The sequence below is a fragment of the Salmo trutta genome, chromosome 34 (assembly GCF_901001165.1).
Source record: "Salmo trutta chromosome 34, fSalTru1.1, whole genome shotgun sequence".
Classification (NCBI taxonomy): domain Eukaryota; kingdom Metazoa; phylum Chordata; class Actinopteri; order Salmoniformes; family Salmonidae; genus Salmo; species Salmo trutta.
Window position 1 is genome coordinate 14,642,167 of NC_042990.1, and position 72,089 is coordinate 14,714,255.

At 44.7% G+C, this 72,089-nt stretch overlaps 1 pseudogene; it reads right to left on the reverse strand.

Moving 5' to 3' along the window:
* Positions 1-17,454: 17,454 nt before the first annotated feature.
* LOC115173167 (3-hydroxybutyrate dehydrogenase type 2 pseudogene) lies at positions 17,455-48,456 on the reverse strand (annotated as a pseudogene).
* Positions 48,457-72,089: the final 23,633 nt, after the last annotated feature.

The following is a 72,089-nucleotide window of genomic DNA, read 5'->3' on the forward strand; positions in this document are numbered from 1 at the left end:
GGTGTTAGAATGGCCAAGTCAAAGTCCAGACCTGAATCCAATCGAGAATCTGTGGAAAGAACTGAAAACTGCTGTTCACAAACGCTCTCAATCCAACCTCACTGAGCTTGAGCTGTTTTGCAAGGAGGAATGGGCAAAAATTTCAGTCTCTCGATGTGCAAAACTGATAAATACATACCCCAAGCGACTTACAGCTGTAATCGCAGCCAAAGGTGGCGCTACAAAGTATTAACTTAAGGGGGCTGAATAATTTTGCACACCCAATTTTTACGTTTTTTATTTGTTCAAAAAGTTAGAAATATCCAATAAATTTTGTTCCACTTCATGATTGTGTCCCACTTGTTGTTGATTCTTCATGTTTGAAGCCTGAAATGTGGCAAAAGGTCGAAAAGTTCAAGGGGGCCGAATACTTTCGCAAGGCACTGTAGCTGTGCCTCTCAAGTAATACAACAAATGATCCATTACCAGTGTGATCATATACATCAATATTTTTTTAAATAATGTATAGAATTTCAAAATGGTCTGAGAAGATTAAATTCAAGCATAGCAAATATGTAGTGATAATGTATTGGGCCTATGGGCTGCTGCACAAACGTTCTTGCTACAGAACTGTTTTTAATTGTTTAATGTTGAGTAGGCTTACATTTTAGACGTCCTGTTTAAAAAAATATTTTGACTCAAAGTGATCTTGAAAATACCTACTAATGAAAAAGGTGACCACTGCTCTAGCTGTCTGTCACGTCCTGGCCAGTATAAGGGTTAATTAGTATTGTAGTTTGGTCAGGACGTGGCAGAGGGTATTTGTTTTATGTGGTTCTGGGTGTTGTATGAGTTAGGAGGGCATTTGATTTAGTATTCCGGGGTTTTGGGCACTGGGTGAGTTTCATGAATTCTATGTTGAGTCTAGTGTGTCTGTTTCTATGTTTGGATTCATTGGGGTTGGGACTCTCAATTGAAGGCAGGTGTTGTCTATTTGCCTTTGATTGAGAGTCCCATATATGTGGGTGTGTTTGTGTTTGTCTTTTGTGGGAGATTGTTCTGTGCTTAGCCTTATGCCTAGCCAGACTGTTTTTTTGTCGATTGTATTTCGTTTTGTTATTTTTGTATGTTCATTTTGAAAATAAATAAACGTCAAGATGAGCCTGCACGTACCTGCTGCGTTTTGGTCCTCCTTCACCGACAACAACCGTGACAGAATCTCCCACCAACTATGGACCAAGCAGCAGAAGAAGGAGCAGTGGGATTTTGAGTTGGACTATGGTGAGAGATGGACTTGGGAGGAGATCTTGAAGGGAGAAGGCTCCCCATCCTACGTATGGGGTGGAGAGCGCTATGTTTCGCTGAGGAGCGCACTCTCACCCATACGCACGCACAGTCCGGTGCGAGTTATTCCAGCCCCTCGCAGGTGCCGTGCTAGAGCGGGCATCCAGCCTGGTAGGAGGATGCCTGCACAGCGCATCTGGTCGCCGGTACGCCTCCGAGGACCAGGCTACCCAACTCCCGCTCTACGCACGGCTACCATCAGGCCCCTGCACAGCCCAGTCTGCCCTGTACGAGCACCCCGCTCGTACAGGGCTACTAGTTCCATCCAGCCAAGGCGGGTTGTGCAGGAGGTAAGATCTAGACCGGCTGTGCGCCTCCATAGCCCTGGGTTTCCAGCTCCTGTCTCTCGTGCGGACCCGGAAGTGCGTCAACCCAGTCCGACTCGTCCTGTTCCCGCTCCCCGCACTAGCCTTCAAGTGCGTAAACCCAGCCCCGCCAGTCAACAGTCGTCGGAGCTGCCCTCCAGTCAACAGTCGTCGGAGCTGCCCGCCAGTCAACAGTCGTCGGAGCTGCCCGCCAGTCAACAGTCGTCGGAGCTGCCCGCCAGTCAACAGTCGTCGGAGCTGCCCGCCAGTCAACAGTCGCCGGAGTGGCAAGACTGCGCTGAACTGCCGGAGTGGCCAGACTGCCCTGAACTGCCGGAGTGGCCAGACTGCGCTGAACTGCCGAAGTGGCCAGACTGCCCTGAACTGCCGGAGTGGCCAGACTGCCCTGAACTGCCGGAGTGGCCAGACTGCCCTGAACTGCCGGAGTGGCCAGACTGCCCTGAACTGCCGGAGTGGCCAGACTGCCCTGAACTGCCGGAGTGGCCAGACTGCCCTGAACTGCCGGAGTGGCCAGACTGCCCAGACTGTCCTGAGTGGCCAGACTGCCCAGACTGTCCCGAGTTGCCAGACTGCCCAGACTGTTCCGAGTTGCCAGACTGCCCAGACTGTCCCGAGTTGCCAGACTGCCCAGACTGTCCCGAGTTGCCAGACTGCCCAGACTGTCCCGAGTTGCCAGACTGCCCTGAACTGCCGGAGTGGCCAGACTGCCCTGAACTGCCGGAGTGGCCAGACTGCCCAGACTGTCCCGAGTGGCCAGACTGCCCAGACTGTTCCGAGTTGCCAGACTGCCCAGACTGTCCCGAGTTGCCAGACTGCCCAGACTGTCCCGAGTTGCCAGACTGCCCAGACTGTCCCGAGTTGCCAGACTGCTCAGACTGTCCCGAGTTGCCAGACTGCCCGGACTGTCCCGAGTTGCCAGACTGCCCGGACTGTCCCGAGTTGCCAGACTGCCCAGACTGTCCCGAGTTGCCAGACTTCCCAGACTGTCCCGAGTTGCCAGACTGTCCCGAGTTGCCAGACTGCCCAGACTGTCCCGAGTTGCCAGACTGCCCAGACTGTCCCGAGCTGCCAGACTGCCCAGACTGTCCCGAGTTGCCAGACTGTCCCGAGTTGCCAGACTGCCCAGACTGTCCCGAGTTTTGGTCCTCCTTCACCGACGACAACCGTGACACTGTCCATGTCAAGGAGGCAGCTTCAATTTCCTCATTCAAAAAATAACTAATGCTTGATTGCTTAAAGTCTACCTTTTTCATTAGTAGGTCATTTTTTATGTATTGTGATCTTTGTTTCTACTTTTTGATGTATTGATGCTGTTTTTAGTTGTTGTTTTCCTACATTATGTGCATTGAGTGTGAGAAATGCGCACTACAAATTAAATAATGTTATTATTATCAGTATAATAACCCATGTTTAATAATGGTGTAGTTGCTTTTAAAGACTGTGTCCTTTAGCTGGGCACTATGCTCCGTAGTGATCAATACAATAGTTGAACTAAAAAACAAATGGTTTTGTGCAACTTGTTTCTAACCAGCAACATGTATCACTTCTGAACTTCTACATGCTCCCTGAAGAGGATAGCTCACTCAACCTGTCTAATTGTTTAAATCAGCTCCTTCTTGGCTTTTAACAAATGTTGTTATACTTGCTAGGCGAAGAGAGCATGTTTGTTTATTTAGGGCGTGACAGTTTTAGTTTGAAAGGCTTATTTTAAGCTATTGCCTGGCTACCCATCTACATCACTCCGGCCAACTGATGTTTCTTCTCCTCTACGAGTCTGGATTTGCCTCCCTCCCTGATGATTCATAGAATGCAAACACATTCTGACCGTTCTGATTGGTCCCAAAAACCGATGGGTTGGGCCAGAGCCGGCCTGCATGATGACGTTATCAACTTTGATACTCTGATTGGTTAGATTTGTTAGATGCAATCCAATCGCTGATGTGTTTTTGTACAATGCCACTCATTTTGAAGTCACAAACGACTTCTAGGATAGCTGTTTCAGACAATGTATGTAGCAATCGATAGAGCAGTGGAAAAAAATTCAGGGGGAATCGTCAGGCAACGTAAGCTAGGTAACGGCAGAAGGTCTGGGGAGAATGTCGGCTTCTCTCTGACGTTTCGAAAGGGGAAATGTGTTTAGGGGAAGATCCTCTTCAGATAGACAACTCTTTCAACTATTTTGGGAAGGCAGGGTTTAAAATACAGGCAGGAATTCTGCTCATGTTTAGAAGCAGATCCGGCAGTGACATTACATGTGACGTGCTTCCCATTGTAAGGAGTGCGTACTGGCGGCAGAGAAGTCAGACGCAGGAGAACAAAAACTATGTTTCCAAACAGCGCAGTTTAATAACAAAAAAAACCCACCGGAAAATAGAACAATCAAATAATGGGTACATAACCCATCGCACACCAGGACAGACGTGCACAAGCACTTACAATAAACAATCACCGACAAGGACATGAGGGGGAACAGAGGGTTAAATACACAACATGTAATTGATGGGATTGGAACCAGGTGTGATGGAAGACAAGACAAAACCAAAGGAAAATGAAAAGAGGATCAGCGATGGCTAGAAGGTCGGTGACTTCGACCGCCGAATGCCGCCCCAACAAGGAGAGGGACCAACTTCGCAGCGCGTTGACACCGGCCTCGGGGACGACCCGGAGGGCGAGGCGCAGGTCGATCCGGACGAAGACGGTGGAACTCCTGCAGCATAGATGGGTCCAACACGTCCTCGACTGGAACCCAGCACCTCTCCTCCGGAACGTACCCCTCCCACTCCACGAGATACTGAAGGCCCCTTGCACGGCTCCTCGAATCCAGTATGGAGCGAACGTAGTATGCCGGGGCCCCTCCCGATGTCCAGAGGGGGCGGAGGAACCTCCCGCACCTCAGACTCCTGGAGCCGGCCAGCCACCACCGGCCTGAGGAGAGACACATGGAAGGAGGGGTTAATACGGTAATCGGGTGGAAGCTGTAACCTATAACAAACCTCGTTCACTCTCCTCAGGACATTAAATGGCCCAACAAACCGTGGACCCAGCTTCCGGCAGGGCAGGCGGAGGGGCAGGTTTCGGGTCGAGAGCCAGACCCGGTCCCCCGGTGCGAACACCGGGGTCTCACTGTGGTGGCGATCTGCATTCCTCTTTTGGCACATCACGGCCTGCTGAAGGTGGACACGGACAGCTTCCCATGTCTCTTCTGCGCGCCTGAACCAGTCGTCCACAGCAGGAACCTCGGTCTGACCCTGATGCCAAGGTGCCAGAACCGGCTGGTACCCCAGTACGAACTGGAAGGGAGAGAGGTTAGTGGAGGAGTGGTGGACCGAGTTCTGTGCCATCTCGGCCCAGGGCACGAACGCCGCCTACTCCGCCCGCCCGTCCTGGCAATATGACCGCAGAAATCTACCCACATCCTGGTTCAGTCTCTCCACCTGCCCATTACTCTCGGGGTGAAACCCTGAAGTAAGACTGATCGAGACCCCCAGACGTTCCATGAACGCCTTCCAGACCCTAGACGTGAACTGGGGACCCCGATCAGACACTATATCCTCAGGCACCCCGTAGTGCCGGAAGACGTGTGTAAACAAGGCCTTCGCAGTCTGTAGGGCCGTAGGGCGACCGGGCAGAGGGAGGAGACGACAGGACTTAGAGAAACGACAGGACTTAGAGCTCTCAACCTGCTCCACTACAGCCCGTCGATGAGAATGGAGGCGTGCTCGGTCCTCTTTTTCCTGCAGTCCACGATCATCTCCTTTGTCTTGATCACGTTGATGGAGAGGTTGTTGTCCTGGCACCACACGGCCAGGTCTCTGGCCTCCTCCCTATAGGCTGTCTGGTCGTTGTCGGTGATCAGCCCTACCACCGTTGTGTCATCGTGTCAAACTTAATGATGGTGTTGGAGTCATGCCTGGCCATACAGTCATGAGTACAGGAGGGGTCTGAGCACGCACCTCTGAGGGGCCCCTGTGTTGAGGATCAGCATGGAGGATGTGTTGTTACCTACTCTTACAATCTGGGGGCAGCCCGTCAGGAAATCCAGGATCCAGTTGCAGAGGGAGGTGTTTAGTTCCAGGGTCCTTAGCTTTGCACGCTCCCTCATCCCTGTTAGTATTTGTGATTTGCCTAGATAATCCATCCACCTGACAGGTGTGGCATATCAAGGAGCTGACTGAACAGCACGATATATAACACAGGTACACCTTGTGCTGGGGACAAAAGGCTGCTCTAAAATGTGCCGTTTTGTCACTCAACGCAATGCCAGCGAGTTGCTGTGAAAACTCACTGGGAACAGTATAGCCGTTTATTATTGAAAAATATAACTTATAAATTCCATATGCACTTACTACAACTGTCTTGTATGGGGGGAACCCAAAATACAAGCTGGTTTTACTCCATTGTTTGGAAATAATGTATAGCTTAAAGCAGTTAAAATTAATTTTCATCTTAAAGCAGATGAAAGTGCTTGCACTAGAGGAAATGTCTATGAGAGGGATTACATTTGCCGAGCCTCATCCCTCAGTTATTTACCAAGTGGCGGAGCCACCGTTCTTTGGCTTTAAAGAGATTCTTCTGTACTTTTGTATAATTATTTTACCAGAAGTTCTGAAAGTAGAGCTCACGAACCAGACGTTGTGTGCTACTTCAAATAGTCTCTGTGCCCAAGAACGCCAAGGTAACCCGTCTAAATGACTATTGCCCCATAGCACTCACATATGTAGCCATTAAATTAATTATAAGGCTGGTGATGGCTCACATCAACACCATCATCCCAAACAGCCTGGACCCACTCCAACTTGCATACCGTCCCAACAGATCCATTGACGACACAATCTCTATTGCACTTGTGGCGGATGAATCAGAATTAGTTAGGTAACATAGAAAATTAAGATGTTTTATTTGCATAATATGCTTATGTGAGATAATTGTCATTAGAATGTATCCCTTTGGACTCTGGTGTCTTTCAGTTGCACTTTTCCCTCAGCTGGGGCTCAGTCACTTGGGGCCCAGAGAGGGAAGAGGTCAGGCTTGTCTTTTACATGTCCCTGGTGCTATGCAGAATATCAGAAAGGGAAGAGGACAGAATGGAACATTGTCTACATATGTGTGTGTGTATGTGTTTTACTGAGGATGGGCCTCTATGAGATAGCACTGACAGAGGAGATTTACGATGTCTTTTGATAATAACGCCTAAAGAGCATTCCAGAGGACATGAGCTAATGGTTCTGTTCTATACCGTACCAGGGAGAGACGGTTTCAGTTTGGAGTAGGAGGACCAGACACTGGTCTATACAATGAACACTGTTGATACAGCAGATGCTGTCTGCTATGTTTTATAGATATCTTTCAAACATAACTTAACCTTGTGACCCATTCCATTCTCTGTGGTTCGTCATGTACGTTGAGAGGGGTGTATCTTGGCTATAAAAGATCTTTGTACTTTTGTGTAGTCACTTTTCAATGGTTCATTAGAGATAGCGCATCATTGAAAGTCAAAGTGCTTTTGCAAAAGCATCTTAATTATTAAAGATGTAGTTTTAAGTATAACTCTGACTGGTGGGTGAAGTTTAACTCTCCTCATTTGGTAATGCAGAAATTAGCCACCACACACTCCATTCTGCCCTCTCCCACCTGGACAAGAGGAACACCTATGTGAGAATGCTGTTCTTTGACTACAGCTCAGTGTTCAACACCATAGTGTCCTCCAAGCTCATCACTAAGCTCAGGTCCCTGGTACTGAACACCTCCCTCTGCAACTGGATCCTGGATTTCCTGGCGGTCCAATGCCAGGTGGTAAGGTTAGGCAACAACACATCTGCCACACTGACCCTCAACATGGGGGCCCCTCAGGGGTTCTTGCTTTGTCTCCTCCTGTACTCCCTGTTCACCCACGACTGCGTGGCCACGGATGATTCCAACACCATTAAGTTTGCTGACGATGCGACAGTGGTAGGCCTGATCATCGATGATGATTAAACCTACTATAAAGAGGTCAGTGACCTGGCTGTGTGGTGCCAGGAAAACAATCTTTCCCTGAATGTCAGCAAGACAAAGGTGCTGATAGTGGATTACAGGAAGGGGCTGTAGTGGAGCAGGTCGAGAGCTGATGCTTCTGCTTATTCTTTATCCTATTGAAATGTGTTTGGTAAATAAAGATTGTGGTAATATTTCAATCATTACAGAAATCTGTAGGTGGCTTAACTTACCCCATATCCAGGGTAAGTTGTGCCAAAAGACCATTGTCTGTGGGTAAGCCATGTTTTCAAAACTGTAATGTTTACATACATTCTGATAATTTCCAGGGATACACAAGATTCATAAATGTAGATATATTTGTTAGAAAGAGTACAATATTTCCCTTGACAGTGTGATGCTGAATGTAACAAATGTCTCAATTTTAAATTGATTTAATTGTCATGTTTTTGTAAAAATCTGCCAAAATACTCCATGGTCAAAGTGGAAAACAATTCGGAAAAGTAAAACACTAATATATCTTGATTACAGCCGTGTTTCTTGGGTAAATCTAAGAGCTTTCCATGCCAGGATTGTGCAACATTTGGCGATTATTATTTTCAAAATTCATCAAGCTCCGTCAAATTGGTTGTTGATCATTGACAGCAGCCATTTTCAGGGCTTGCCATATATTTTCAAGCAAAACTGTAACTTGGCCACTCAGGAACATTCACTGTCTTCTTGGTTTAGTTTATAAGGATCCCCATTAGCTACTGCACATGCAGCAGCAATTCTTCCTGGGGTCCACATAAAATGTACAAATACATGACTAAGAACAAAAGAGTAATAGACAATAACAACTTAAAAACATTTTAAAAAAAGTTATGTATAAATAAAATCAATAAAAAAATCTATAACTTTTTAACTTTATTTTCATTGAAGGTCCCCAAGAACACAGTGGCCTCCATCATTCTTAAATAGAAGAAGCTTGGAACCACCAAGACTCTTCCTAGAGCTGGCCGCCTGGCCAAATTGATTAATCGGGGGAGAAGGGCCTTGGTCAGGGAGGTGACCAAGAACCCGATGGTCACTGGCAGAGCTCCAGAGTTCCTCTGTGGAGATGGGAGAACATTCCAGAAGTAAATTAAAAATGTTGCTACATTTTGTATGCTTTCCGACCGAATCGAGGCGGCCGTTCACATTTGTGCAAAAATATGTAGATAAATAAGCTTTTTATGCTTATGGAACATTTCTAGGATATTTTTATTTCAGCTCATGAAACATGGGACCAACACTTTACATGTTGTGTTTATATTATTGTTCAGTGTATATACACCAACCATGTGCAACAATGCCTAATTTATCTTAACCATTACAGATAACAAATCCTAACTGCTAAATTGCTGTAACAGATTGGCAGTCGTGGTGAAGGAATGAGGCACAGGAAGCAGCGAGCACAGGGTAGTGGCGTATTTAATGTACACTCACTCATAAAACAAAATACTCCCAAACACAGGGGAGAAAGTACACACGGCGTAAAATAGCGCCGACAAGAACATGAACCGTCACAATAGAAATAATCCCGCACAACACGGAAGCGGACCAGCTAACATAAATAGCCCCGCTAATTAACCAAACTAAACACAGGTGCACAAAACCAAAAAGGGAAAACCAAAAAGGGAATCAGTGGTAGCTAATAGGCCGGTGACGACGACCACCGAGCGCCACCCAAGCAGGAGGGGGCGCCACCGTCGGTGGGAATCGTGACAATTGCCTCATACATATTGCAACATTTCAAAATGGATTAACAATACTACAGTGAACACTCAGGGAGATGAGTTATGGCCACGACTACTATTTGGTGAGTAGGCCTAGGCTTAATGATTTTGATGAAAATATGCTCTTTATCTTTATCAAACGAATGTTTTTACATATTTTCCGTGTGGGTCCTGTCTATCTTTAGATAGACAGGACCCACACGGTCACAGGACCCACACGGCTTCCGGTCACAACTTGCAGACTTGTTTACGCTGTTGTGCGTTTTTACTTTGCTACCTGACGGTTTTTACTTTTTCATTACCGTATATTTTTACTTTTTCCCTCACTCAACTTTTTTTTTTCATTCAACTTTCCTACCCCGGAGGTTTTATCTGGACATGGTTCGTCAGGACTTCAAACAGCCGAAGCTAAGTAACATTAACATGATGCCTTCTAATTGCAGTCGTTGTACTCATAATATACAGGAGAACGATCGCCTTACGGCAAGGATAGCTGTGCTGCAAGCCCAGCTTCAGACGCAATCGTTAGGCAAGGGTCATTTCAGTGTAGGAAAGGATGAAACAGCGTCTGTGCCACCAGCAAGTACAGATAGTAACGTTAGTATAAACCCCCTCGCACGGTCCCCGCAGCCGGACATCTTTCTCATGGCTTCTGGAGGGAAACGCTGTAGGAATGCTCAACCGGTGTCGCTTATTCAGCCGACAGAAACTTTCAACCGGTTCTCCCCGTTAAGCGAGTCGGAGTCGGAGGCCGAGACTTCTCTGGTCTCTGCTCCTCCCGCTGTGGGGTCTGAGACGCCGACGGCTCCCACCATTAGCTCTGACAAATTGAAAACCCTAGTCATTGGCGACTCCATTACCCGCAGTATTAGACTTAAAACTAATCATCCAGCGATCATACACTGTTTACCAGGGGGCAGGGCTACCGACGTTAAGGCTAATCTAAAGACGGTGCTGGCTAAAGCTAAAACTGGCGAGTGTAGAGAGTATAGAGATATTGTTATCCACGTCGGCACCAACGATGTTAGGATGAAACAGTCAGAGGTCACCAAGCGCAATATAGCTTCAGCGTGTAAATCAGCTAGAAAGATGTGTCGGCATCGAGTAATTGTCTCTGGCCCCCTCCCAGTTAGGGGGAGTGATGAGCTCTACAGCAGAGTCTCACAACTCAATCGCTGGATGAAAACTGTTTTCTGCCCCTCCCAAAAGATAGAATTTGTAGATAACTGGCCCTCTTTCTGGGATTCACCCACAAACAGGACCAAGCCTGGCCTGCTGAGGAGTGACGGACTCCATCCTAGCTGGAGGGGTGCTCTCATCTTATCTACGAACATAGACAGGGCTCTAACTCCTCTAGCTCCACAATGAAATAGGGTGCAGGCCAGGCAACAGGCTGTTAGCCAGCCTGCCAGCTTAGTGGAGTCTGCCACTAGCACAGTTAGCGTAGTCAGCTCAGCTTTCCCCATTGAGACCGTGTCTGTGCCTCGATCTTGGTTGGGCAAAATTAAAAATGGCGGTGTTCGCTTCAGTAATCTTACTAGTATAAAGACCTCCTCCATTCCTGCCATTATTGAAAGAGATTGTGATACTTCACATCTCAAAATTGGGTTACTTAATGTTAGATCCCTCACTTCCAAGGCAGTTATAGTCAATGAACTAATCACTGATCATAATCTTGATGTGATTGGCCTGACTGAAACATGGCTTAAGCCTGATGAATTTACTGTGTTAAATGAGGCCTCACCCCCTGGTTACACTAGTGACCAAACCCCCCGTGCATCCGGCAAAGGCGGAGGTGTTGCTAACATTTACGATAGCAAATTTCAATTTACAAAAAAAAAAACAATGCCGTTTTCGTCTTTTGAGCTTCTAGTCAGGAAATCTATGCAGCCTACTCAATCACTTTTTATAGCTACTGTTTACAGGCCTCCTGGGCCATATGCAGTGTTCCTTACTGAGTTCCCTGAATTCCTATCGGATCTTGTAGTCATAGCAGATAATATTCTAATTTTTGGTGACTTTAACATTCACATGGAAAAGTCCACAGACCCACTCCAAAAGGCTTTCGGAGCCATCATCGACTCAGTGGGTTTTGTCCAACATGTTTCTGGACCTACTCACTGCCACAGTCATACTCTGGACCTAGTTTTGTCCCATGGAATAAATGTTGTGGATCTTAATGTTTTTCCTCATAATCCTGGATTATCGGACCACCATTTTATTGCGTTTACAATTGCAACAAATAATCTGCTCAGACCCCAACCAAGGAAGATTAAAAGTCGTGCTATAAATTCTCAGACAACCCAAAGATTCCTTGATGCCCTTCCAGACTCCCTCTGCCTACCCAAGGACGTCAGAGGACAAGAATCAGTTAACCACCTAACCGAGGAACTCAATTCAACCTTGCGCAATACCCTAGATGCAGTTGCACCCCTAAAAATTAAAAACATCTGTCATAAGAAACTAGCTCCCTGGTATACAGAAAATACACGAGCTCTGAAGCAAGCTTCCAGAAAATTGGAACGGAAATGGCGCCACACTAAACTGGAAGTCTTCCGACTAGCTTGGAAAGACAGTACCGTGCAGTATCGAAGAGCCCTCACTGCTGCACGATCATCCTATTTTTCCAACTTAATTGAGGAAAATAAGAACAATCCGAAATTTCTTTTTGACACTGTCGCAAAGCTAACTAAAAAGCAGCATTCGCAAATGGAGGATGGCTTTCACTTCAGCAGTAATAAATTTATGAACTTTTTTGAGGAAAAGATCATGATCATTAGAAAGCAAATTACGGACTCCTCTTTAAATCTGGGTATTCCTCCAGGGCTTCATTGTCCAGAGTCTGCACAACTCTGCCAGGACCTTGGCTCAAGGGAGATACTAAAGTGTTTTAGTACTATATCTCTTGACACAATGATGAAAATAATCATGGCCTCCAAACCCTCAAGCTGCATACTGGACCCTATTCCAACTAAACTACTGAAAGAGCTGCTTCCTGTGCTTGGCCCTCCTATGTTGAACATAATAAACGGCTCTCTATCCACCGGATGTGTACCAAGCTCACTAAAAGTGGCAGTAATAAAGCCTCTCTTGAAAAAGCCGAATCTTGACCCAGAAATTATAAAAAACTATCGGCCTATATCGAATCTTCCATTCCTCTCAAAAATTTTAGAAAAAGTTGTTGCGCAGCAACTCACTGCCTTCCTGAAGACAAACAATGTATACGAAACGCTTCAGTCTGGTTTTAGACCCCATCATAGCACTGAGACTGCACTTGTGAAGGTGGTAAATGACCTTTTAATGACGTCAGACCGAGGCTCTGCATCTGTCCTCATGCTCCTAGATCTTAGTGCCGCTTTTGATACCATCGATCACCACATTCTTTTGGAGAGATTGGAAACCCAAATTGGTCTACATGGACAAGTTCTGGCCTGGTTTAGATCTTATCTGTCGGAAAGATATCAGTTTGTCTCTGTGAATGGTTCGTCCTCTGACAAATCAATTGTAAATTTCGGTGTTCCTCAAGGTTCCGTTCTAGGACCACTATTGTTTTCACTATATATTTTACCTCTTGGGGATGTCATTCGAAAACATAATGTTAAATTTCACTGCTATGCGGACGACACACAGCTGTACATTTCAATGAAACATGGTGAAGCCCCAAAATTGCTCTCGCTAGAAGCCTGTGTTTCAGACATAAGGAAGTGGATGGCTGCAAATTTTCTACTTTTAAACTCGGACAAAACAGAGATGCTTGTCCTAGGTCCCAAGAAACAAAGAGATCTTCTGTTGAATCTGACAATTAATCTGGATGGTTGTACAGTCGTCTCAAATAAAACTGTGAAGGACCTCGGCGTTACTCTGGACCCTGATCTCTCTTTTGAAGAACATATCAAGACTGCTTCAAGGACAGCTTTTTTCCATCTACGAAACATTGCAAAAATCAGAAACTTTCTGTCCAAAAATGACGCAGAAAAATTAATCCATGCTTTTGTTACTTCTAGGCTCGACTACTGCAATGCTCTACTTTCCGGCTACCCGGATAAAGCACTAAACAAACTTCAGTTAGTGCTAAATACGGCTGCTAGAATCCTGACTAGAACCAAAAAATTTGATCATATTACTCCAGTGCTAGCTTCCCTACACTGGCTTCCTGTTAAGGCAAGGGCTGATTTCAAGGTTTTACTGCTAACCTACAAAGCATTACATGGGCTTGCTCCTACCTATCTTTCCGATTTGGTCCTGCCGTACATACCTACACGTACGCTACGGTCACAAGACGCAGGCCTCCTAATTGTCCCTAGAATTTCTAAGCAAACGGCTGGAGGTAGGGCTTTCTCCTATAGAGCTCCATTTTTATGGAATGGTCTGCCTACCCATGTGAGAGACGCAGACTCAGTCTCAACCTTTAAGTCTTTACTGAAGACTTATCTCTTCAGTAGGTCCTATGATTAAGTATAGTCTGGCCCAGGAGTGTGAAGGTGAACGGAAAGGCTGGAGCAACGAACCGCCCTTGCTGTCTCTGCCTTGTCGGTTCCCCTCTTCCCACTGGGATTCTCTGCCTCTAACCCTTTTACAGGGGCTGAGTCACTGACTTACTGGTGTTCTTCCATGCCGTCCATGGGAGGGGTGCGTCACTTGAGTAGGTTGAGCCACTGACGTGGTCTTCCTGTCTGGGTTGGCGCCCCCCCCTTGGGTTGTGCCGTGGCGGACATCTTTGTGGGCTATACTCGGCCTTGTCTTCGGACGGTAAGTTGGTGGTTGTAGATATCCCTCTAGTGGTGTGGGGGGCTGTGCTTTGGCAAAGTGGGTGGGGTTATATCCTGCCTGTTTGGCCCTGTCCGGGGGTATCATCGGATGGGGCCACAGTGTCTTCTGATCCCTCCTGTCTCAGCCTCCAGTATTTATGCTGCAGTAGTTTATGTGTCGGGGGGCTAGGGTCAGTCTGTTACATCTGGAGTATTCTCTTGTCTTATCCGGTGTCCTGTGTGAATGTAAATATGCTCTCTCTAATTCTCTCTTTCTTTCTTTCTTTCTTTCTTTCTCTCGGAGGACCTGAGCCCTAGGACTACCTGGCATGATGACTCCTTGCTGTCCCCAGTCCACCTGGCCATGCTGCTGCTCCAGTTTCAACTGTTCTGCCTGCGGCTACGGAACCCTGACCTGTTCACCGGACGTGCTTGTTGCACCCTCGACAATTACTATGATTATTATTATTTGACCATGCTGGTCATTTACGAACATTTTAACATCTTGACTATGTTCTGTTATAATATCCACCCGGCACAGCCAGAAGAGGACTGGCCACCCCTCATAGCCTGGTTCCTCTCTAGGTTTCTTCCTAGGTTTTTGGCCTTTCTCAGGAGTTTTTCCTAGGGAGTTTTTCCCAGCCACCGTGCTTCTTTCACATGCATTGCTTGCTGTTTGGGGTTTTAGGCTGGGTTTCTGTACAGCACTTTGAGATTTCAGCTGATGTACGAAGGGCTATATAAATAAATTTGATTTGATTTGATTTTGATTTGATTAATAACCTAGGCTAACTTTAAATGCCACAAGCAGTACTGTCATGCTCTTACCTAGGAGAGCTGTGTTTTCTCTGTTTACCTAGGCCAGGGTGTGATAGGTGGGTGGGCATTCTATGTTTTGTTTTCTATGTTTTGGCCGGGTATGGTTTCCAATCAGAGGCAGTCTATCATTGTCTCTGATTGGAAGCCATACTTAGGCAGCCAGTTTTTCCTTTGTTTTTTGTGGGTAGTTGTTTTCCGTTTTGTCAGTGTAACTTACTTGGCTGTCATTTTGTTATTTTGGTTTAAGTGTTATCATTAATAAAGGAAATATGAGCACTTTACACGCTGCGCCTTGGTCCCCTTTCAACCACCCTTGTGACAAGTACGCAAAGTATGGTTGTCACTAATGCTAGTTGCAACAGCCACAAAGTTATAAACCCTGCCTGTTTCTACAATTTTGCTTCTTAAAATCTTTATTTTTATTTAAGCTTTATTTAACCAGGAAAAGCCCATTGCGACCCAGTCTCTTTTTCAAGGGAGACCTGGCCAAGAAGGCAGCAATAAACAATACATTACATAATTAAAACATACAACATGATCCAGCCTAAAAAAATAATTTACAATCCTCTGTAACAGCGTCTCCCATCAATATTTTAAATTAATTCACTGGCACTAACATATCTAGATGAAGCATGGATTGCAAATTATTCCATGCGTCTGGTGCAGAAGAAGAGAAGGCAGTCTTGCCTAATGCTTTGAATGTCCTGGGGACTTTAAGTAGCAACCACCTAGCAGACCGGGTATGGTAACTGCTGCTGGTGAAGGAGACCAGACTACAGAGGTAAAGAGGGAGTTCACCCAAAAGGGCTTTGTACAGTCGTGGCCAAAAGTTTTGAGAATGACACAAATATTAATGTTCACAAAGTTTGCTGCTTCATTGACTTTAGATATTTTTGTCAGATGTTACTATGAAATACTGAAGTATAATTACAAGCACTTCATGAGTGTCAAAGGCTTTTATTGACAATTACATGAAGTTGATGTAAAGAGTCAATATTTGCAGTGTTGACCCTTCTTTTTCAAGAACTCTGCAATCCACCCTGGCATACTGTCAATTAACTTCTGGTCCACATCCTGACTGATGGCAGCCAATTCTTGCATAAGCAATGCTTGGAGTTTGTCAAAATGTGTGGGTTTTTGTTTGTCCACCCGCCTCTTGAGGATTGACCACAAGTTCTCAATGGGATTAAGGTCTGGGGAGTTTCCTGGCCATGGACCCAAAATATAGATGTTTTGTTCCCTGAGCCACTTATCACTTTTGCCTTATGGCAAGGTGCTCCATCATGCTGGAAAGTGGCTTCTTTGCTGCCCTTCTTGACACCAGGCCATTCACCAAAAGTCTTCGCCTCACTGTGCGTGCAGATGCACTCACACCTGCCTGCTGCCATTCCTTAGCAAGCTCTGTACTGGTGGTTCCCCGGTCCTGGCGCTTGCTGGACTTTCTTGGGCACCCTGAAGCCTTCTTACCAACAATTGAACCGCTCTCCTTGAAGTTATTGATGATCCGATAAATGGTTGATTTAGGTGCAATCTTACTGGCAGCAATATCCTTGCCTGTGAAGCCCTTTTTGTGCAAAGCAATGATGACGGCACGTGTTTCTTGCAGGTAAGCATGGTTGACAGAGGAAGAACAATGATTCCAAGCACCACCCTCCTTTTGAAGCTTGCAGTCTGTTATTCGAACTCAATCAGCATGACAGAGTGATCTCCAGCCTTGTCCTCGTCAACACTCACACCTGTGTTAACGAGAGAATCACTGACATGTCAGCTGGTCCTTTGTGGCAGGGCTGAAATGCAGTGTAAATGTTTTTTGGGGGAATTCAGTTCATTTGCATGGCAAAGAGGGACTTTGCAATGAATTGCAATTCATCTGATCACTCTTCATGACATTCTGGAGTATATGCATATTGCCATCATACAAACTGAGGCAGCCGACTTTGTGAAAATTAATATTTGTGTCATTCTCAACTTTTGGCCACGACTGTAGATGAACACATACAAATGTATCTTTCTGCGCATATAAAGTGAGGTCCATCCTACCATTTGGTACAATGTGCAATGGTGGGTGAAAATCTGATTATAATCCTAACACTTAACACTAACCCGGTGATTAGCATGAGAGAGAGACGGAGGTATCGGGGACGTAGGTCGGGGTGCCTTGTAAGGATTCGTCGGCGAGTGGGTAATCTGCCTCTACCATTGGATTTTGTTTATTAGCTATATGTAATCATTGTGTCAATGAGCTCAAAATCACTTGTACAATGAGATGGGTGTTTAAAACTAGTTGATTACAGTATATTATTGTACAATTACGAGGTACTATTGGTGCTACAAAACAAGTAAACCAGAAGTCATTATTCTTAAAAATTATTTTTTAAGAGACTATATTAAATGTACACCACATAATCAAACACTTCATGAAAAATTTAAAAAATCTGTAAAAATGTCAGCAGCTTCTGTATGATTTCAAAATAAATCAAGATTTTGGCATACCATATATACGGCATAGGCCACTGAAATTTCTATTACTGTAACTAACAGTAACTCGCGGCAGTTTTCTAGAGCTTCCTTGTGCTCTGTACTGTAGGTTCTTCAGAGCCTCCATCCTCCATCAACGATATGCTCAGTTCCAGTGACATAGGCAGACTCGTCTGAGGCCAGGTAGACACAGAGGTGTGCCACCTCCTTGGCAGTGCACATTCGTCCCGTCTTCTGTCTCGCTATGAAGTCTTTTAGGGCCTGTTCTGGACTAGGCTGAGCCTGGATTCTCCCCCTCAGAGATAGGGTGTCCACGGTCCCAGGACATACGCAGTTACAGCGAATGCCTTGCTCGAGAAAATTGGTTGCTATAGATTTGGTGAGCCCAATGACAGCGGCCTTGGAGGTGCTGTTCACGCATCGATTCACCACACCTTTTATACTGGAGGCCACAGACGCCATGTTAATGATATTCCCAGACTTCTTGGCCAACATCTTGGGCAGGAAAGCCCTGCTCATGAGGTACATGCTGCGGACGTTAACGTTCATGGTGAAGTCCCAGTCCGCCTCCTCGCAATCCAGGATGGAGCCGTGATGGACAAACCCGGCAACATTGAACAGCACATCTAGGTGGTCAAACTCCTTGGCCAGCGCTTCCACTTGGTCCTTCTTGGTCACATCCACCACCTTAGTCTTGATACCAGGGTGGCCATCCAGTTCCTTCAGCTTCTCTCCATTGATATCTGTTGCGGTGACATGAGCTCCTTCTTTGGCAAAGGCAATGGCTGCAGCTCTTCCAATGCCCTGGGCTCCTGTTGACAACACAATGACTTTCCCATCCAGGCGGCCCACGATGATGCAGTGTTTAATTCTACAGGCAATTTAACGCTCTGCAACGACAACAGACCATGAACTACCATCACTTCTATTAGCCAACGTACAATCATTGGATAACAAAATAGACAAACTATGATCATGAATATGCTACCAACGGGACATTAATAACTGTAATATCTTATGTTTCACCGAGTCGTGGCTGAACGACAACATGAATAACATACTGCTGGCAGGGTTTATGCTGTATCGGCAAGATAAAACAGTCCCCTCCGGTAAGACAAGGGGTGGCGGTCTGTGGATATTTGTAAACAACAGCTGGTGCACGAAATCTAGTAGTAAGGACGTCTCAAGGTTTTGCTCGCCTGAGGTAGAGTATATTATGATAAGCTTTAGACCACACTATTTTCCAAGAGAGTTTTCATCTATATTCTTCATAGCTGTCTATTTACCACCACAAACCGATGCTGGCACTAAGCCGGCTGTAACTATCGTCTGGAAGAGGGGACCAAGATGCAGCGTGGTAAGTGGTCATAATTATATTTAATGAAACACTTTAAAACTAACAAGAAAACGAAAGCCAACAGTTCTGCCAGGTGAACACACACAAGACAGAAAACAACTACCCACAAAACCCGAAAGGAAAACAGGCTGCCTAAGTATGACTCCCAATCAGTGACAACGATGTACAGCTGTCCCTGATTGAGAGCCATACCAGGCCAAAACAAAGAAATACAAAAACATAGAAAAAAGGACATAGAATGCCCACCCAAATCACACCCTGACCAAACCTAAATAGAGACATAAAAAGGCTCTCTCAGGTCAGGGCGTGACAGTACATCTTTACATTTTAGTAATTTAGCAGACGCTCTTATCCAGAGCGACTTACATTAGTGAATACATCCATTTTATTTCATGCATTTTTTTGTTTTACTGGCCCCCCGTGGGAATCAAACCCACAACCCTGGTGTTGCAAACACCATGCTATACCAACTGAGCCACAGGGAAGGTCGGCACTCAATGAGCTGTATACGGCCATGAGCAAAAAGGAAAACGCTCATTAAGAGGCGCCGCTCCTAGTGGCCGGGGACTTTAATGAAGGGTAACTTAAATCCATTTTACCTCATTTCTACCAGCATGTTAAATGTGCAACCAGAGGGAAAAAAACTCTTGACCACACTTACTCCACACACAGAGTAAGCTCTCCCTCGCCCTCTATTTGGCAAATCTGACCATAATTCTATTCTCCTGATTCCTGCTTAAAAGTAAAAAGTAAAGCAGGAAGCAACAGTGACTGACAATAAAGAAATGGTCACTGCTGACAGGAATCCCAGTAACGCTCCTGCCTCAACTCCAGATTGTCCAGAATGCAGCTGTCAGAATAATCTCATACACCACACAAAATTAAACACATCACCCCTGTTTTATTCAACCTCCAATGGCTGCCTGTTCAATATAGGATCAAATTCAAGATCCTTCTGCTCACCTTTAAAGGTCCAAAGGTGATTCACCTCAATACATATGCCAACTTCTAGAGAACTATTCCCCAGCACGCACCCTACAATCATTAGGCTCAAACAGCCTGGTCATACCAGCCACAACCCTTCACAGAGTGACAGGAGCTCCTCACATGTGGCCCCTCAGCACGGGAACAGTCTAGCTTAGGGGTCACCAAACGGTTGATCGGTATGGACTGGTCGATCCCCAAACCATTTCTAGTTGATCACCAAATACTTATTAAAAAAAACAACAAAGCCTTGCGTTCCTTTTTTTGTATTCGTTTCGCACTAGGTGGTAGGTGCACTTGATTCAGCAGCGCTAGCGCCTGGAAGGCAAAATGTTTCCATTCTGAATCATTTAATGTGTCTGAAGGTAGGACTCAACATACCTGGTAGGCCCAGAAAGCAAATCAATTGCACCTATTCACTCTTAGAAAAAAGGGTTCCAAAAGGGTTCTTTGGCTGTCCCCATAGGAGAACCCTTTTTGGTTCCAGGTAGAACCCTTTTTGGTTCCAGGTAGAACCCTCTGTGGAAAGGGTTTTACATGGAAACCAAAAGATTTCTACCTAGAACCAAAAATCTTTCTTCAAAGGGTTATCCTATGGGACAGCCAAAGAACCCTTTTAGGTTTTAGATAACACCTTTTCTAAGCGTGCAAGCCTACAGCTGGCCGATTCGATAGCTCAGATCACTGTGTCTGCACATTTTCCTCGAGCCATAGACTGGAAAAAGAAGCCTTGAATGCACAGGATAGTTAATTCTGAGATTTCACTACTTTTAAAACCAGTTCTTGTTAAAGTTCTTGTTTAAGTTTTTATTCAGCACTGTCAACACTTTGTTCTACACCTTTATAAACCAAAAAAATGCACGTTCTCCCTACTTCCAAACATTACAACCATCACTGCAGGTGCAATGAATGAGTATAGCAAAGTGTTCCATTTACATTTACGTCATTTAGCAGATGCTCTTATCCAGAGCAACTTACAAATTGGTGCATTCACCTTATGATATCCAGTGGAACAACCACTTTACAATAGTTCATCTATATCTTTTTGGGGTAGGAGGGTAGGGGGGGAGGGTTAGAAGGATTACTTAATCCTATCCCAGGTATTCCTTAAAGAAGTGGGGTTTCAGGTGTCTCCGGAAGGTGGTGATTGACTCCGCTGTCCTGGCGTCGTGAGGGAGCTTGTTCCACCATTGGGGTGCCAGAGCAGCGAACAGTTTTGACTGGGCTGAGCGGGAACTGTGCTTCCACAGAGGTAGGGAGGCGAGCAGGCCAGAGGTGGATGAACGCAGTGCCCTTCTTTGGGTGTAGGGACTGATCAGAGCCTGAAGGTATGGAGGTGCCATTCCCCTCACAGCTCCGTAGGCAAGCACCATGGTCTTGTAGCAGATGCGAGCTTCAACTGGAAGCCAGTGGAGTGTGCGGAGGAGCGGGGTGACGTGAGAGAACTTGGGAAGGTTGAACACTAGACGGGCTGCGGCGTTCTGGATGAGTTGTAGGGGTTTAATGGCACAGGCAGGGAGCCCCGCCAACAACGAGTTGCAGTAATCCAGACGGGAGATGACAAGTGCCTGGATTAGGACCTGCGCCGCTTCCTGTGTGAGGCAGGGTCGTACTCTGCGAATGTTGTGGAGCATGAACCTACAGGATCGGGTCACCGCCTTGATGTTAGCGGAGAACGACAGGGTGTTGTCCAGGGTCACGCCAAGGCTCTTAGCACTCTGGGAGGAGGACACAATGGAGTTGTCAACCGTGACGGCGAGATCATGGAACGGGCAGTCCTTCCCTAGGAGGAAGAGCAGCTCCGTCTTGCCGAGGTTCAGCTTGAGGTGGTGATCCGTCATCCACACTGATATGTCTGCCAGACATGCAGAGATGCGATTCGCCACTTGGTTATAAGAAGGGGGAAAGGAGAAGATTAATTGTGTGTCATCTGCGTAGCAATGATAGGAGAGACCATGTGAGGATATGACAGAGCCAAGTGACTTGGTGTATAGCGAGAATAGGAGAGGGCCTAGAACTGAGCCATGGGGGACACCAGTGGTGAGAGCACGTGGTGCGGAGACGGATTCTCGCCACGCCACCTGGTAGGAGCGACCTGTCAGATAGGACGAGAGGGTGGAGAGGAGGATCTGATGGTTCACAGTATCAAAGGCAGCAGATAGGTCTAGAAGGATGAGAGCAGAGGAGAGAGAGTTAGCTTTAGCAGTGCAGAGAGCCTCCATGACACAGAGAAGAGCGGTCTCAGTTGAATGACCAGTCTTGAAACCTGACTGATTTGGATCAAGAAGGTAATTCTGAGAGCGATAGCAAGAGAGCTGGCCAAGGACAGCATGCTCAAGAGTTTTGGAGAGAAAAGAAAGAAGGGATACTGGTCTGTAGTTGTTGACATTGGAGGGATCGAGTGTAGGTTTTTTGAGAAGGGGTGCAACTCTCGCTCTCTTGAAGACGGAAGGGACGTAGCCAGCGGTCAAGGATGAGTTGATGAGCGAGGTGAGGTAAGGGAGAAGGTCTCCGGAAATGGTCTGGAGAAGAGAGGAGGGTATAGGGTCAAGCGGGCAGGTTGTTAGGCGGCCGGCCGTTACAATTCGCAAGCTTTCATTTGGAGAGAGAGGGGAGAAAGAGGTCAAAGCATAGGGTAGGGCAATGTGAGCAGGACCAGCGGTGTCGTTTGACTTAACAAACGAGGATCGGATGTCGTCAACCTTCTTTTCAAAATGGTTGACAAAGTCATCCGCAGAGAGGGAGGGGGGAGGAGGATTCAGGAGGGAGGAGAAGGTGGCAAAGAGCTTCCTAGGGTTAGAGGCAGATGCTTGGAATTTAGAGTGGTAGAAAGTGGCTTTAGCAGCAGAAGACTGACCATCAATCATGTAAAAACAATAGAAGGAAATTATTATGTGCCTCAAGTAATACAGCAAATTAGCCATTACTAGTGTGATCATATGCATATTTATTTACACATATATAAAACCTATTTGGTAGATCTCGGCTTGCATATTGACTCAAAGTGACCTTGACTCAGAAAAGATGACCACTGCTCTAGCTGTACATGTCAAGGAGGCAGCTTCAATTTCCTAATATAACCTCTCTAGGGTAGGGGGCAGTATTTTCACATCCAGATAAAAAAACGTACCCGATTTAATCTGGTTATTACTACTGCCCAGAAACTAGAATATGCATATAATTGTTTGATTTGGATAGAAAACACCCTAAAGTTTCTAAAACTGTTTGAATGGTGTCTGTGAGTATAACAGAACTCATATGGCAGGCCAAAACCTGAGAAGATTCTGTACAGGAAGTGCCCTCTCTGACCATTTCTTGGCCTTCTATACTCTCTTTATCGAAAACAGAGGATCTCTGCTGTAACGTGACACTTTCTAAGGCTCCCATAGGCTCTCAGAAGGCGCCAGAACGTTGAATGATGACTTTGCAGCCCTGCCTGAAAAACAGTAGCGCATTTGGATAGTGGTCGATCTGAGAACAATGAGACTGGGGCGCGCATGCACATGAAGAGGCCATTTTACATTTTCACTTTGAACGAAAAAGACATCTCCCGGTCGGAATATTATCGCTATTTTACGAGAAAAATCGCATAAAAATAGATTTTAAACAGCGTTTGACATGCTTCGAAGTACGGTAATGGAATATTTAGATTTTTATTGTCACGATACGCGTCCGCGCGTCACCGTTCGGATAGTGTCTTGAACGCACAAACAAAACAGAGGATATTTGAACATAACTATGGATTATTTTGAACCAAAACAACATTTGTGGATGAAGTAGAAGCCCTGGGAGTGCATTCTGATGAAGAACAGCAAAGGTAATCCAATTGTTCTTATAGAAATCTGAGTTTGGTGAGTGCCAAACTTGGTGGGTGTCAAATTAGCTAGCCCGTGGCGAGCTATCTGCTCAGAATATTGGTGAGCTATCTACTCAGAATATTGCAAAATGTGCTTTTGCCGAAAAGCTATTTTAAAATCTGACACGCGATTGCATAAAGGAGTTCAGTATCTATAATTCTTAAAATAATTGTTATGTTTTTTGTGAACGTTTATCGTGAGTAATTTAGTAAATTCACCGGAAGTTTTCGGTATGTTTGCTAGTTCTGAACGTCACACGCTTGCGTCCCACCTACTCAACAGCCAGATGAATCCCGTGGCGCGTTATTCAAATACCTTAGAAATGCTATTACTTCAATTTCTCAAACATATGACTATTTTACAGCATTTTAACCTCTACGGGCTAGGGGGCAGTATTGAGAATTTTGGAAAAAAATATGTGCGCATTTTTAACTGCCTCCTACACCAACTCAGAAGCTAGAATATGCATATTATTGTTTAGGTTTGGATAGAAAACACTCTGAATTTTCTAAAACAGTTTGAATGGTGTCTGTAAGTATAACAAAACTCATATTGCAGGCAAAAACCTGTGAAAAATAGATTTAAAAAAATGAGAATTTTGTGACTGTACTATTTAGTGTCATTGTTTTAAAGATACCACAGTGAGAAAGGATTCAGTTCGCAACTCCTACGGCTTCCACTAGATGTCAACGATCTTTAGAAAGTTGTTGGAAGCATCTGTCATGAATACAGACCGAATTAGAAAGCTTACAAGTTGACACGTCATCACTTCATTTTTTGCGCCTGCGCATGAATCTGAGAAGAGTGTCTTCGTCATTATCGTTTATTCTAGACACTTGATAGGTTGTGTGAAAATATTACCGATGTTTACTGATGTTTCACGTTAAAAATGGACCAAAAGATTCATGCTAAACAACGTTTGACATGTTTAAACAAACGTAAATAGATTATTTACTAGGTTTTCTTTAGCTTTTCGACGTGACTTTACACTGCCCACCTCATTTTGTGGGAGCCTACTGAACGCTAACTATTTGGACATAAATTATGAACTTTGTCAAAAGAAACCACATTTGTTCTGGACCTGGGATCTCTGGCAGCGCCTTCTGATGGAGATAATCAAAGGTAAGGGGATATTTAGAATGTTATTATCGATATTAGATGATGCTAATGCTAACGGTATAGCTTAGCTTAGCTTAGCATATAGCTTATTGTTGTTAGCATAGTACCCAGTTTATGCAAAATGTGATTTCCCAGTAAAGTTATTTTGAGATCTGGCCATTCGGTAGCAATTACGAGATGATAATATATTATTCTTTGAATGACAATATTATAATTTACCAATGTTTTCGAATAGTAATTCCGTGATTTGTAATGCTGGATTCACTGGGTGCATTCGAGCCGAAAAAAATTCTGAATTTCACCGCGACTGTAAATGCTGTTTTTGGATATAAATATGAACTTGATGGAACTAAAAATGCATGTATTGTATAACATAATGTCCTATGAGTGTCATCTGATGCAGATTGTCAAAGGTAAGTGCATAATTCTAGCTAGTTTTCTGTCTGTTGATGCCCTTCTTTGAATTGGCTAAACATTACACGCAGCTATTGTCAATGTACTCTCCTCACATAACCTAACTTTATGCATTCTCCGTAATGCCTCTGAAAATCGGACAGCGTGGTTAGATTTAGGAGATATATCTTTCAAATGGAGGAAAATAGTTGATTATTTGATTATTTGAAATGATTACTCTTGCAGTTTTGAATTCCCCGCCATGGTCACATGACAATGAATCCCAATACCGGGATTAGATCGGGATAAGATCCTCAACAGGATAACAGATTTTAAATGAACTTTACAGGGTAATCACACTTTGAGATAAAAGGGGATGCGATACTCAGAAAATGAGCTAGAAAGCCTAGCTCGTCGCCATCTTGGAACAATCGCACATCACATCTGATCTTGTATAATATTGCCAATAATCCCTCACCTTTAGTTGTCTTCATCAGAAAGCACTTCCAGGAATCCCAGGTCCACGACAAATGTATTTTCGGTCGAAAAAGCCCATCCTTTATGTTCCATTAGCTTGCTGTTGTTAGCGCGTCAGAAGGCTGTATCCAAATGTTGATACGGGCGCGGGACTTGGCTAACAAAAAATGACTTTTTTCCCTCCTGTAGGTTCGGTCAAACATGTCAAACGTTGTATAACATTAATCTTCAGGGCCTGTTTCAACAAGAGAGCCAATCAGATTCGAGTGGGACGATTTCATTGTGTTTCAAAACGTTTCCAAAGGTGGGGGCAGACACGGCCGCCGACGTCACAATGCTGATGGCCCTCCTACTGTGACCAATTGCCACATCGTCTCCTGCACTGAGTTTCGACAGCAGAAGCTTCAAAACAATTTGTAAAGACTGGGGACATCTAGTGGAAGCACTGGAAAGTGCTTAATTATAATTTTTTCACGTTGTGAATTACAGGGAAGGCTGTGAAGTCGAGTCCACAATTCAGAATCCCACTTCCTGGTTCAATCGGTCTCGGGGTTTTGACTGCCATACGAGTTCTGTTATACTCACAGACACCATTCAAACAGTTTTAAAAACTTTAGGGTGTTTTCTATCCATATAAAATAAGTATATGCATGTCCTGGCTTCTGAGTTTGATTAGTAGGCCGTTGAAAATGGGAACGGTAATGTGTGTATATGTATAATATATATATATATATACAGTACCCGTCAAAATGTGTCCAAAGAGAATTACAATACTGTGTATATATACATATATATAACGTTTGACCCAAGTTAACCTCTCTAGGGTATGTGGGACGAAATCGTCCCACCTACTCAACAGCCAGTGGAATCCCGTGGCGCGATATTCAAATACCTTAATGCTATTACTTCAATTTCTCAAACATATGACTATTTTACACCATTTTAAAGACAAGACTCTCGTTAATCTAACCACACTGTCCGATTTCAAAAAGGCTTTACAACGAAAGCAAAACATTAGATTATGTCAGCAGAGTACCCAGCCAGAAATAATCAGACACCCATTATTCAAGCTAGCATATAATGTCACATAAACCCAAACCACAGCTAAATGCAGCACTAACCTTTGATGATCTTCATCAGATGACACTCCTAGGACATTATGTTATACAATACATGCATGTTTTCTTCAATCAAGTTCATATTTATATCAAAAAACAGCTTTTTACATTAGCATGTGACGTTCAGAACTAGCATACCCACCGCAAACTTCAGGTGAATTTACTAAATTACTCACGATAAACGTTCACAAAAAACATAACAATTATTTTAAGAATTATAGATACAGAACTCCTTTATGCAATCGCTATGTCCGATTTTAAAATAGCTTTTCTGCAAAAGCACATTTTGCAATATTCTGAGTAGATAGCTCGCCATCACGGGCTAGCTATTTTGACACCCACCAAGTTTGGCCCTCACCAAACTCAGATTTACTATAAGAAAAATTGGATTACCTTTGCTGTTCTTCGTCAGAATGCACTCCCAGGACTTCTACTTCAATAACAAATGTTGGTTTGGTTCAAAATAATCAATAGATATGTTCAAATATCCTCAGTTTTTTTCCTGCGTTCAAGACACTATCCGAAGGGTGACGCGCCCGGCGCATATCCTGACAAAAAATGTCAAAATAATCCATTACCGTACTTCGAAGCATGTCAACCGCTGTTTAAAATTGATTTTTATGCAATTTTTCTCATAAAAAAGCGATAATATTCCGACCGGGAAACCCTGTTTTCGTTCAAAGACGAAAAAATTAAAACATGGAGTCATCTCGTGCACGCGCCCCCAGTCTCATTGTTCTCAGATCGACCACTATCCAAATGCGCTACTGTTTTTCAGCCATGGCCTGCAAAGTCATCATTCAACGATCTGCCGCCTTCTGAGAGCCTATGGGAGCCTTAGGAAGTGTCAAGTTACAGCAGAGATCCTCAGTTTTCAATAAAGAGAGTGTAGAAGGCCAAGGAATGGTCAGAGAGGGCACTTCCTGTAAGGAATCTTCTCAGGTTTTTGCCTGCCATATGAGTTCTGTTATACTCACAGACACCATTCAAACAGTTTTAGAAACTTTAGGGTGTTTTCTATCCAAATTATATCCAAAATTATATGCATATTCTAGTTACTGGGCAGTAGTAATAACCAGATTAAATCGGGTACGTTTTTTATCCGGCCGTGCAAATACTGCCCCCTACCCTAGAGAGGTTAAACATTTTAAAGGCAATGCTACCAAATACTAATTGAGTGTATGTAAACTTCTGACTCACTGGGAATGTGATCAAAGAATTAAAAGCTGAAATTAAATAATTCTCTCTACTTTATTCAGACATTTCACATTCTTAAAATAAAGTGGTGATCCTAACTGTGTTACGCCCTGACCATAGAGAGCCTTTTATTCTCTGTTGGTTAGGTCAGGGTGTGACTAGGGTGGGTTATTTAGGTTGTTTTATGTCTGTTGGCCTGGTATGGTTCCCAATCAGAGGCAGCTGTTTATCGTTGTCTCTGATTGGGGATCATTTTTAGGCAGCCATTTCCCCACTGGATTTTGTGGGATCTTGTTTTGAGTTAGTGCATGTTGCACCTCTGTCGTCACGGTTCGTTGTTTGTTTCTTTTTGTTGTTGATAAGTTTCAGTAATAAATTATGTGGAACTCAGAACAAGCTGCGCCTTGGTCCGTCTCTCCACACAATCATGACAGAAGATCCCACCCCAACAGGACCAAGCAGCGTGCCCAGGAGGAGATGGCCTCCTGGACTTACGAGGAGATCGAGGAGAGAATATCCTGGACTTGTGAGGGAATCTTGGCAAGATACAAAAGCCTGCTGTTGAAGCAGACGCAAGGAGAGAAGGGAGGACAGCGACAACGCCGGTGTTCGTGGCCACAAAGACAGCCCGAAAGACAGCCCAACATTTTTTTTTGGGGGGGGCACGCGGGGTGGTCGGCGGAGCCGAGTAATGAGCCAGAGACCGTCAGGGAGTCGAAGGAGGAACTCGATGAAAGATTCCGGAGAGAGGTGGTGGCGATAAGAGAGCTGCAGCGTGGGCATGTTGAAGAGCGTGACACCAGTCCGGTGTCATCTGCAACGGTTTCACGCATCTGACCTCCAGTGCGCCTCCTCAGTTCGGTACGCCCTGTGTCTCTTCCACGCACTCGCCCTGAGGTGTGTGTCACTGTGTTGGTTCAACGCACCAGGTCTCCATTGCGCCTCCACAGCCCAGTACGTCCTGCGCCAGCTCACTGCACTCGCCGTGCGAAGTGTGTCATTGTTATGGTACAATTTCTGCCGGTTCTACACACCAGGTCTCCAGTGCGCCTCCACAGACCAGTACGTTCTGTGCCAGCTCCTCGCACTCGCCCTGAAGAGCGTGTCACCAGTCCGGTGCAACCTGTACCGGCCCCACACATCATGCCCCAGGGCGCCTCCCCAGTCCGGTACGTCCTGTGCCTGCTCCTCGCAATCGCCCTGAAGTGCATGTCACCAGTCCAGAGCCTCCGGCGATGGTTCGCAGTCCAGAGCTTCCGACGACGGTTCATAGCCCAGAGCTTCCGGCGACGGTTCACAGTCCGGAAACTCCTGCGACGGTTCACAGTCCGGAAACTCCTGCGACGGTCAACAGTCCGGAACCTTCCGCGACGGTCAACAGTCCGGAACCTCCTGCGATGGTCCACAGTCCGGAACCTCCTGTGATGGTCAACGTTCCGGAGCTTCCAATGGGGGTCAACGGTCCGGAGCTTCCAGGCAAGGCGTACAGCCCCACTCCAGGGCAGGAGCCTCCCTCTGCACTGGTGCCCAGTCCAGGCACGGTGTCCAGTCCAGCTCCCAGGCCGGAGCCTTCCTCTGCGCTGGTGCCCAGTCAAGACACGGCACCCAGTCCTGCTCCATGGCAGGAGTCTTCGTTTGCGCCAGAGCCCAGTCCAGGCATGGTGCCCAGTCCAGCTCCATGGCCGGAGCCTTCCTCTGCGCTGGTGCCCAGTCCAGGCACGTTGTCCAGTCCCGCTCTAAGGCAGTCCAGTCCAGGCACTGCGGCCAACTAAGCTCCATGGCCGGAGCCTTCTTCTGCGCCGAGGCCCAGTCCAGGCACGGTGTTCTACCCGGCTCCGTGGCCGGACCCATGGTCTGGGCGGGGCCAAAATCCTGCACCAGAGCCACCACCCATGCTGGCGGATCCAGGAGAAGAGTGGGTACTTTGCATTTACATTACATTTACATTTACATTACATTTAAGTCATTTAGCAGACGCTCTTATCCAGAGCGACTTACAAATTGGTGCATTCACCTTATGATATCCAGTGGAACAACCACTTACAATAGTGCATCTAAATCTTTTAAGGGGGGGGGGTTAGAAGGATTACTTTATCCTATCCCAGGTATTCCTTAAAGAGGTGGGGTTTCAGGTGTCTCCGGAAGGTGGTGATTGACTCCGCTGTCCTGGCGTCGTGAGGGAGCTTGTTCCACCATTGGGGTGCCAGAGCAGCAAACAGTTTTGACTGGGCTGAGCGGGAACCGTGCTTCCACAGAGGTAGGGAGGCGAGCAGGCCAGAGGTGGATGAACGCAGTGCCCTTGTTTGGGTGTAGGGCCTGATCAGAGCCTGAAGGTACGGAGGTGCCGTTCCCCTCACAGCTCCGTAGGCAAGCACCATGGTCTTGTAGCGGATGCGAGCTTCAACTGGAAGCCAGTGGAGAGAGCGGAGGAGCGGGGTGGCACCGGAGCCGCCACCGACGCTAGATGCCCACCCGGACCCTCCCCTATAGAGTCAGGTTTTGCGGCCGGAGTCCGCACCTTTGGGGGGTGGGGGAGTGGGGTACTGTCACGCCCTGACCATAGAGATCCTTTAATTCTCTATGTTGGTTAGGTCAGGGTGTGACTATAGGGTGGGTTATCTAGGTTGTTTTATGTCTATGTTGGCCTCGTATGGTTCCCAATCAGAGGCAGCTGTTTATCATTGTCTCTGATTGGGGATGAAATTTAGGCAGCCATTTCCCCACTGGTTTTTGTGGGATCTTGTTTTGAGTTAGCTCATGTAACACCTCTGTCGTCACGGTTCGTTGTTTGTTCCTTTTTGTTGTTGATAAGTTTCAGTAATAAATTATGTGGAACTCAGAACACACTGCGCCTTGGTCCGTCTCTCCACACAATCGTGACAAACTGACCTAAGACAGAATTTTTACTAGGATTAAATGTCATGAATTGAAAAACTGAGTTTAAATGTATTTGGCTAAGGTGTATGTAAACTTCTGACTTAAACTGTGCATTTATATATAAAATATATATATGTATATACAGTACCAGTCAAAAGTTCAGACACGCCTACTCATTCAAGTGTTTTTTTTTATTTTGACTATTTTCTACATTGTAGAATAATAACGAAGACATCAAACGCATTAAATAATACATATGGAATCATGTGGTAACCAAAGTGTTAAACAAATCAAAATATGTTTTATATTGGAAGTTCTTCAAAGTCGCCACCATTTGCCAAGATGACAGCTTTGCACACTCTCGTCACTCTCAGCCAGCTTCATGAGGAATGATTTTCCAATAGTATTGAAGGAGTTCCCACATATGCTGAGCATTTGTTGGCTGCTTTTCCTTCACTCTGCAGTCCAATTCATACCAAACTTTCTCAATTGGGTTGAGGTTGGGTGATTGTGGAGGCCAGGTCATCTGATGCAGCACTCCATCACTCTCCTTGGTCAAATAGCCCTTACAAAGCCTGGAGGTGTGTTGGGTCATTGTCCTGTTGAAAACAATTGAAAGTCCCACTAAGCACAATCCAGATAGAATTGCGTATCGCTGCAGAATGCAGTAGTAAACATGCTAGTTAAGTGTGCCTTGAATTCTAAGTAAATCATTGACAGTGTCACCAGGAAAGCAGCACCATCACACCACCTCCTCCATGCTTCACAGTGGGAACCACAGATGCGGAGATCATCCGTTCACCATCTCTGTGTCCCACAAAGACTGCGGTTGGAACCAAAAAGTCGCAAATTTGGACTCATCAGACCAAAAGACAGATTTCTACCTCTCTAATGTCCATTGTTCGTGTTTCTTGTCCCAAGCAAGTCTCTTCTTATTATTGGTGTCCTTTAGTAATGGTTTCTTTGCAGGAATTCGACCATGAAGGCCTGATTCATGCAGTCTCCTCTGAACAGTTGATGTTGAGATGTGTCTGTTACTTGAACTCTTTGAAGCAGTTTTTTAGGCTGCAATCTGAGGTACAGTTAACTCTAATGAACTTATCCTCTGCAGCAGAGGTAACTCTTGGTCTTCCTTTCCTGTGGCGGTCATCATGAGAGCCAGTTTCATCATAGTGCATGATGGTTTTTGCGACTGCACTTGAAGAAACTTTAAAAATGATTTGACATTTTCTGCATTGACTGACCTTCATGTCTTAAAGTAATGGTGGACTGTCATTTCCTTTTGCTTATTTGAGCTGTTCTTGCCATAATATGGACTTGGTCTTTTACCAAATAGGGCTGTCTTCCTCATAGCACCCCTACTTTGTCACAACAGAACTTATTGGCTCAAAGTCATTATGAATGAAAGAAATTCCACAAATTAACTTTTAACTAAACTTTTTGGATTGGACTCAACAATGCATTCTTTCACACATGGTGACATTTTCAATTCAAGTCATGTGTTTCTCTTCAGAAGGGAATATTTTCTCTGTGAAAGGTACAATTACATTGTTTTACAACATTAATGCCTAAGTGTTGCTATCTCGGGGTATTAAACAAATCAATGGGAACCAGTGTTAAAAAATTTATTCATGAGTCAAAGAATAAATATTGAACAAAAATAAATGCAACAATTTCAATGATTTTACTGAGTTACATTTCATACAGCTCATATAAGGAAATCAGTCAATTGAAATAAATTCATTAGGCCCACCAATTGCTGGGCAGGGGAGCATCAATGGCTAGGGTGGGGAGGGTATAGGCCCACCAACTATGGAGCCAGGTCCAGCCAGTCAGAAAAGCCCACAATACGGCTTTATTACAGACAGAAATACCCCTGTTTCATCAGCTGTCCGAATGGCTGGTCTCAGACGATCCCGCAGGTAAAGAAGCCAGACTTGGAGGTCCTGGGCTGCCGTGGTTACACATGGTCTGCGGTTGTGAGGCCAGTTGGACGTACTGACAAATTCAATGTTACAGGCCGCTTATGGTAGAGAAATTAACATTAAATTCTCTGGCAACAGCTCTGGGGGATATTCCTGCAGTCAGCATTGAAATTGCACGCTCCCTCAAAACGTGAGATATCTGTGGCATTGTGTTGTGTGACAAAAATGCACATTTTAGAGCTGCCTTTTTTCCCCAGCACAAGGTTTACCTGTGAAATGATCATGCTGTTTAATCAGCTCCATGATATGCCACACCTGTCAGGTGGATGCATTATCTTGGCAAAGGACAAATACTAACAGGGATGTAGACAAATTTGTGCGCAAATTTGAGAGATAAGCTTTTTGTTCTCGTTTATTTCAGCTCATGAAACATGGAACCAACACTTTAGATGTTGCGTTTATATTTTTGTTCAGTATATTTAAGATGTGTCACGTCTGCTCCTTCTCCTCTACTCCGGCGTACAACATCTCCAGAATACTAACCACCAGTCCTGGGATTCATCATTACGCACACCTGTTAATCATTATGATTCACACCTAGACTACGTTACCTTCATCATTTCCTCCCCTTTATATGTCACTCTGCCATGTTCACTCACCAATTGGAATTGTTCTTGTGTATCAGCGTACTGTAAATGTTGTGTTCTTGGATTTGTTGTTTTATTAAAACAGTTCACCTGCACATGCTTCTGACTCACCGCCTCATCATTATAAAATGGCTAAAATGCCTTTAGTAATTCTGGATTGATGTGAGTATTTATTTTAAAAAAAAACATTTTGGACAAACGTTGAAAAAAGCAGGGAGTTTGTGAGATTGTTGGCTTTAAATGTCATGACCTAAGTTGTTTCTTTCTCTAAGACATATTAAAGACATCCAATCTAATCGGTACACAGCTATCAATCCAAAACGATTTGTGACATTTTCAAACGCAAGTGATGTGTTTCTCTTCATTGGGGAATATTTTCTCTGTGAGAGGTACAATTACACTGTTTTACATCATGAATGCCTAAGGGTTGTTATCTCTGTGTATTAAACAAAGCAATGGAAACCAGTGTTTAAAAACAGATTGAGAGTCATTGAATATTTTTTAAGATGCCTAAAATTCTTGAAGTAACTCTGGGTTGACGTGCATGGCTGTTCAGGTGATGTCCTCATTTACTGACAAAAATAAGTCAAGTATTAAATTAGACATCAACATCACAAGTGTTAAGATCAAATATTGTTCAATTTGAAGCTAGATATGATAGCTTTCTCAATATATTTGAATGGTTAGTGCCAACAAATATTACATAATAACAATCATTTTATTTGAAGGCAAACTATTTAGACAAAATGTGATGAGAATCTGTGGCTACATGTCTTACTTTTGGTTCCATTACAACTTTCAGAAATAAATAGCAATTAATCATAATGAAGATGCAGGATGATCAATCACCAAAACCCATTGTCACATACAGGATGACTTTGGCTTGAGACTGTCATCTCTCACTACACAGACAGGTTGCTTCCAACAATGTACCAATGCCTCAGTTTAACACGTGTGTAGATGTTGCGGCATCAATTGGGACAGAGAGGATGAGTCGGAAATGGGAAGCCCGTCACAGGTAACGTCACTGCCGGATCTGCTTCTAAACATGAGCAGAATTCCTGCCTGAATTTGAAACCCTGCCTATCCAAACTTGTTGAGAGAGTTGTCTGAAGATGATCTTCCCCTCAACACACTTCCCCTTTTGAAAAGTCAGAGAGAAGCCGACATACTCCCCGGACCTTCTGCCGTTGCCTAGCTTACTTTGCCTGACGATTCCCACTGAATTTTTTTCCACTGCTCTATCGATTGCTACATACATTGTCTGAAACAGCTATCCTAGAAGTCGTTTGTGACTTCAAAATGAGCGGCATTGTACAAAAACTCATCAGCGATTGGATTGCATCTAACAAATCTAACCAATCAGAGTATCAAAGTTGATAACATCATCATGTAGGCCACGGTTTCGGGGACCAATCAGAATAGTCAGAATGTGTTTGCGTTATAGAAATCATTAGAGAGATGACTCAGAGTAGATGAATTGGCCGGAGTGATGTAGATGGGTAGTCAGGCAATTGCTTAAGATGCTCCAAGGTTTGGGATATCCGAGACTGTCATCTCAGGTTTTGTTGAATGTGAAATTTGAATGTAAATGTGAAATTTCATATTACAACAAGGGTATTCTTTCCCTTCACTCTCTAAATAGGTTGGGTAATATAAGCCTTTCAAACTTAAACTGTCACACCCTAAACAAACAAAAATGCTCTTTGCATAGCCAGTATAACAACATTCCACATTAGTAAAGGTGGCTCTGATTTGAATAATTAGACAAGTTGAGTCAGCCATCCATCTGAGGGATCTTGTACAAGTTCAGAAGTGATACATGTTACTAGTTTTGAGGGTCAGTGTGGCAGATGTGTTGTTGCCTAACCTTATCCACCTGGCAGCGGCCCGTGAGGACATCCAGGATCCAGTTGCAGAGGGAGGTGTTCAGTTCCAGGGACCTGAGCTAGTGATGAGCTTTGAGGGCACTATGGTGTTCCTCTTGTCCAGGTGGGAGAGGGCAGTATGGATTGCAATAGAGATTGTGTCGTCAATGGATCTGTTGGGGCAGTATTCGAGTTGGAGTGGGTCAAGACTGTTTGGGATGATGGTGTTGATGTGAGCCATTACCAGCCGTTCAAAGCATTTCATGGCTTCAGATGTGAGTGCTACGGGGCAATAGTCATTTAGATGGGTTAACTTGGAATTCTTGGGAACAGGGACTATGTGAAGTAGCACACAACTTTTGGTTTGTGAGCTCCACTTTCAGAACTGCTGGCAAAACAAAAAATAATCTCTTTAAAGCCAAATAACAGTGGCTCCGCCACTTGGTAAATAGCTGAGGGATGAGGCTAGGCAAATGTATTCCCTCTTATAGACATTTCCTCTAGTGCAAGTACTTTCATCTGCTTTAAGATGAACATTATAGTTTTAACTGTTTTAAGCTATACATTATTTACAAGAATTTTGTAAAACCAGCTTGTATTTTGAGTTCCCCCCATGCAAGACAATTGTACTAAGTTCATGTAGAATTTCTAAGTGATATTCTTCAATAATCAACGGCTATACTGTTCCCAGTGAGTTTTCACAGCAACTTACTTGATCTTGTTACAAAACATGAAACATTCCTTGTGAGATTCATCTGATTCCTCTTTTGGATAAATGAAAGCTCTTGATTTTCCTATGCAAATGTCTTTCAAAATTGTTTTTATTTACGTAACAGAGGATGTGTCATCAATCTTCACATATTCTAAGTGACAATCATATCAAGGCCTAGCCCAAGAATGTAGGCCTGTCCCTAGAGTATGTGAATATTATTGACAACATCCTCTGTTGGGTAAGAAAAATGTCATGTAATGAAGACAATTGTGAATACTGCAGAATTTTTATAACAACTGATGCAAAACTATATCAACAATCTTTATATTTTTAAAAATATTTTGGCGAAACATTGAAAAAAGCAGTGCGTTTGTGAGATTACGTTGGCTTTAAATGTCATGACCTAAATTGTTTCTTTCTCTGAGATAGAGGAACTATTTTACAAAATGTGTTGTAAACAGATATCTAATCTGTATACAGCTATCAATCCAAAACGTTTTGGACTGGACTCTACAATGGATTATTTCACATATGGTGACATTTTCAACGCAAGTGATCTGTTTGTCTTCAGAGGGAATATTTTTCTCTGTGAGAGGTACAACTACACTGTTTTACATCATGAATGTCTAAGTGTTGTTATCTCGGTGTATTCAACTCGTCAATGGGAACCAGTGTTCCAATATGGATTCATTAGACAATGAATCAATATTGAACAAAAATGAACGCAACAATTTCAATGATTTTACTGAGTTACAGTTCATATATGGAAATCCATTTTTGAAATACATTCATTAGGCTCACCCATTTCTGGGCAAGGGCGCAGCAATGGGTGGGCATAGGCTCACCTACTGTGGAGCCAGGTCCAGCCAGCAGGAATGAGCTTTTTCCCACAAAATGGCTTCATTGCATACTGTTGTGTTCAGTGCAATGGTGTCGTAGCTCAGTTGAGTATTGAATACTGTTGCTTTAGGATTGTATCAGACACGGTGTGCGTAAACGGAGTTTTGAGGATTGGATGAGTGAGTTTGGTAAAGACGTTCATTTTAATTGCACAACAAGCCTCCTTGTATTTGTAACATATGGCGATGAGGATGGCCGAGGTTAGCTTACCTCCACCATCTCCATTTCTCCCTGTTCCATTGATTCGATGGTTTCAATCCTTTTAGTTAAATATGGTAGCTATCAATTTGCATGGAGCTGCCGATGCATGTAAACGGGTGATTCTACTCCACTGTCTCGGCGCTCAGTGACAACGTGTCTTCTCCACTCTAGAGCCAGTGGCTAACAAGTTTACATTGGCTGTCCAAGTTCTTGAGGAACACTACAATGGCTCAAGCAGTCTGATCATGCATCGTTTTCTCTTCAGACAACGAGCTCAACTGCCGGGTGAGTCCGTAGCACAGTTTGTCTCCTCCTTGAGAGAGCTATTGGGACCATTCAGATTCGAACCACTCGAAAACAAAGTAGTACGAGATCAGTTCATTGAAAAAACATAATGTGCTCCACTGAGGGAGAAATTGTTGTTAGAGACCGATGATCTGACACAGGAGAAAGCACTTAATATTGGAAAACAAATGGTAGTTGCTTTCGCTGACCTACATAAACTACAGGGAGCGGGGCTTCATACACTGGCTGAGGCACCAGTGCAAAATGTGCAGGAAACCACTCAGCAGGACATATATCCAGCAAAGGGGCAATGATGCAATAACTGCAACAAATACAATCATTTTGCCTGTTGTTGTCATTCAGCAGTGGCAGGGCAGCATCGAAAAGTTACAGGTCAAAGTTCACCAGTCTCTATTAACTCTGTACATGATGACTCAGTTGTGACTGCTACATTAAGGGTGTGAGAACCTCACTGGTGATTGACACTGGAGAAAAATTGTCAATTTTGAACAAAGCCACTTACACCATTGCCTATGGAGTACTCACAACTGTTTGAGGGGCTAGGTCACCTCAGAGATTTCGTCCATCGGCCTACAGTCAACAAAGAGATGTCAAGCCAGTAATCCAGCCATTGCGGAGGGTTCCGCTGACCCTTCGGGAGTCCATTGACGAGGGACTTGACAATCTCCTGGAGGATGACGTCATCGAGCCCACTGATGCCTCGCCGTGGGTCTCAAACCTGGTCGTTGCGCCCAAGAAAATGGTAATCTTCAGAACTGCATGGACTTCAGGGCCGTGAACAAAGCGATTATTCCTGACAAGTCCCCCCTACCAACTGCTGAGGAGCACACAACCCATTTTAATGGGTCTACGGTATTCAGCAAACTTGACCTGAGGCAGGGATACCTCCAGGTTTCCCTGGCACACGAGAGTCGATATCTCACTGCATTCAAAACACACAGGGGGCTGTTCAGGTACAAACAGATGCCATTAAAACTCAGCTCCGCGCACAGCGGTTTCCAGAAGATTATGACTCTTCTCCTGGCAGGCATCCCTGAAGTGTCAATCTATCTGGATGACATTGTGGTGCACAGTGCATCACAGACAGAGCACGATTCTCGCTTGCAGCAGGTGTTTCGTCAGCTCTTCGAGAACGGGGCCAGACTCAAAACTGAAAAGTGTGTGTTTGGGGTGTCAGACGTTCAGTTCCTTGGATACAGGCTCTCCAGCCAGGGCAAATGATTGTCACCTGTGATGCCTCGGCAAAAGTACTCTGTGGGAGAGCGGGAGGCCCTGGCTCCCCTCACAGCACTTCTGGCCACACAGGCTTCTGGACAAAAGCCTCTATGGCTTTTCAGATGGGCAGACCATCTGAACCAGTACAATTTAAATCTTGAGTTCTCCCCGGGACGCCACAATATTGACAAAGACAATGAGTCCCTTGTGAATGACTACACAGCATGCCTGATGAGTGGTAAATCGGGCAGACCCACTCCTGCACCCCTGACACCAGTGGAATGGCCAAAGGCTCCCTGGGACCACCTAGAGGTGTATATCTGTGGAGAGTTGCACAGGGCCCCAGCACACGCAAGATACCTACTGGTATTTCATGACTTACATTCAAAATGGGCAGAAGCTGTGCCATTGTCATTTACCACCTCGAAGAGGATCATCCAAACACTGGATAAGCTGTTCTGTCAGTGAGGATTGCCCCAGCACCATTACAACAGACAATGGTCCCCAGTTTGTCTCGAATGATCTGTATGTGTACCTTGAAAAGCAATCCATCAAGCACATCCGGACGGCTGTGTACCACCCTCAAGCAAATGGGGGTGGAACGCTTGAACAGTACCCTGAAGGAAGGAATACGGGCCTACTTGGCTGAGGGACGACCTTTTGATGTGGCTCTGTGCCTTACACTACTCCACATCAGGGCTACCAAGTACTCCACAACTGGGGTGTCTCCTGCCTCCATGATGATTGGCAGGGAACGGAAACTCCCTTTGGACCGACTCTGCCCAATGCAAGCCTATGTTGGAGTGGCACAGCAACGGACGAAACAGCGTTATGACACAGCAAACAGTGTGAAACAACCAAGCCTGAAGCCCCAGGACAGGGTGCGGATCAGGACTGACAACCTTCGGCTCACATAAACAGATCCACAGATAATGCAGTCTCAATCACACTCCCCACTGACCTTTCCCAACTAGACAAAAGGAACACCTTTGTGAGAATGCTGTTCAATGACTACAGCTCAGTGTCCAAGACCATTTGGCATGGGTCCCCATATCCTCAAAAGGTTCTACAACTGCAACATCGAGAGCATCCTCACTGGTTGCATCACCGCCTGGTATGGCAAGTGCTCGACATCCGACCTTAAGGCGCGACGGAGACTAGTGCGTACGGCACAATACATCACTGGGACCAAGCTTCCTGCCATCCAGGACCTATATACTAGGCGGTGTCAGAGGAGGGCCCCAAAGAAATTCAAAGACTCCAGTCACCCAAGTCATAGACTGTTCTCTCTGCTACCGCACGGCAAGCGGTACCGGAGCACCAAGTCTAGGTCCAAAAGGTTCCTCAACAGCTTCTACCCCCGAGCTATAAGACTGCCGGACTATTTACATTGACCCCACCTCCCCTTTTTTTACACTGCTGCTTTTCGCTGTTTGTTATTTATGCATAGTCATTTTACCCTACCTACATCTACACATTACCTCGACCAACCTGTAAACCTGCACATTGACTCGGTACCGGTGTCCCCTGTATATAGCCTTGTTATTGTTATGTAATTTTATTGTGTTACTTTTTAGTTTGTTTTACTTTAGTTAATTTAGTAAATATTTTCAAAACTCTATTTCTAGAACTGCATTGTTGTTTAATGTAGCCGTCACAACTGAGTCATCATGTACAGAGTTAATGGAGACTGGTGAACTTTGACCTGTATCTTTTCGATGCTGCCCTGCCGCTGCTGAATGACAACAACAGGCAAAATGATTGTATTTGTTGCAGTTCTTGCATCATTGCCCCTTTGCTGGACATATGTCCTGCTGAGTGGTTTCCTGCACATTTTGCACTGGTGCCTCAGCCAGTGTGTGAAGCCCCGCTCCCTGTAGTTTATGTAGGTCAGCGAGAGCAACTACCATTTGTTTTCCAATATTAAGTGCTTTCTCCTGTGTCAGATCATCGGTCTCTAACAACAATTTCTCCCTCAGTGGAGCACATGATGTTTTTCTCAATGAACTGATCACGTACAACTTTGTTTTCGAGTGGTTCGAATCTGAATGGTCCCAATAGCTCTCTCAAGGAGGAGACAAACTGTGCTACGGACTCACCCGGCAGTTGAGCTCGTTGTCTGAAGAGAAAACGATGCATGATCAGACTGCTTGAGCCATTGTAGTGTTCCCCAAGAACTTGGACAGCCAATGTAAACTTGTTAGCCACTGGCTCTAGAGTGGAGAAGACACATTGTCACTGAGCGCCGAGACAGTGGAGTAGAATCACCCGTTTACATGCATCGGCAGCTCCATGCAAATTGATAGCTACCATATTTAACTAAAAGGATTGAAACCATCGATTCAATGGAACAGGGAGAAATGGAGATGGTGGAGGTAATCTAACCTCGGCCATCCTCATCGCCATATGTTACAAATACAAGGAGGCTTGTTGTGCAATTAAACTGAACGTCTTTACCAAACTCACTCATCCAATCCTCAAAACTCCGTTTACGCACACCGTGTCTGATACAATCCTAAAGCAACAGTATTCAATACTCAACTGAGCTACGACACCATTGCACTGAACACAACAGTATGCAATGAAGCCATTTTCTGGGAAAAAGCTAATTCCTGCTGGCTGGACCTGGCTCCACAGTAGGTGAGCCTATGCCCACCCATTGCTGCGCCCTTGCCCAGCAATGGGTGAGCCTAATGAATGGATTTCAAAAATGGATTTCCATATATGAACTGTAACTCAGTAAAATCATTGAAATTGTTGCGTTCATTTTTGTTCAATATTGATTCATTGTCTAATGAATCCATATTGGAACACTGGTTCCCATTGATGAGTTGAATACACCGAGATAACAACACTTAGACATTCATGATGTAAAACAGTGTAGTTGTACCTCTCACAGAGAAAAATATTCCCTCTGAAGACAAACAGATCACTTGCGTTGAAAATGTCACCATATGTGAAATAATCCATTGTAGAGTCCAGTCCAAAACGTTTTGAATTGATAGCTGTATACAGATTAGATATCTGTTTACAACACATTTTGTAAAATAGTTCCTCTATCTCAGAGAAAGAAACAATTTAGGTCATGACATTTAAAGCCAACGTAATCTCACAAACGCACTGCTTTTTTCAACGTTTCGCCAAAATATTTTTAGAAATATAAAAATTGTTGATATAGTTTTGCATCAGTTGTTCTAAAAATTCTGCAGTACTCACAATTGTCTTCATTACATGACATTTTTCTTACCCAACAGAGAATGTCGTCAATAATCTTCACATACTCTAGGGACAGGTCTACATTCTTGGGCTAGGCCTTGATATGATTGTCACTTAGAATATGTGGAGACACTGTTATTTGGCTTTAAAGAGATTCTTTTTTGTTTTGCCACCAGTTCTGAAAGTGGAGCTCACAAACCAAGTTGTGTGCTACTTCACATAGTCCCTGTTCCCAAGAATTCCAAGTTAACCCATCTAAATGACTATTGCCCCGTAGCACTCACATCTGAAGCCATGAAATGCTTTGAACGGCTAGTAATGGCTCACATCTACACCATCATCCCAAACAGTCTTGACCCACTCCAACTTGCATACTGCCCCAACAGATCCATTGACGACACAATCCATACTGCCCTCTCCCACCTGGACAAGAGGAACACCATAGTGCCCTCAAAGCTCATCACTAGCTCAGGTCCCTGGAACTGAACACCTCCCTCTGCAACTGGATCCTGGATGTCCTCACGGGCCGCTGCCAGGTGGATAAGGTTAGGCAACAACACATCTGCCACACTGACCCTCAAAACTAGTAACATGTATCACTTCTGAACTTGTACAAGATCCCTCAGATGGATGGCTGACTCAACTTGTCTAATTATTCAAATCAGAGCCACCTTTACTAATGTGGAATGTTGTTATACTTGCTATGCAAAGAGCATTTTTGTTTGTTTAGGGTGTGACAGTTTAAGTTTGAAAGGCTTATATTACCCAACCTATTTAGAGAGTGAAGGGAAAGAATACCCTTGTTGTAATATGAAATTTCACATTCAACAAAATCTGAGATGACAGTCTCGGATATCCCAAACCTTGGAGCATCTTAAGCAATTGCCTGACTACCCATCTACATCACTCCGGCCAATTCATCTACTCTGAGTCATCTCTCTAATGATTTCTATAACGCAAACACATTCTGACTATTCTGATTGGTCCCCGAAACCGTGGCCTACATGATGATGTTATCAACTTTGATACTCTGATTGGTTAGATTTGTTAGATGCAATCCAATCGCTGATGAGTTTTTGTACAATGCCGCTCATTTTGAAGTCACAAACGACTTCTAGGATAGCTGTTTCAGACAATGTATGTAGCAATCGATAGAGCAGTGGAAAAAAATTCAGTGGGAATCGTCAGGCAACGTAAGCTAGGCAACGGCAGAAGGTCCGGGGAGGATGTCGGCTTCTCTCTGACTTTTCAAAAGGGGAAGTGTGTTGAGGGGAAGATCATCTTCAGACAACTCTCTCAACAAGTTTGGATAGGCAGGGTTTCAAATTCAGGCAGGAATTCTGCTCATGTTTAGAAGCAGATCCGGCAGTGACGTTACCTGTGACGGGCTTCCCATTTCCGACTCATCCTCTCTGTCCCAATTGATGCCGCAACATCTACACACGTGTTAAACTGAGGCATTGGTACATTGTTGGAAGCAACCTGTCTGTGTAGTGAGAGATGACAGTCTCAAGCCAAAGTCATCCTGTATGTGACAATGGGTTTTGGTGATTGATCATCCTGCATCTTCATTATGATTAATTGCTATTTATTTCTGAAAGTTGTAATGGAACCAAAAGTAAGACATGTAGCCACAGATTCTCATCACATTTTCTCTAAATAGTTTGCCTTCAAATAAAATGATTGTTATTATGTAATATTTGTTGGCACTAACCATTCAAATATATTGAGAAAGCTATCATATCTAGCTTCAAATTGAACAATATTTGATCTTAACACTTGTGATGTTGATGTCTAATTTAATACTTGACATATTTTTGTCAGTAAATGAGGACATCACCTGAACAGCCATGCACGTCAAACCAGAGTTACTTCAAGAATTTTAGGCATCTTAAAAATATTCAATGACTCTCAATCTGTTTTTAAACACTGGTTTCCATTGCTTTGTTTAATACACAGAGATAACAACCCTTAGGCATTCATGATGTAAAACAGTGTAATTGTACCTCTCACAGAGAAAATATTCCCCAATGAAGAGAAACACATCACTTGCGTTTGAAAATGTCACAAATCGTTTTGGATTGATAGCTGTGTACCGATTAGATTGGATGTCTTTAATATGTCTTAGAGAAAGAAACAACTTAGGTCATGACATTTAAAGCCAACAATCTCACAAACTCCCTGCTTTTTTCAACGTTTGTCCAAAATGTTTTAAAAAAAAATAAATACTCACATCAGTCCAGAATTACTAAAGGCATTTTAGCCATTTTATAATGATGAGGCGGTGAGTCAGAAGCATGTGCAGGTGAACTGTTTTAATAAAACAACAAATCCAAGAACACAACATTTACAGTACGCTGATACACAAGAACAATTCCAATTGGTGAGTGAACATGGCAGAGTGACATATAAAGGGGAGGAAATGATGAAGGTAACGTAGTCTAGGTGTGAATCATAATGATTAACAGGTGAGCGTAATGATGAATCCCAGGACTGGTGGTTAGTATTCTGGAGATGTTGTACGCCGGAGTAGAGGAGAAGGAGCAGACGTGACACATCTTAAATATACTGAACAAAAATATAAACGCAACATCTAAAGTGTTGGTTCCATGTTTCATGAGCTGAAATAAACGAGAACAAAAAGCTTATCTCTCAAATTTGCGCACAAATTTGTCTACATCCCTGTTAGTATTTGTCCTTTGCCAAGATAATGCATCCACCTGACAGGTGTGGCATATCATGGAGCTGATTAAACAGCATGATCATTTCACAGGTAAACCTTGTGCTGGGGAAAAAAGGCAGCTCTAAAATGTGCATTTTTGTCACAGAACACAATGCCACAGATATCTCACGTTTTGAGGGAGCGTGCAATTTCAATGCTGACTGCAGGAATATCCCCCAGAGCTGTTGCCAGAGAATTTAATGTTAATTTCTCTACCATAAGCGGCCTGTAACATTGAATTTGTCAGTACGTCCAACTGGCCTCACAACCGCAGACCATGTGTAACCACGGCAGCCCAGGACCTCCAAGTCTGGCTTCTTTACCTGCGGGATCGTCTGAGACCAGCCATTCGGACAGCTGATGAAACAGGGGTATTTCTGTCTGTAATAAAGCCGTATTGTGGGCTTTTCTGACTGGCTGGACCTGGCTCCATAGTTGGTGGGCCTATACCCTCCCCACCCTAGCCATTGATGCTCCCCTGCCCAGCAATTGGTGGGCCTAATGAATTTATTTCAATTGACTGATTTCCTTATATGAGCTGTATGAAATGTAACTCAGTAAAATCATTGAAATTGTTGCATTTATTTTTGTTCAATATTTATTCTTTGACTCATGAATACATTCTTTAACACTGGTTCCCATTGATTTGTTTAATACCCCGAGATAGCAACACTTAGGCATTAATGTTGTAAAACAATGTAATTGTACCTTTCACAGAGAAAATATTCCCTTCTGAACAGAAACACATGACTTGAATTGAAAATGTCACCATGTGTGAAAGAATGCATTGTTGAGTCCAATCCAAAAAGTTTAGTTAAAAGTTAATTTGTGGAATTTCTTTCATTCATAATGACTTTGAGCCAATAAGTTCTGTTGTGACAAAGTAGGGGTGCTATGAGGAAGACAGCCCTATTTGGTAAAAGACCAAGTCCATAATATGGCAAGAACAGCTCAAATAAGCAAAAGGAAATGACAGTCCACCATTACTTTAAGACATGAAGGTCAGTCAATGCAGAAAATGTCAAATCATTTTTAAAGTTTCTTCAAGTGCAGTCGCAAAAACCATCATGCACTATGATGAAACTGGCTCTCATGATGACCACCACAGGAAAGGAAGACCAAGAGTTACCTCTGCTGCAGAGGATAAGTTCATTAGAGTTAACTGTACCTCAGATTGCAGCCTAAAAAACTGCTTCAAAGAGTTCAAGTAACAGACACATCTCAACATCAACTGTTCAGAGGAGACTGCATGAATCAGGCCTTCATGGTCGAATTCCTGCAAAGAAACCATTACTAAAGGACACCAATAATAAGAAGAGACTTGCTTGGGACAAGAAACACGAACAATGGACATTAGAGAGGTGGAAATCTGTCTTTTGGTCTGATGAGTCCAAATTTGCGACTTTTTGGTTCCAACCGCAGTCTTTGTGAGACGCAGAGATGGTGAACGGATGATCTCCGCATGTGTGGTTCCCACTGTGAAGCATGGAGGAGGTGGTGTGATGGTGCTGCTTTCCTGGTGACACTGTCAATGATTTACTTAGAATTCAAGGCACACTTAACTAGCATGTTTACTACTGCATTCTGCAGCGATACGCAATTCTATCTGGATTGTGCTTAGTGGGACTTTCATTTGTTTTCAACAGGACAATGACCCAACACACCTCCAGGCTTTGTAAGGGCTATTTGACCAAGGAGAGTGATGGAGTGCTGCATCAGATGACCTGGCCTCCACAATCACCCAACCTCAACCCAATTGAGAAAGTTTGGTATGAATTGGACTGCAGAGTGAAGGAAAAGCAGCCAACAAATGCTCAGCATATGTGGGAACTCCTTCAATACTATTGGAAAATCATTCCTCATGAAGCTGGCTGAGAGTGACGAGAGTGTGCAAAGCTGTCATCTTGGCAAATGGTGGCGACTTTGAAGAACTTCCAATATAAAACATATTTTGATTTGTTTAACACTTTGGTTACCACATGATTCCATATGTATTATTTAATGCGTTTGATGTCTTCGTTATTATTCTACAATGTAGAAAATAGTAAAAATAAAGATAAACACTTGAATGAGTCTGAACTTCGTCTGAACTTTTGACTGGTACTGTATACATATATATATTTTATATATAAATGCACAGTTTAAGTCAGAAGTTTACATACACCTTAGCCAAATACATTTAAACTCAGTTTTTCAATTCATGACATTTAATCCTAGTAAAAATTCTGTCTTAGGTCAGTTTGTCACGATTGTGTGGAGAGACGGACCAAGGCGCAGTGTGTTCTGAGTTCCACATAATTTATTACTGAAACTTATCAACAACAAAAAGGAACAAACAACGAACCGTGACGACAGAGGTGTTACATGAACTAACTCAAAACAAGATCCCACAAAAACCAGTGGGGAAATGGCTGCCTAAATTTCATCCCCAATCAGAGACAATGATAAACAGCTGCCTCTGATTGGGAACCATACGAGGCCAACATAGACATAAAACAACCTAGATAACCCACCCTATAGTCACACCCTGACCTAACCAACATAGAGAATTAAAGGATCTCTATGGTCAGGGCGTGACAGTACCCCACTCCCCCACCCCCAAAGGTGCGGACTCCGGCCGCAAAACCTGACTCTATAGGGGAGGGTCCGGGTGGGCATCTAGCGTCGGTGGCGGCTCCGGTGCCACCCCGCTCCTCCGCTCTCTCCACTGGCTTCCAGTTGAAGCTCGCATCCGCTACAAGACCATGGTGCTTGCCTACGGAGCTGTGAGGGGAACGGCACCTCCGTACCTTCAGGCTCTGATCAGGCCCTACACCCAAACAAGGGCACTGCGTTCATCCACCTCTGGCCTGCTCGCCTCCCTACCTCTGTGGAAGCACGGTTCCCGCTCAGCCCAGTCAAAACTGGCTTCCAGTTGAAGCTCGCATCCGCTACAAGACCATGGTGCTTGCCTACGGAGCTGTGAGGGGAACGGCACCAGAGCCTGAAGGTACGGAGATCAGGCCCTATACCCAAACAAGGGCACTGCGTTCATCCACCTCTGGCCTGCTCGCCTCCCTACCTCTGTGGAAGCACGGTTCCCGCTTAGCCCAGTCAAAACTGTTTGCTGCTCTGGCACCCCAATGGTGGAACAAGCTCCCTCACGACGCCAGGACAGCGGAGTCAATCACCACCTTCCGGAGACACCTGAAACCCCACCTCTTTAAGGAATACCTGGGATAGGATAAAGTAATCCTTCTAACCCCCCCCCCCCTTAAAAGATTTAGATGCACTATTGTAAGTGGTTGTTCCACTGGATATCATAAGGTGAATGCACCAATTTGTAAGTCGCTCTGGATAAGAGCGTCTGCTAAATGACTTAAATGTAATGTAAATGTAAATGTAAATGTAATGTAAATGCAAAGTACCCACTCTGCTCCTGGATCCGCCAGCATGGGTGGTGGCTCTGGTGCAGGATTTTGGCCCCGCCCAGACCACGGGTCCGGCCTTGGAGCCGGGTAGAACACCGTGCCTAGACTGGGCCTCGGCGCAGAAGAAGGCTCCGGCCATGGAGCTTAGTTGTCCGCAGTGCCTGGACTGGACACCGGACTGGACTGCCTTAGAGCGGGACTGGACACCGTGCCTGGACTGGGCACTAGCGCTGAGGAAGGCTCCGGCCATGGAGCTGGACTGGGCACCATGCCTGGGCTGGGCTCTGGCGCAAACGAAGACTCCTGCCATGGAGCAGGACTGGGTGCCGTGTCTTGACTGGGCACCAGCGCAGAGGAAGGCTCCGGCCTTGGAGCTGGACTGGACACCGTGCCTGGACTGGGCACCAGCGCAGAGGGAGGCTCCTGCCCTGGAGTGGGGCTGTACGCCTTGCCTGGAAGCTCCGGACCGTTGACCCCCATTGGAAGCTCCGGAACGTTGACCATCACAGGAGGTTCCGGACTGTGGACCATCGCAGGAGGTTCCGGACTGTTGACCGTCGCGGAAGGTTCCGGACTGTTGACCGTCGCAGGAGTTTCCGGACTGTGAACCGTCGCAGGCGTTTCCGGACTGTGAACCGTCGCCGGAAGCTCTGGGCTATGAACCGTCGTCGGAAGCTCTGGACTGCGAACCATCGCCGGAGGCTCTGGACTGGTGACACGCACTTCAGGGCGATTGCGAGGAGCAGGCACAGGACGTACCGGACTGGGGAGGCGCCCTGGGGGCATGATGCGTGGGGCCGGTACAGGTTGCACCGGACTGGTGACACGCTCTTCAGGGCGAGTGCGAGGAGCTGGCACAGAACGTACTGGTCTGTGGAGGCGCACTGGAGACCTGGTGTGTAGAACCGGCAGAAATTGTACCATAACAATGACACACTTCGCACGGCGAGTGCGGTGAGCTGGCGCAGGACGTACTGGGCTGTGGAGGCGCAATGGAGACCTGGTGCGTTGAACCGACACGGTGACACACACCTCAGGGCGAGTGCGTGGAAGAGACACAGGGCGTACCGAACTGAGGAGGCGCACTGGAGGTCAGATGCGTGAAACCGTTGCAGATGACACCGGACTGGTGTCACGCTCTTCAACATGCCCACGCTGCAGGTCTCTTATCGCCACCACCTCTCTCCGGAATCTTTCATCGAGTTCCTCCTTCGACTCCCTGACGGTCTCTGGCTCATTCCTCGGCTCCGCCGACCACCCCGCGTGCCCCCCCCCAAAAAAAATGTTGGGCTGTCTTTCGGGCTGTCTTTGTGGCCACGAACACCGGCGTTGTCGCTGTCCTCCCTTCTCTCCTTGCGTCTGCTTCAACAGCAGGCTTTTGTATCTTGCCAAGATTTCCTCACAAGTCCAGGATATTCTCTCCTCGATCTCCTCGTAAGTCCAGGAGGCCATCTCCTCCTGGGCACGCTGCTTGGTCCTGTTGTGGTGGGATCTTCTGTCATGATTGTGTGGAGAGACGGACCAAGGCGCAGCTTGTTCTGAGTTCCACATAATTTATTACTGAAACTTATCAACAACAAAAAGAAACAAACAACGAACCGTGACGACAGAGGTGCAACATGCACTAACTCAAAACAAGATCCCACAAAATCCAGTGGGGAAATGGCTGCCTAAAAATGATCCCCAATCAGAGACAACGATAAACAGCTGCCTCTGATTGGGAACCATACCAGGCCAACAGACATAAAACAACCTAAATAACCCACCCTAGTCACACCCTGACCTAACCAACATAGAGAATAAATGGCTCTCTATGGTCAGGGCGTAACACAGTTAGGATCACCACTTTATTTTAAGAATGTGAAATGTCTGAATAAAGTAGAGAGAATTATTTAATTTCAGCTTTTAATTCTTTGATCACATTCCCAGTGAGTCAGAAGTTTACATACACTCAATTAGTATTCGGTAGCATTGCCTTTAAAATGTTTAACCTCTCTAGGGTAGGGGGCAGTATTTGCACGGCCGGATAAAAAACGTACCCGATTTAATCTGGTTATTACTACTGCCCAGTAACTAGAATATGCATATCATTTTGGATATAATTTGGATAGAAAACACCCTAAAGTTTCTAAAACTGTTTGAATGGTGTCTGTGAGTATAACAGAACTCATATGGCAGGCAAAAACCTGAGAAGATTCCTTACAGGAAGTGCCCTCTCTGACCATTCCTTGGCCTTCTACACTCTCTTTATTGAAAACTGAGGATCTCTGCTGTAACTTGACACTTCCTAAGGCTCCCATAGGCTCTCAGAAGGCGGCAGATCGTTGAATGATGACTTTGCAGGCCATGGCTGAAAAACAGTAGCGCATTTGGATAGTGGTCGATCTGAGAACAATGAGACTGGGGGCGCGTGCACGAGACGACTCCATGTTTTTATTTTTTCGTCTTTGAACGAAAACAGGGTTTCCCGGTCGTAATATTATCGCTTTTTTATGAGAAAAATTGCATAAAAATCAATTTTAAACAGCGGTTGACATGCTTCGAAGTACGGTAATGGATTATTTAGACATTTTTTGTCACGATATGCGCCGGGCGCGTCACCCTTCGGATAGTGTCTTGAACGCAGGAACAAAACAGAGGATATTTGAACATAACTATGGATTATTTTGAACCAAACCAACATTTGTTATTGAAGTAGAAGTCTTGGGAGTGCATTCTGACGAAGAACAGCAAAGGTAATCCAATTTTTCTTATAGTAAATCTGAGTTTGGTGAGGGCCAAACTTGGTGGGTGTCAAAATAGCTAGCCCGTGATGGCGAGCTATCTACTCAGAATATTGCAAAATGTGCTTTTGCAGAAAAGCTATTTTAAAATCGGACATAGCGATTGCGTAAAGGAGTTCTGTATCTATAATTCTTAAAATAATTGTTATGTTTTTTGTGAACGTTTATCGTGAGTAATTTAGTAAATTCACCTGAAGTTTGCGGTGGGTATGCTAGTTCTGAACGTCACATGCTAATGTAAAAAGCTGGTTTTTGATATAAATATGAACTTGATTGAACAAAACATGCATGTATTGTATAACATAATGTCCTAGGAGTGTCATCTGATGAAGATCATCAAAGGTTAGTGCTGCATTTAGCTGTGGTTTGGGTTTATGTGACATTATATGCTAGCTTGAATAATGGGTGTCTGATTATTTCTGGCTGGGTACTCTGCTGACATAATCTAAGGTTTTGCTTTCGTTGTAAAGCCTTTTTGAAATCGGACAGTGTGGTTAGATTAACGAGAGTCTTGTCTTTAAAATGGTGTAAAATAGTCATATGTTTGAGAAATTGAAGTAATAGCATTAAGGTATTTGAATATCGCGCCACGGGATTCCACTGGCTGTTGAATAGGTGGGACGATTTCGTCCCACATACCCTAGAGAGGTTAACTTGGGTCAAACGTTATATATATGTATATATACACAGTATTGTAAATCTCTTTGGACACATTTTGACGGGTACTGTATATATATATATTATACATATACACACATTACCGTTCCCATTTTCAACGGCCTACTAATCAAACTCAGAAGCCAGGACATGCATATACTTATTTTATATGGATAGAAAACACCCTAAAGTTTTTAAAACTGTTTGAATGGTGTCTGTGAGTATAACAGAACTCGTATGGCAGTCAAAACCCCGAGACCAATTGAACCAGGAAGTGGGATTCTGAATTGTGGACTCAACTTCACAGCCTTCCCTGTAATTCACAACGTGAAAAAATGATAATTGAGCACTTTCCAGTGCTTCCACTAGATGTCCCCAGTCTTTACAAAGTGTTTTGAAGCTTCTGTTGTCGAAACTCAGTGCAGGAGACGATGTGGCAATTGGTCACAGTAGCAGGGCCATCAGCATTGTGACGTCGGCGGCCGTGTCTGCCCCCACCTTTGGAAACGTTTTGAAACACAATGAAATCGTCCCACTCGAATCTGATTGGCTCTCTTGTTGAAACAGGCCCTGAAGATTAATGTTAAACAACGTTTGACATGTTTGAACGAACCTACAGCAGGGAAAAAAGTCATTTTTCGTTAGCCAAGTCCCGCGCCCGTATCAACATTTGGATACAGCCTTCTGACGCGCTAACAACAGCAAGCTAATGGAACATAAAGGATGGGCTTTTTCGACCGAAAATACATTTGTCGTGGACCTGGGATTCCTGGAAGTGCTTTCTGATGAAGACAACTAAAGGTGAGGGATTATTGGCAATATTATACAAGATCAGATGTGATGTGCGATTGTTCCAAGATGGCGACGAGCTAGGCTTTCTAGCTCATTTTCTGAGTATCGCATCCCCTTTTATCTCAAAGTGTGATTACCCTGTAAAGTTCATTTAAAATCTGTTATGACGGGTGTTTTCAAGAGATATTCATCTATAAATCTTAGATTGACAATATAAAAAAAAAAATCGTTTTCGAATAGTAATTTATAAAATTGTAGCACTGTTTCCCGGGACGCATTTTATGAGAAAATAGTTAGTCAACGTCAGGTGCCGATGTAAAATGCTGTTTTTATATAGAAATATGACCTTTATTGAACAAAAGATTGCATAGTGTGTAACATGATGTCCTAGGTGTGTCATCTGATGAAGTTTGTAAAAGGTTAGTGCTGCATTTAGCTGTTTTTTGGTTATATGTGATGCATGTGCTTGGTCGGAAAATTCATATGATGCTACTTTTACCATGTACTCCTCTAACATAATCTAATATTGTGCTTTTCCTGTAAAACCTTTTTGAAATCGGACAACGAGGGTCGATTCAAGAGAGGTGTATCTATAAAACGATATGAGACAGTCCTATATTTAAAAAAATATATATATTGCATTTCTTTATGCTAATGTCGCTAGGAGTTTATCGCTGGAAAATGATCCCGCTAACGGGATGAGCGTCTCAAGAGGTTATTAAGGATGTGAGATCCACACTGGTGATTGACACTGGAGAAAAATTGTCAACTTTGAACAAAGCCACTTACACCATTGCATATGGAGTACTCACAACTGTTTGAGGGGCTAGGTCACCTCAGAGATTTCGTCCATCGGCCTACAGTCAACAAAGAGATGTCAAGCCAGTAATCCAGCCATTGCGGAGGGTTCCGCTGACCCTTCGGGAGCCCATTGACGAGGGACTTGACAATCTCCTGGATGATGACATCATCGAGCCCACTGATGCCTCGCCATGGGTCTCAAACCTGGTCGTTGCGCCCAAGAAAATGGCAATCTTCAGAACTGCATGGACTTCAGGGCCGTGAACAAAGCGATTATTCCTGACTAGTCCCCCCTACCAACTGCTGAGGAGCTCACAACCCATTTTAATGGGTCTACGTTATTCAGCAAACTTGACCTGAGGCAGGGATACCTCCAGGTTTCCCTAGCACACGAGAGTCGAGATCTTACTGCATTCAGAACACACAGGGGGCTGTTCAGGTACAAACAGATGCCATTAAAACTCAATTCCGCGCACAGCTGTTTCCAGAAGATTATGACTCTTCTCCTGGCAGGCATCCCTGGAGTGTCAATCTATCTGGATGACATTGTGGTGCACAGTGCATCACAGACAGAGCACGATTCTCGCTTGCAGCAGGTGTTTCGTCAGCTCTTCGAGAACGGGGCCAGACTCAAAACTGAAAAGTGTGTGTTTGGGGTGTCAGACGTTCAGTTCCTTGGATACAGGCTCTCCAGCCAGGGCAAATGATTGTCACCTGTGATGCCTCGGCAAAAGTACTCTGTGGGAGAGCGGGTGGCCCTGGCTCCCCTCACAGCACTTCTGGCCGCACAGGCTTCTGGACAAAAGCCTCTATGGCTTTTCAGATGGACAGACCATCTGAACCAGTACAATTTTAATCTTGAGTTCTCCCCGGGACGCCACAATATTGACAAAGACAATGAGTCTCTTGTGAATGACTACACAGCATGCCTGATGAGTGGTAAATCGGGCAGACCCACTCCTGCACCCCTGACACCAGTGGAATGGCCAAAGGCTCCCTGGGACCACCTAGAGGTGTATATCTGTGGAGAGTTGCACAGGGCCCCAGCACACGCAAGATACCTACTGGTATTTCATGACTTACATTCAAAATGGGCAGAAGCTGTGCCATTGTCATTTACCACCTCGAAGATGATCATCCAAACACTGGATAAGCTGTTCTGTCAGTGAGGATTGCCCCAGCACCATTACAACAGACAATGGTCCCCAGTTTGTCTCGAATGATCTGTATGTGTACCTTGAAAAGCAATCCATCAAGCCCATCCGGACGGCTGTGTACCACCCTCAAGCAAATGGGGGTGGAACGCTTGAACGGTACCCTGAAGGAAGGAATACGGGCCTACTTGGCTGATGGACGACCTTTTGATGTGGCTCTGTGCCTTACACTACTCCACATCAGGGCTACCAAGCACTCCACAACTGGGTTGTCTCCTGCATCCATGATGATTGGCAGGGAACGGAAACTCCCTTTGGACTGACTCTGCCCAATGCAAGCCTATGTTGGAGTGGCACAGCAACGGACGAAACAGCGTTATGACACAGCAAACAGTGTGAAACAACCAAGCCTGAAGCCCCAGGACAGGGTGCGGATCAGGACTGACAACCTTCGGCTCACATCAACAGATCCACAGATAATGCAGTCTCAATCACACTCCACACTGACCTTTCCCAACTTGACAAAAAAAAAGAACACCTATGTGAGAATGCTGTTCAATGACTACAGCTCAGTGTCCAAGACCATAGTTCACACAAAGCTCATCAACACAATCATTAAGTTTGCTGACGACACAACAGTGGTAGGCCTGATCACCGACAACGATGAGACAGACAATAGGGAGGTCAGAGACCTGGCAGTGTGGTGCCAGGACTACAACCTCTCCCTCAATGTGGGCAAGACAAATGAGATGATCGTGGACTACAGGAAAGGGAGGGATGGACAGGCCTCCATTAACATTGACAAGGCTGTAGGGGAGCGGGTCGAGAGTTTCATATTCTTCCTGTCCACATCACCAACAAACTATCATTGTCCAAAACACACCAAGACAGTCGTGAAGAGGGCACGACGACACCTTTTCCCCATCAGGAGACTGAAAAGATTTGGCATGGGTCCCCAGATCCTCAAAAAGTTCTACAGCTGCACTATCGAGAGCATCCTCACTGGTTGCATCACCGCCTGGTATGGCAAGTGCTCCACATCCGACCGTAAGGCGCGACGGAGACTAGTGCGTACGGCACAATACATCACTGGGACTTAGCTTCCTGCCATCCAGGACCTATATACTAGGCGGTGTCAGAGGAGGGCCCCAAAGAAATTCAAAGACTCCAGTCACCCAAGTCATAGACTGTTCTCTCTGCTACCGCACGGCAAGCGGTACCGGAGCACCAAGTCTAGGTCCAAAAGGTTCCTTAACAGCTTCTACCCCCGAGCTATAAGACTGCCGGACTATTTACATTGACCCCACCTCCCCTTTTTTTACACTGCTGCTTTTCGCTGTTTGTTATTTATGCATAGTCATTTTACCCTACCTACATCTACACATTACCTCGACCAACCTGTACCCCTGCACATTGACTCGGTACCGGTGTCCCCTGTATATAGACTTGTTATTGTTATGTAATTTTATTGTGTTACTTTTTAGTTTGTTTTACTTCAGTTAATTTAGTAAATATTTTCAAAACTCTATTTCTAGAACTGCATTGTTGTTTAAGGGCTTGTAAGTAAGCATTTCACGGTAATGTGTGTATATGTATAATATATATATACAGTACCCGTCAAAGAGAATTACAATACTGTGTATATATACATATATATAACGTTTGACCCAAGTTAACCTCTCTAGGGTATGTGGGACGAAATCGTCCCACCTACTCAACAGCCAGTGGAATCCCGTGGCGCAAAATTCAAATACCTTAGAAATGCTATTACTTCAATTTCTCAAAGATATGACTATTTTACACCATTTTAAAGACAAGACTCTTGTTCATCTAACCACACTGTCCGATTTCAAAAAGGCTGTTCAACGAAAGCAAAACATTAGATTATGTCAGCAGAGTACCCAGCCAGAAATAATCAAACACCCATTTTTCAAGCTAGCATATAATGTCACATAAACCCAAACCACAGCTAAATGCAGCACTAACCTTTGATGATCTTCATCAGATGACACGCCTAGGACATTATGTTATACAATACATGCATGTTTTGTTCAATCAAGTTCATATTTATATCAAAAACCAGCTTTCGGTGAATTTACTAAATTACTCACGATAAATGTTGACAAAAAACATAACAATTATTTTAAGAATTATAGATACAGAACTCCTTTATGCAATCGCTATGTCCGATTTTAAAATAGCTTTTCGGCAAAAGCACATTTTGCAATATTCTGAGTAGATAGCTCGCCATCACGGGCTAGCTATTTTGACACCCACCAAGTTTGGCACTCACCAAACTCAGATTTACTATAAGAAAAATTGGATTACCTTTGCTGTTCTTCGTCAGAATGCACTCCCAGGACTTCTACTTCAATAACAAATGTTGGTTTGGTTCAAATTAATCCATAGTTATGTTCAAATATCCTCTGTTTTGTTTGTGCGTTCAAGACACTATCCGAAGGGTGACGCGCCCGGCGCATATCGTGACAAAAAATGTCTAAATATTCCATTACCGTACTTCGAAACATGTAAACCGCTGTTTAAAATACATTTTTATGCGATTTTTCTCGTAAAAAAGCGATAACATTCCGACCGGGAAACCCCGTTTTTGTTCAATGACGAAAAAATAAAAACATGGAGTCGTCTCGTGCACGCGCCCCCAGTCTCATTGTTCTCAGATCGACCACTTTCCAAATGCGCTACTGTTTTTCAGCCATGGCCTGCAAAGTCATCATTCAACGTTCTGCTGCCTTCTGAGAGCCTATGGGAGCCGTAGGAAGTGTCACTTTACAGCAGAGATCCTCAGTTTTCAATAAAGAGAGTGTAGAAGGCCAAGGAATGGTCAGAGAGGGCACTTCCTGTAAGGAATCTTCTCAGGTTTTTGCCTGCCATATGAGTTCTGTTATACTCACAGACACCATTCAAACAGTTTTAGAAACTTTAGCGTGTTTTCTATCCAAATCAAATAATTATATGCATATTCTAGTTTCTGGGCAGTAGTAATAACCAGATTAAATCGGGTACGTTTTTTATCTGGCCCCCTACCCTAGAGAGGTTAAACATTTTAAAGGCAATGCTACCGAATACTAATTGAGTGTATGTAAACTTCTGACTCACTGGGAATGTGATCAAAGAAATAAAAGCTGAAATTAAATAATTCTCTCTACTTTATTCAGACATTTCACATTCTTAAAATAAAGTGGTGATCCTAACTGTGTTACGCCCTGCCCATACAGAGCCTTTTATTCTCTATGTTGGTTAGGTCAGGGTGTGACTAGGGTGGGTTATCTAGGTTGTTTTATGTCTGTTGGCCTGGTATGGTTCCCAATCAGAGGCAGCTGTTTATCGTTGTCTCTGATTGGGGATCATTTTTAGGCAGCCATTTCCCCACTGGATTTTGTGGGATCTTGTTTTGAGTTAGTGCATGTTGCACCTCTGTCGTCACGGTTCGTTGTTTGTTTCTTTTTGTTGTTGATAAGTTTCAGTAATAAATTATGTGGAACTCAGAACAAGCTGCGCCTTGGTCCGTCTCTCCACACAATCATGACAGAAGATCCCACCACAACAGGACCAAGCAGTGTGCCCAGGAGGAGATGGCCTCCTGGACTTACGAGGAGATCGAGGAGAGAATATCCTGGACTTGTGAGGAAATCTTGGCAAGATACAAAAGCCTGCTGTTGAAGCAGACGCAAGGAGAGAAGGGAGGACAGCGACGACGCCGGTGTTCGTGGCCACAAAGACAGCCCGAAAGACAGCCCAACATATTTTTTTTGGGGGGGCACGCGGGGTGGTCGGCGGAGCCGAGGAATGAGCCAGAGACCATCAGGGAGTCGAAGGAGGAACTCGATGAAAGATTCCGGAGAGAGGTGGTGGCGATGAGAGAGCTGCAGCGTGGGCATGTTGAAGAGCGTGACACCAGTCCGGTGTCATCTACACCGGTTTCACGCATCTGACCTCCAGTGCGCCTCCTCAGTTCGGTACGTCCTGTGTCTCTTCCACGCACTCGCCCTGAGGTGTGTGTCACCGTTCCGGTACAATTTGTGCCGGTTCAACGCACCAGGTCTCCATTGCGCCTCCACAGCCCAGTACGTCCTGCGCTAGCTCACGGCACTTGCCGTGCGAAGTGTGTCATTGTTACGGTACAATTTGTGCCGGTTCTACACACCAGGTCTCCAGTGCGCCTACACAGACCAGTACGTTCTGTGCCAGCTCCTTGCACTAGCCCTGGAGAGCGTGTCACCAGTCCGGTGCAACCTGTTCCGGCCCCACGCATCATGCCCCCAGGGCGCCTCCCCAGTCCGGTAGGTCCTGTGCCTGCTCCTCGCAATCGCCCTGAAGTGCGTGTCACCAGTCCAGAGCCTCCGGCGATGGTTCGCAGTCCAGAGCTTCCGGCGACGGTTCATAGCCCAGAGCTTCCGGCGACGGTTCACAGTCCGGAAACTCCTGCGACGGTCAACAGTCCGGAACCTTCCGCGACGGTCCTCAGTCCGGAACCTCCTACGACGGTCCACAGTCCGGAACCCCCTGCGATGGTCCACAGTCCTGAACCTCCTGCGACAATCCACAGTCCAGAACCTCCTGCGACGGTCCACAGTCCGGAACCTCCTGCGATGGTCAACGTTCCGGAGCTTCCAATGGGGGTCAACGGTCCGGAGCTTCCAGGCAAGGCGTACAGCCCCACTCCAGGCCGGAGCCTTCCTCTGCGCCGGTGCCCAGTCAAGGCACGGCACCCAGTCCTGCTCCATGGCAGGAGTCTTCGTTTGCACCAGTGCCCAGTCCAGGCACTGCGGCCAACTAAGCTCCATGGCCGGAGCCTTCTTCTGCGCCGAGGCCCAGTCCAGGCACGGTGTTCTACCCGGCTCCGTGGCCGGACCCGTGGTCTGGGCGGGGCCAAAATCCTGCACCAGAGCCGCCACCAATGCTGGTGGATCCAGGAGCAGAGTGGGTACTTTGCCCCGCACCGGAGCCGCCACCGACGCTAGATGCCCACCCGGACCCTCCCCTATAGAGTCAGGTTTTGCGGCCGGAGTCCGCACCTTTGGGGGGGGGGTACTGTCACGCCCTGACCATAGAGATCCTTTAATTCTCTATGTTGGTTAGGTCAGGGTGTGACTATAGGGTGGGTTATCTAGGTTGTTTTATGTCTATGTTGGCCTGGTATGGTTCCCAATCAGAGGCAGCTGTTTATCGTTGTCTCTGATTGGGGATGATATTTAGGCAACCATTTCCCCACTGGTTTTTGTGGGATCTTGTTTTGAGTTAGTTCATGTAACACCTCTGTCGTCACGGTTCGTTGTTTGTTCCTTTTTGTTGTTGATAAGTTTCAGTAATAAATTATGTGGAACTCAGAACACACTGCGCCTTGGTCCGTCTCTCCACACAATCGTGACAAACTGACCTAAGACAGAGAATTTTTACTAGGATTAAATGTCATGAATTGAAAAACGGAGTTTAAATATATTTGGCTAAGGTGTATGTAAACTTCTGACTTAAACTGTGCATTTATATATAAAATATATAAAATATATATATGTATACAGTACCAGTCAAAAGTTCAGACAAAGTTCAGACTCATTCAAGTGTTTTTCTTTATTTTTACTATTTTCTACATTGTAGAATAATAAATAAAGACATCAAACGCATTAAATAATACATATGGAATCATGTGGTAACCAAAGTGTTAAACAAATCAAAATATGTTTTATATTGGAAGTTCTTCAAAGTCGCCACCATTTGCCAAGATGACAGCTTTGCACACTCTCGTCACTCTCAGCCAGCTTCATGAGGAATGCTTTTCCAATAGTATTGAAGGAGTTCCCACATATGCTGAGCATTTGTTGGCTGCTTTTCCTTCACTCTGCAGTCCAATTTATACCAAACCTTCTCAATTGGGTTGAGGTTGGGTGATTGTGGAGGCCAGGTCATCTGATGCAGCACTCCATCACTCTCCTTGGTCAAATAGCCCTTACAAAGCCTGGAGGTGTGTTGGGTCATTGTCCTGTTGAAAACAAATGAAAGTCCCACTAAGCACAATCCAGATAGAATTGCGTATCGCTGCAGAATGCAGTAGTAAACATGCTAGTTAAGTGTGCCTTGAATTCTAAGTAAATCATTGACAGTGTCACCTGGAAAGCAGCACCATCACACCTCCTCCTCCATGCTTCACAGTGGGAACCACACATGCGGAGATCATCCGTTCACCATCTCTGCGTCTCACAAAGACACTGCGGTTGGAACCAAAAAGTCGTAAATTTCGACTCATCAGACCAAAAGACAGATTTCCACCTCTCTAATGTCCATTGTTCGTGTTTCTTGGCCCAAGCAAGTCTCTTCTTATTATTGGTGTCCTTTAGTAATGGTTTCTTTGCAGGAATTCGACCATGAAGGCCTGATTCACGCATTCTCCTCTGAACAGTTGATGTTGAGATGTGTCTGTTACTTGAACTCTTTGAAGCAGTTATTTAGGCTGCAATCTGAGGTACAGTTAACTCTAATGAACTTATTCTCTGCAGCAGAGGTAACTCTTGGTCTTCCTTTCCTGTGGCGGTCATCATGAGAGCCAGTTTCATCATAGTGCATGATGGTTTTTGCGACTGCACTTGAAGAAACTTTAAAAATGATTTGACATTTTCTGCATTGACTGACCTTCATGTCTTAAAGTAATGGTGGGCTGTCATTTCCTTTTGCTTATTTGAGCTGTTCTTGCCATAATATGGACTTGGTCTTTTACCAAATAGGGCTGTCTTCCTTATAGCACCCGTACTTTGTCACAACAGAACTTATTGGCTCAAAGTCATTATGAATGAAAGAAATTCCACAAATTAACTTTTAACTAAACTTTTTGGATTGGACTCCACAATGCATTCTTTCACACATGGTGACATTTTCAATTCAAGTCATGTGTTTCTCTTCAGAAGGGAATATTTTCTCTGTGAAAGGTACAATTACATTGTTTTACAACATTAATGCCTAAGTGTTGCTATCTCGGGGTATTAAACAAATCAATGGGAACCAGTGTTAAAAAATGTATTCATGAGTCAAAGAATAAATATTGAACAAAAATAAATGCAACAATTTCAATGATTTTACTGAGTTACATTTCATACAGTTCATATAAGGAAATCAGTCAATTTAAATAAATTCATTAGGCCCACCAATTGCTGGGCAGGGGAGCATCAATGGGTAGGGCGGGGAGGGTATAGGCCCACCAACTATGGAGCCAGGTCCAGCCAGTCAGAAAAGCCCACAATACAGATTTATTACAGACAGAAATACCCCTGTTTCATCAGCTGTCCGAATGGCTGGTCTCAGACGATCCCGCAGGTAAAGAAGCCAGACTTGGAGGTCCTGGGCTGCCGTGGTTACACATGGTCTGCAGTTGTGAGGCCAGTTGGACGTACTGACAAATTCAATGTTACAGGCCGCTTATGGTAGAGAAATTAACATTAAATTCTCTGGCAACAGCTCTGGGGGATATTCCTGCAGTCAGCATACAAATTGCACGCTCCCTCAAAACGTGAGATATCTGTGGCATTGTGACAAAAATGCACATTTTAGAGCTGCCTTTTTTCCCCAGCACAAAGTTTACCTGTGAAATGATCATGCTGTTTAATCAGCTCCTTGACATGCCACACCTGTCAGGTGGATGCATTATCTTGGCAAAGGACAAATACTAACAGGGATGTAGACAAATTTGTTTGCAAAATTTGAGAGATAAGCTTTTTGTTCTCGTTTATTTCAGCTCATGAAACATGGAACCAACACTTTAGATGTTGCGTTTATATTTTTGTTCAGTATATTTAAGATGTGTCACGTCTGCTCCTTCTCCTCCACTCCGGCCTTCAACATCTCCAGAATACTAACCACCAGTCCTGGGATTCATCATTACGCTCACCTGTTAATCATTATGATTCACACCTGGACTACGTTACCTTCATCATTTCCTCCCCTTTATATGTCACTCTGCCATGTACACTCACCAGTTGGTATTGTTCTTGTGTATCAGCGTACTTACTGCCTTATGTAAATGTTGTGTTCTTGGTTTGGTTGTTTTATTAAAACAGTTCACCTGCACATGCTTCTGACTCACCGCCTCATCATTATAAAATGGCTTTAGTAATTCTGGATTGATGTGAGTATTTATTTAAAAAACATTTTTTTGACAAACGTTGAAAAAAAAGCAGGGAGTTTGTGAGATTGTTGGCTTTAAATGTCATGACCTAAGTTGTTTCTTTCTCTCAGACATATTAAACACATCTAATCTGTACACAGCTATCAATCCAAAACGATTTGTGACATTTTCAAACGCAAGTGATGTGTTTCTCTTCATAGGGGAATATTTTCTCTGTGAGAGGTACAATTACACTGTTTTACATCATGAATGCCTAAGGGTTATCTCTGTGTATTAAACTAAGCAATGGAAACCAGTGTTCAAAAACAGATTGAGAGTCATTGAATATTTTTAAGATGCCTAAAAATCTTGAAGTAACTCTGGGTTGACGTGCATGGCTGTTCAGGTGATGTCCTCATATACTGACAAAAATATGTCAAGTATTAAATTAGACATCAACATCACAAGTGTTATGCTAGATATGATAGCTTTCTCAATATATTTGAATGGTTAGTGCCAACAAATATTACATAATAACAATCATTTTATTTGAAGGCAAACTATTTAGACAAAATTTGATGAGAATCTGTGGCTACATGTCTTACTTTTTGTTCCATTACAACTTTCAGAAATAAATAGCAATTAATCATAATGAAGATGCAGGATGATCAATCACCAAAACCCATTGTCACATACAGGATGACTTTGGCTTGAGACTGTCATCTCTCACTACACAGACAGGTTGCTTCCAACAATGTACCAATGCCTCAGTTTAACACGTGTGTAGATGTTCCGGCGTCAATTGGGACAGAGAGGATGAGTCGGAAATGGGAAGCCCGTCACAGGTAACGTCACTGCCGGATCTGCTTCTAAACATGAGCAGAATTCCTGCCTGAATTTGAAACCCTGCCTATCCAAACTTGTTGAGAGAGTTGTCTGAAGATGATCTTCCCCTCAACACACTTCCCCTTTTGAAAAGTCAGAGAGAAGCCGACATCCTCCCCGGACCTTCTGCAGTTGCCTAGCTTACGTTGCCTGACGATTCCCACATAATTCTTTTCCACTGCTCTATCGATTGCTACATACATTGTCTGAAACAGCTATCCTAGAAGTCGTTTGTGACTTCAAAATGAGCGGCATTGTACAAAAACTCATCAGCGATTCGATTGCATCTAACAAATCTAACCAATCAGAGTATCAAAGTTGATAACATCTTCATGTAGGCCACGGTTTCGGGGACCAATCAGAATAGTCAGAATGTGTTTGCGTTATAGAAATCATTAGGGAGATGACTCAGAGTAGATCAATTGGCCGGAGTGATGTAGATGGGTAGTCAGGCAATTGCTTAAGATGCTCCAAGGTTTGGGATATCCGAGACTGTCATCTCAGGTTTTGTTGAATGTGAAATTTCATATTACAACAATGTTATTCTTTCCCTTCACTCTCTGAATAGGTTGGGTAATATAAGCCTTTCAAACTTAAACTGTCACACCCTAATCAAACAAAAATGCTCTTTGCATAGCAAGTATAACAACATTCCACATTATTAAAGGCGGCTCTGATTTGAACAATTAGACAAGTTGAGTCAGCCATCCATCTGAGGGAGCTTGTACAAGTTCAGAAGTGATACATGTTACTAGTTTGAAAAAAGTAGCACTAAATCATTTGTTTTCAGATGAACTATTGTATTGATCACTTTTGGGCATTGTGCCATTTAGCTGGGCACTATCTTTAAAAGCTACTACTCCATTATTACACCTGGGTTATTATAATGATAATATTCAATTTGTAGAGTGCATTTCCCACACTCAATGCACATAATGTACGAAGAAAATAATCAATACTTCAAAAAGTAGAAACAACGATCACAATACATAAAAACATGACCTACAAATGAAAAATAAAAACTTTATCATGGCGAGACCCAAATGCAGACAAAGGAAGCGGATGGTTGGAGTCATACAATGTTTATCGATCCGAAGGGGTAGGCAAGAGAATGGTCATGGACAGGCAAAAGGTCAAAACCAGATCAGAGTCCAGGAGGTACAGAGTGGCAGACAGGCTCATGGTCAAGGCAGGCAGAATGTATGTACCTGCCTGCCTGACCAAAGTCCAGAAACAGGCAATGGTCAAAGCCGGGAGGACTAGAAAAGGAGAAAGCAAGAGAACGGGGAAAACGCTGGTTGACTTGGAAACATACAAGACAAACTGGCAAAGAGAGTCAGGAAACTCAGGGATAAATACACTGGGGAAAACAAGCGACACCTGGAGGGGGTGGAGACAATAACAAGGACAGGTGAAACTGATCACGGTGTGACAGTACGCCAGCTGGCGTCCTACCTGGGCGCATACCTGGTTGACTGTGGTGTCGGCGGTGGAAGTCAGTGATGAGGGCTGGATCCAGGATGTCTCTAGCGGGATCCCAGCATCTCTCTTCCGGGCCATAACCCTCCCAGTCAACCATGTACTGGAAATCCCTGCCCCGTGGTCGAACACCCAGGAGACGTTTTACTGTGTAGGCCGGGTGGCCATCAATGACATGGGGGGGGCCCAGGGACAGAAGACAAAGAACAGTGGGTCAATGGCTTAACCTTAGACGCATGGAAGTTAGGGTGAATACGGAGGATACGGGGTAACACAAGATGGACAGCAGTGGAACTCAGGACTCTGGAGATGGGAAAAGGACCAATGAAACGAGGGGACAGTTTGCGGGACTCTACCCGAAGGGGCAGGTCCCGTGTGGACAGCCATACCCTCTGCCCAATGCGGTAGCGGGGAGCTGGGGTCCGGCGACGGTCCGCTTATCGACGATAACTGGAGTTGGTCTTGAGAATAGCCGTCCTGGCTCTTCTCCAGTTACGTCGACAGCGGCGGACAAACATCTTGGCCGAGGGTATGCTGACCTCCTGCTCTTGTTCAGGGAAGAGTGGAGGCTGATACCCCATGGAGCACTCAAAAGGGGAGAGTCCCGTGGCAGAACTGGGAAGAGTGTTCAGGGCATACTCCACCCAGACCAGTTGACGGCTCTAGGTAGTGGGGTTGGTTGAGACCAGTCACCTTAAGGTGTTCTCCAGGGCTTGGTTGGCTCGCTCTGACTGACCGTTAGTTTGGGGATGGAATCCGGATGACAGGTTGGCCGACGACCCAATAAGTGTGCAGAATGCCTTCCAGAACTGAGACTAGAACCCTGATCGGAGACCATGTGTACCGGGAGTCCATGGATCTGGAAGACATGATGCAGCATAAGCTGGGCCATCTCCTTGGCAGAAGGTAGTTTGGGGAGAGGGATGAAATGGGTGGCCGTGGTGAACCGGTCAACTACCGTCAGAATGACAGTGTTGCCATCAGACGGAGGGAACCCAGTGACGAAGTCCAGAGATATGAGACCAGGGACGATGAGGAACCAGTAGTGGCTACAGGAGGCCAGAAAGAGCTTGGAGCCTTGTTTTGAGCACACACAGTGCATGCGGTGGCGAATGCAGAGATGTCAGAAACCATTGTGGGCCACCAGAAACGTTGCCTAAGGAAGGCTAGTGTACGACAGGACCCTGGATGACAGGTCGGCCTGGAGGAATGAGCCTATCCCAGGACCCGGGACCGGACTGGATTAGGGACAAACAGCCGGTTAGCTGGGCTCCCTTCAGGTCCAGGCTGGGAGTGTTGTGCCTCGCAGACCAGGTTCTTAATACCCCAATCCACAGTGGTAGCAAGGCATGAGGTAGGGACAATGGTTTGAGGTCGAGGGTGTGGCAGAGGAACTGTATAGGCGGGAGAGGGCATCTGGCTTCACATTCTTTGACCCTGAAGTTGAGGCAATTGGCTGTACAGAAATATTCCAGGTTTTATGGTCAGTCCAGACCAGGAATGGCTGTTCTGCTCCTTCCAGCCAGTGCCTCCACTCTTCCAACGCCATCTTCACCACCAGGAGTTTTTGGTTGCCAACATCATAGTTCCTTTCAGTAGGATTGAGACGATGGGACAGGAAGGCACAGGGATGTAGCTTCTGGTCCTGGGCAGATCGCTGGGACAGGATGGCCCCCAGTCCAACATCCTGAGCATCCGGACACCAGGGGTCCGGATGGATGAGGATGGGTGCTGTTGTGAACTGATGCTTCAGGTCCACAAAGGTTTTGTCGACAGCTGGAGACCATTTGAACGGTATCTTGGGAGAGGTGAGTGCCAAGAGGGGGGCCGCCAGGGTGCTGTACTCCCGAATGAAACAGTGGTAGAAGTTTGCAAAACCAAGAAACCATTGCAACTGCACCCTGGACGTTGCTTGAGGCCAATCCTCCACTGTTTTCACACCACTGTTTTCACCTTTCCAGGATCTATCTGAACATTGCCCTCAGCAATGACATATCCCAGAAAGGTGATAGTAGAGCAGTGGAACTCACACTTCTCAGCTTTCATAAATAGTTGGTTCTCCAGGAGGCGCTGAAGGACCTGTTGGACATAAACATGTTCTTGTGCATCCATCTTGTGCATCCATCGTTCATCCACCTCTGGCCTGCTCGCCTCCCTACCTCTGAGGAAGCACAGCTCCCGCTCAGCCCAGTCAAAACTGTTCGCTGCTCTGGCACCCCAATGGTGGAACAAGCTCCCTCACGACGCCAGGACAGCGGAGTCAATCACCACCTTCCGGAAACACCTGAAACCCCACCTCTTTAAGGAATACCTGGGATAGGATAAAGTAATCCTTCTACCCCCCCCCCCCCCGAAAGATTTAGATGCACTATTGTAAAGTGGTTGTTCCACTGGATATCTTAAGGTGAATGCACCAATTTGTAAGTCGCTCTGGATAAGAGCGTCTGCTAAATGACTTAAATGTAAATGACTTAAATGTGCAGATTGGGGAAAAAAACAGGATGTCGTCAAGGTACAAAAACACAAACCGGTTTAGCATGTCCTGAAGCACATAATTGACCAAAGCCTGGAAAACAGCGTGGGCGTTGGTGAGTTCAAATGGCATGACCTGGTACTCATAATGTCCACTGGCTGTGTTGAGGGCTGTCTTCCACTCATCCCCCTCGCGTAGCCGAACTAGGTGGTAGGCATTGCAGGGTCTTGTCCTTCTCCACAAAGAAAAACCCTGCGCTGGCAGGAGATGCAGACGGACGGCCCCAGTGTCCAGAGACTCCTCTATATTCTCCATAGCTTTGGTCCAGACAGAGAATACAACTGACCCCGAGGTGGTGTAGCGCCTGGGAGAATCATAAGGACGGTGTGGTGAAGGGAAGTAGCACGTGCCTTACTGAGCACTTCCAGAAGGTAATGGTATTCTGTGGGGTAGCAGTGACATCCAGTCTTGCCAACATCCTGCGGAAGATGACATGAGGAAGACTGTGCGGCTTGAAGGCAGTGCGAATGGCAAAATGGGCTCCAACCCAGGATGGAGTGTGTAGTCCAAGCAATCATCGGATTGTGCTTTTGAAACCAGGAAAATTCCTAAACCACAGCAACATGGGGAGAAGTAATGAGGAGGAACTGCATTGTCTCACTGTGGTTATCAGAAACCCGTAATTGAATGGGCACAGTACTATGGGTGACTTCCCCTATAGAGCGGCCGTCCAGTGTCCTAGCATCCATGGGCACTGGGCACTGAATGGGAATACCAAGCTCCATGGGCACTGAATGGGAATACCAAGCTCCACAGCTATTGTGGCATCCTTAAGATTTTCATCTGCCCCAGAGTCAATGAGCACTCAGAGAGACTTAGATTGGTCTCTCCACAGCACAAGAGCAAAAAGGGGTGTGCGGGTGATGGGAATTAGGGAACTCCCAGTCTGACTCACCATAGTACTGGTAACCACTAGAGACAGGGGTTTCCTAATAGGGCAGGTAGCTATAAAGTGTCCTGCCCCTTCACAGTACAGACAATAGTTATTATTCATCCTCCGTGAGCGCTCCCAAACTGATAGCCTAGTTATTCCCAACTGCATAGGCTCAGGAGTATCCAACTCACCCGTCGTAGATTCACGAGAGAGCTCGGGTGGCTTCGACTCCGCTCGGAAGAGCTGCCTTCGCACCATTTCGGGTGCACGAGTGTGCCCTAGACCAGACCTCCTCTCACTCTTGCGATCCCTTAGGCGTCCATCAATTTTAATGGTTAAGGCGATAAGGGAGTCAAGGTCCACCGGCAGTTCCCGAGCAGCTAGCTCATCCTTAACCTCCTCAGATAATCCGTGCAGAAAAGTATCGAAAAGAGACTCCGGATTCCAACGTGCAAAAGTCCACTGTGTAGTCTGCCACAATATGGGAGTTTTGACGTAAGTCAAGCAGTTTGCTGGCAGCCTTTCTCCTGGCTACCGGAGACTCAAAAAATTCTCACCTCTGCCATGAATTCCTCCAAATGCCCGTAAATGGCAGATTGTTGTTCCCAAAATGCCGTAGCCCAGGAGAGCGTCTTTCCCGACGTTCTGGAGGAGGTAAGCGGGGTTCACGGGAGTCGGGATAGACTGTACCAACTAACCACAGATAGGGAAAAACATTACTAAGTGATTGGGTTTTTTCCAGAGGTGGCAGAAAGTCTGAGCTAACTCCGATTTGCTCCATAATAGCCTTTAACCCATGGTCGTGGCGTTCCGTCAAGGAACTGAGCCCTTCCAAAAGGTCCTGTAGCAACGCTTGATGACTACCAATGGTGGCTCCCTGCAGAGAGACAGCTTGGCGGAGCTGGTCCAAGTCTGCTGGGTCTGTCATGGCCAGTTCGTACTATCAAGGCACAAGGCGAGACCCAAATGCAGACAAAGGAGGCAGATGGTTGGGGTCTTACAATGTTTATTAATCCAAAGGGGTAGGCAAGAGAATGGTCGTGGACAGGCAAAAGGGCAAAACAAGACCAGAGTCCAGGAGGTACAGAGTGGCAGACAGGCTCGTGATCAAGGCAGGCAGAATGGTCAGGCAGACGGGTACAAAGTCCAGAAAGATGCAAAGGTCAAAACCAGGAAGACTAGAAAAAGGAGAATGCAAAATGCAGGAAAACGGGAAAACCCCTGATTGACTTGGAAACATACAAGACGAACTGGCAAAGAGAGAAAGGAAACACAGGGATAAATACACTGGGGAAAACAAGCGACACCATGAGGGAGTGGAGACTAACGAGGACAGGTGAAACTGATCAGGGTGTGACACTTGAAGGAAATAAAGCAATCAAGCATTAAAGCTAGCATGAATGGGTATGTCTTTAGTTGTTTATTTAACCTGTTGGGGATAGGGGGCAGTATTTGCACGGCCGGATAAAAAACGTACCCGATTTAATCTGGTTACTACTCCTGCCCAGTAACTAGAATATGCATATAATTATTGGCATATTCTAGAACTCCTCTATCGAGTGCATAGAAGAGTTCTGTATCTATAATTCTTAAAATAATTGTTATGTTTTTTGTGAACGTTTATCGTGAGTAATTTAGTAAATTCACCGGAAGTGTTCGTGGGAATGCTAGTCACATGCTAGTCACCTGCTAATGTAAAAAGCTGGTTTTTGATATAAATATGAACTTGATTGAACAGACATGCATGTATTGTATAATATAATGTCCTAAGGTTGTCATCTGATGAAGATCATCAAAGGTTAGTGCTGCATTTAGCTGTGGTTTGGGTTTATGTGACATTATATGCTAGCTTGAAAAATGGGTGTCTGATTATTTCTGGCTGGGTACTCTGCTGACATAATCTAATGTTTTGCTATCGTTGTAAAGCCTTTTTGAAATCGGACAGTGTGGTTAGATTAACAAGAGTCTTGTCTGAGGATCTTATCCCGATCTTATCCCGGTATTGGGATTCATTGTCATGTGACCATGGCGGGGAATTCAAAACTGCAAGAGTAATCATTTCAAATAATCAAATAATCAACTATTTTCCTCCATTTGAAAGATATATCTCCTAAATCTAACCACGCTGTCCGATTTTCAGAGGCATTACGGAGAATGCATAAAGTTAGGTTATGTGAGGAGAGTACATTGACAATAGCTGCGTGTAATGTTTAGCCAATTCAAAGAAGGGCATCAACAGACAGAAAACTAGCTAGAATTATGCACTTACCTTTGACAATCTGCATCAGATGACACTCATAGGACATTATGTTATACAATACATGCATTTTTAGTTCCATCAAGTTCATATTTATATCCAAAAACAGCATTTACAGTCGCGGTGAAATTCAGAATTTTTTTCGGCTCGAATGCACCCAGTGAATCCAGCATTACAAATCACGGAATTACTATTCGAAAACATTGGTAAATTATAATATTGTCATTCAAAGAATAATATATTATCATCTCGTAATTGCTACCGAATGGCCAGATCTCAAAATAACTTTACTGGGAAATCACATTTTGCATAAACTGGGTACTATGCTAACAACAATAAGCTATATGCTAAGCTAAGCTAAGCTATACCGTTAGCATTAGCATCATCTAATATCGATAATAACATTCTAAATATCCCCTTACCTTTGATTATCTCCATCAGAAGGCGCTGCCAGAGATCCCAGGTCCAGAACAAATGTGGTTTCTTTTGACAAAGTTCATAATTTATGTCCAAATAGTTAGCGTTCAGTAGGCTCCCACAAAATGAGGTGGGCAGTGTAAAGTCACGTCGAAAAGCTAAAGAAAACCTAGTAAATAATCTATTTACGTTTGTTTAAACATGTCAAACGTTGTTTAGCATGAATCTTTTGGTCCATTTTTAACGTGAAACATCAGTAAACATCGGTAATATTTTCACACAACCTATCAAGTGTCTAGAATAAACGATAATGACGAAGACACTCTTCTCAGATTCATGCGCAGGCGCAAAAAATGAAGTGATGACGTGTCAACTTGTAAGCTTTCTAATTCGGTCTGTATTCATGACAGATGCTTCCAACAACTTTCTAAAGATCGTTGACATCTAGTGGAAGCCGTAGGAGTTGCGAACTGAATCCTTTCTCACTGTGGTATCTTTAAAACAATGACACTAAATAGTACAGTCACAAAATTCTCATTTTTTTAAATCTATTTTTCACAGGTTTTTGCCTGCAATATGAGTTTTGTTATACTTACAGACACATTTCAAACTGTTTTAGAAAATTCAGAGTGTTTTCTATCCAAACCTAAACAATAATATGCATATTCTAGCTTCTGAGTTGGTGTAGGAGGCAGTTAAAATTCGCACATATTTTTTTCCAAAATTCTCAATACTGCCCCCTAGCCCGTAGAGGTTAACCTCTTGAGACGCTCATCCCGTTAGCGGGATCATTTTCCAGCGAAAAACTCCTAGCGACATTAGCATAACGAAATGCAATATATTTCTTTTTCAAATATAGGACTGTCTCATATCGTTTTATAGATACACCTCTCTTGAATCGACCCTCGTTGTCCGATTTCAAAAAGGTTTTACAGGAAAAGCACAATATTAGATTATGTTAGAGGAGTACATGGTAAAAGTAGCATCATATGAATTTTCCGACCAAGCACATGCATCACATATAACCAAAAAACAGCTAAATGCAGCACTAACCTTTTACAAACTTCATCAGATGACACACCTAGGACATCATGTTACACACAGCATGCAATCTTTTGTTCAATAAAGGTCATATTTCTATATAAAAACAGCATTTTACATCGGCACCTGACGTTGACTAACTATTTTCCCATAAAATGCGTCCCGGGAAACAGTGCTACAATTTTATAAATTACTATTCGAAAACGATTTTTTTTTTTATATTGTCAATCTAAGATTTATAGATGAATATCTCTTGAAAACACCCGTCTTAAACAACAATGCAGTTCTAGAAATAGAGTTTTGAAAATATTTACTAAATTAACTAAAGTAAAACAAACTAAAAAGTAACACAATAAAATTACATAACAATAACAAGTCTAT